The 59,868-nt window shown below is 48.1% G+C and overlaps 1 protein-coding gene across 5 annotated transcripts; it reads left to right on the top strand.

The window, feature by feature from the left end:
• Positions 1-7,244: 7,244 nt before the first annotated feature.
• Cars1 (cysteinyl-tRNA synthetase 1) lies at positions 7,245-58,377 on the top strand. 5 transcript variants are annotated; one of them, XM_038348272.1, is made up of 24 exons: positions 7,245-7,341; positions 8,597-8,722; positions 18,026-18,274; positions 22,427-22,518; positions 23,800-23,888; positions 24,450-24,546; positions 25,120-25,218; positions 26,511-26,660; positions 38,849-38,989; positions 39,843-39,931; positions 41,326-41,447; positions 44,533-44,645; positions 45,220-45,348; positions 45,748-45,877; positions 45,961-46,064; positions 46,254-46,351; positions 46,610-46,799; positions 47,297-47,365; positions 50,048-50,129; positions 53,201-53,281; positions 54,459-54,526; positions 56,572-56,631; positions 57,062-57,145; positions 58,076-58,377. In XM_038348272.1, the coding sequence occupies exons 2-24, from the start codon at positions 8,689-8,691 to the stop codon at positions 58,208-58,210; spliced, it is 2,505 nt and encodes an 834-aa protein (XP_038204200.1). In that variant the 5' UTR covers positions 7,245-7,341; positions 8,597-8,688; the 3' UTR covers positions 58,211-58,377. The 5 variants fall into 5 exon arrangements, with proteins under 5 accessions (XP_038204200.1, XP_038204215.1, XP_038204223.1 ...); XM_038348287.1 differs by lacking the exon at positions 18,026-18,274; XM_038348280.1 differs by lacking the exon at positions 8,597-8,722 and having other exon boundaries at positions 7,270-7,341.
• The last annotated feature ends 1,491 nt before the right edge of the window (positions 58,378-59,868 follow it).

The raw sequence follows: 59,868 nt of genomic DNA, 5'->3' as shown, positions 1-59,868 counted from the left end.
AGATGGTCAGAGAGGAAGCACATCTCGGTATGGCTTGTCCTACTCTGACAACCTGTGTCACTCACAGGATTTATTTATAAACAAAATCATTTCCTCATATACTTTAATCATTGATTACAAAGTCTTTTCATGGTATATACTTTTTCTAACATTTCTAAAGTCTTCCATGGTTACATAAGCATATCAAAGTAAAAGAAACAAAAGAGCAAACAGCCAACTTCATGAGAACTAAAATCTAGCATTATGATAAAATCAATTCTTTTAACTCAGTATCTTTTTCCATAAAATTGGTGTCATAAAGTCTTGCGTTACAAAAAAGTAGACAGGAGGTCTCTAAGTTCGACTAAGTTAATGGATCAGAAGTTAGTTCCTACTACTTGCTATATCAAGCTTTTCCTGAATTATTCTATTGATCTACTATAATAAATATCTGATCTATGGAAATTTAATTCCTCAGTTCCTTGTTTACATTCTTTCTTTTATATCTAACATAAGAGCACTGTTCTTTCCCTTGACCTCTGAAATACATGCTCTCCTCTTGATTCTTTCTACAGTCAGAGAAGTTCTGGTCTGATAAGTCTGCTCAGGGAGCCAGGCAGTTCGCTGAGCCAGAGTGTTTCTCTTTGTGTCTCTGTTATAAACCCTGTTCCAATATGGTCCCTATCTTTATCACAATCCTGCAAAGAGTGAAAGAATATCAAGATTCCTAAAGCTGTTTAATTTGCTTGTTATTAATTTTTTTTTGGTTTTTTTTCGAGACAGGGTTTCTCTGCAGCTTTAGAGCCTGTCCTGGAGCTAGCTCTTGTAGACCAGGCTGGTCTCAAACTCACAGAGATCCGCCTGCCTCTGCCTCCCGAGTGCTGGGATTAAAGGCCTGCGCCACCACCGCCCGGCTTTGTTATTAATTTTTTAATCAAGAATCTTTTCCTTGTTCATGCTAGTTCCATGTTTCTAAGGCAAAACATAATAATATAATGATTCCATTATAGTTTGTCAGCTTCTAAAATTTCCTAAGATTTTCTTCTTTAATGATTTTTTTCCAAATCCTATGTTTCATGCTTCCTAATACCACTTAAGAAATAAGTTCTATAGACGACTCAATTTCTTGCATAGCTAATTGTGGGGGCCCAAAGAAGGGAATCAGTTTCACCTTGACTAAAAGTCAGAAAGTTTAAGCCTGTTCTTGCTTCTTGAAGGTTATTGATGGCAAATTTGACTTAATGTATGGCTACTAACAAAGATATCTTGACCTAGGGAATGGTTATTGTCCTTGGTATTTTGTGTATCAAGATGCTAATCACTTTGTTACTTGTGTCATGATAAAAAGATTTTTGCTTTCTTCCCCTTTTCTGGATTTGGGTGTTTAAAGATCATAAGAAATAAACACGCGTGCATTCAGTGTTCACTGGGTTACCCTCCTGGTACTTTTCTATGTCTCTGTATTTCATTTGTATCTCAGTTTATTCTGTCTAGCATTTCTAATCCATATGCCCCTACCCTGGAATGTCAAACCCTTAGAGGCCGGACCCCAACAGATGGCTTCCCAATATGGGACACGACAGATGTCACTCCAATGTGTGGCTACAACAGCTTATTCTCCCAGGGAATCACCATACATTTTATTCTTAACATGGGCTTCTATAAGAATTGTTACATTGTCCCAGTTCTAGCCTTCAGTGAGGGGCCCTTCACATCGAGGATTTCAGACACTAAACATGTCAAACACATAAGCAAGAGTTGTGCAGAAGTCCACCATAGGCAGTGAAAGGTCAGTACAAGTCATCAGAGCCCTGTGATCGTTGTCAAGCAGCGCCTTCGCTTGGCATCACCACAGAAAGCACACAGGGACGTTTTTATCCTAACACAGGTTATGACTGTGTGTTTTTTCCCATTGTCTGGGGTTTTTTAAAGGTGCAAAGTTGGGGCGATAGAGTTGGCTCAGTGGTTGAGAGGTTAAGAGCACTTGTTGCTCTTGTAGAGGACCTGGATTCAATTCCCAGCACCTACATGGTGTTTCATAAACATCCCATCCAGGTGTATCTGATGCCCTTTTCTGACCTCTGTAGTACCAGGTGTTCAGCTGGAAACTACCTCAGGTCCACTCCTCCCTCTCCAGACCCCACCCTTTCAGAAAAACCACCAAAAGTCCAGGCTCCTCTCCTGAACTTCAAGACCACACAAGGCCAGGCAGTGGTGGCGCACGCCTTTAATCCCAGCACTCGGGAGGCAGAGGCAGGTGGATCTCTGTGAGTTCTTGACCAGCCTGGTCTACAAGAGCTAATTCCAGGATAGGCTCCAAAGCTACAGAGAAACCCTGTCTTGAAAAACCAAAAAACAAACAAACAACAACAAAAAAAACCCCACACCTATAGGGTATTTAAGCCTCTGCCTCTAGACTGGCCATGTGATTTCTCTTCCTATCTCCCCCCCCCTCCGCCCCTGCCCAGCATTGCCTCTGGGGGTGCTGCAAAGTCACCCAAGAGTGCTTGGCCTAATAAACCTGATAAATAAACCTAATAAAATTCAGCTTGATCTGTATTACTGTGTTGACAGAGAAACCTATTATCAGGGTACAAAAAAACCCCAAAAAACAACAACAAAAAACTATCACCATACATACACTCATAAACAAAATAAATCTAAAAAGTTATTATTAAAAAGGTGCTAAGAAGGGGCTGGAGAGATGGCTCAGAGATTAAGAGCACTGGCTGCTCTTCCAGAGGACCCCAGTTCAACTTCCATCAACAACATGGTGGTTCACAACCATCTATAATAAGATCTGGTGCCCTCTTCTGGCACACAGGTATATATGCAGGCAGAACACTGTATGCATAATAAATAAATGTCTTTAAAGATTAGAAAAAAAGGTGCTAAGGAAATGAAGAAAATTGGTAAGAAATCACTACTCAATTCACTTACATCCCAAGATATGCAACTGGAACTATGTGTGTGAGTGTGTAGAGGGCTGAGAACATTCAGATAAAAGTTTGTTAAAGGTGGAAGAGATAAAAAGATTGGATTCCTTGTCCTAAACAAAAGTTTTAGTTTTACACTTTTTCACAGAAAAGACTACTGTTATGGTTTTGGTCCCTGGTCCCTTTAAGAGACAAGCCATGCCTACTCCCTCCCCCATCCGCTGAGGCTGATCTTCAGCTTCTGGCCTGAACTTGCTCTCTTTCCCATCTTCCTCTCGGAGAGGCAGCTCGCTTCTGCCTTTCTCCTCACTTCTTTGCTCTCCCCCCCACCCGTCTCTCTCTCCTCTCTCTTCTCTCTCTCTCTGTCTCTGTCTGTCTCTGTCTCTCTCTCTGTCTCCTCCCTTCCCCCTTCATAACCCCTGAATAAATATTCAACCTCACTCTGCATGTTGTGTCTACCCATGTCTCTGTCTTCTGCCCACCCGCCATGTGTCTCCCTGCCTGGGACCAGCCACTGCTCAGGGACCGGCAGCCATCTCTGTCTGGGACTGGCTACTCCCAGGGCCCGCTGTCTACTGCCACATGGCCTGCTACCACCATTTGGGACCTACAGCATTTCTGCTGCCTACTGCCACCGGGGATCTTGCAGCATTTTTTAAAAAAAATTATAAAAACTACTATTTAATGTTTTTTGCAGTTATTCACATGGTATTCTTTCATCCAAAGTTGTATGGTTTAGTAATGTGTGCCTTGATAATTTTAGTAATTTTTTTCTGAGACAGGGTCTCATGTAGTCCCAAGTGGCATTGAATTCACTTGAAACTGAGAAATTCCTAAGCTCCCTGCTTCTATCTCTGGGATTACAGGTGTTCACCACCATTTTCCCTGACAAAAGTTGACCTCTTTTTGTTGTTGTTGTTGGTTGTTGGGTTTTTACAATTTTTTTAATAGTTTATTTTTATTTTATGAGTATAGATTGATGTTTTTGCCTGAATGTGTGTCTGTGTGAGGTGTCATATACCCTGGAACTGGAGGGTTTTTTTTTTTTTTTTTTTTTTTTTGGAAGCTGCCATGTGGGAGCTGGGAATTGAACCCAAGATCTCTGGAAGAGCAGCCAATGTTCTTAACTGCTGAACCATTTCTTCAGTCTTCCTCCCTTTTTTAATTCTTAAAACAGGGTCCCACTCTTAGCTTATGCTAGCCTCAAAACAGAGCTTCTTTTTCTAAAAATTTATTTTAGCCAGGTTGTGGTGGGGCACACTTTTAATCCCAGCACTAGGGAGGCAGAGGCAGGCAGATCTGTGAGTTTGAGGCCAGCCTGGTCTACAGAGCGAGTTCCAGGCAGCCAGACCATCCCACAGGGAAACCCTATCTCAAAAACAAAAACAAACAAACAAAAAAACCCCATCACCATGGAATAAAGTTAGAATTTAACAATAATTCTACCCCCCAGAAAGCCTACAAACTCATGGAAACTGTACAGTCAACTACTGAACCACCCTGGGTCAGGGAAGAATTAAAGAAAGAAATTAAAGTCTTCCTTGAATTCAACGAAAATAAAGACACAACATATCCAAACCTATGGGACACTATGAAAGCAGTGCTAAGAGGAAAGTTCATAGCTCTAAGTGCCCACATTAAAAAAAACAGAGAAAGCTCACATTAGAGACTTAACAGCACAGCTGAAAGCTCAGAAGAAGAAGAAGAAGAAGAAGAAGAAGAAGAAGAAGAAGAAGAAGAAGAAGAAGAAGAAGAAGAAGAAGAAGAAGAAGACTCACTCAGGAGAAGTAGAAGACTGGAAATAATCAAACTAAGGGCAGAAATCAACAAAATAGAAACACAGAAAACAATCCAAAGAATCAATGAAACAAAGAGATGTTTCTTTGAGAAAATCAACAAGAGAGAACATGCAAATTAACAAGATCAGAAATGAAAAAGGGAACATAACAACAGACACTGAGGAAATTCAGAGAATCATTAGATCTTACCACATAGGCCTATATGCCACAAAGTTGGAAAATGTAAAAGAAATGGACTTGTTTTTAGATAAATACAATATACCAAAATTAAATCAAGACCAGGTGAACAATTTAAATAGACCTATAAGTCGTGAGGAAATAGAAGCTGTCATAAAAAACCTCCCAACCAAAAAAAGCCCAGGACCAGATGGTTTTAATGCAGAATTTTACCAGAAATTCCAAGAAGAGCTGATACCTATACTCCTTAAGGTGTTTCACATAATAGAAACAGAAGAGTCATTGCCAAACTCTTTTTATGAAGCTACAGTTACCCTGATACCAAAACCACACAAAGACTCAACCAAGATAGAGAATTACAGACCAATTTCGCTCATGAACATCGATACAAAAATTCTCAATAAAATACTGGCAAACCGAATCCAAGAATACATCAAAAAAATAATCCATTATGATCAAGTAGGCTTCATCCCAGAGATGCAGGGCTGGTTCAACATACGAAAATCTATTAATGTAATCCATCATATAAATAAACTGAAAGAAAACCATATGATTATTTCGTTAGATGCTGAAAAAGCATTTGACAAAATTCAACACCCCTTTATGATAAAAGTCTTGGAGAGGGTAGGGATACAAGGATCATATCTAAATATAATAAAAGCAATATACAGCAAACCAACAGCTAATATCAAATTAAATGGAGAGAAACTCAAAGCCATTCCACTAGAATCAGGAACAAGACAAGGCTGTCCACTCTCACCATATCTCTTCAACATAGTGCTTGAAGTTCTAGCAATAGCAATAAGACAACATAAGGAGATCAAGGGAATTTGAATTGGAAAGGAAGAAGTCAAACTTTCACTATTTGCAGATGATTGTGTACATCAGTGACCCCAAAAACTCTACCAAAGAACTCCTACAGCTGATAAACACCTTCAGTGATGTGGCAGGATACAAGATCAATTCCAAAAAATCAGTAGCCCTTCTATACACAAAGGATAGAGAAGCAGAGAGGGAAATCAGAGAAACTTCACCTTTCACGATAGCCACAAATAGCTCTGAATGTGGCTGAAAGTGGGGGCTGACTGAGAAGCTATTGATAAAGGCACTGGGACTTGTTTCTACTGCATGTACTGGCTTTTTGGGACCCTAGTCTATTTGTTTATTTGGATGCAAAGCTTCCTAGGACTGGATGGGGGGGGGGCTTGGACTTCCCACAGGGCAGGGTTCCCTGCCCTCTCTTCAGGAGGGAGGGGGGGAGGAGGGTAAGTGGGGAAGGGGGGGGATGGGAGGAGGGAAGTGTAAATTTTTTAATGGAAAAATAAAAATAAATATAAATAAAAATTTTATTTTAGCCGGGTTGTGGTGGGGCATGCTTTTAATCCCAGCACTAGGGAGGCAGAGGCAGGCAGATCTGTGAGTTTGAGGCCAGCCTGGTCTACAGAGCGAGTTCCAGGCAGCCAGACCATCCCACAGGGAAACCCTATCTCAAAAACAAAAACAAACAAACAAACAAAAAAAAACACCACCAACAAAAAACCAGAAATTTTATTTTTTAAATTTTGATATGCGGTCTCACTATGTAGATGGCTACATTTTCTGGTTTTGTTGTTTGTATTTTAATTGACATATTCATTGTACAAAGTACTGGGGTTTTATATATACATAATTTATTTTTATTTTTTATGCATTGATGTTTTGCCTGCATATATGTCCGTGTCTTATATGCACATGTAAGGGTGTTGGATCCCCTCCAACGGGGGAGTTACAGTCAGATGTGAGCTGCCATGTGGGTGGGTGCTGGGATTTGAACCACGGTCCTCTGGAAGAACAGTCCTTACCGCTGAGCCATCTCTCCAGTCCATCTGGCTATGTTTCTTTTTTTTTTTTTCTGGCTATGTTTTTAAAATATGGGAGGCAACATCATATATACAGGAAAGGTTTGGGGAGAGTGTGTACCAGGGAAGGGCCTGTTTCCAGGCTTGTGGCCTTTTGGGGCGTCTCCTTCCGAGAGAATGACATCTTCCTCGCCCCGCCCCTCACTCGCTGGGTTCCTTGCCCCGCCCTTTCCCTTGCGCCTCCTTCCCCTCTACTCACTTCACCCCGCCCCTCTTCCCAGCTCCTCGCCCCTTCCAATCCCTCGCTTCGTACAGTGCCTCCTTCGGCCACTCTCAGTCCTCTTCCTGCAATGGCCAGGGTCTGTGCTTTATTGCCCGCTTAGCCATTCGGTGTCTCTGAGACCTGCAGGAATCGAGCAGCTTGAGCCAAAGTATTCTCCCATCTTGCCTCACGCCAGCGTAGCCGCGGTTGCCTAGCTACGGGACGTTCCCGGAAGACGACTGGTAGGGCAGGACTTCCGGCGCCGCTGTTGCATCAGATTCTGGAAATAGTCTGTGGCCGCAGACGCGGGTTGGAATTCCCAGAGATGGCAGGTTCCTCCGCGGAGCAGGGTGAGTGGCGCGGAATGACTGTGGGGTTAGCATGACCCGAGTAGGCAATGCCAATCTGGAGCTTTCGGGACAGCAATGGCCCAAGGTAGCAGTGTCCTGACTAAGGATCTGAGGATAGCGATGGCCCAAATGGGTTGTGGCAGGCCAGGGCTCTGGGAACAGTGATGGCCCAAGTGAGCGGTGGCTGGCTAGGGATCTGGATTTGGCATGAACTGGAGTGAGTAGTGGTAAGACGGGGATCTGGGGCTGACTGCCACTCAAGTGGGTAGTGGCCAACCCTGGACTCCGGGCTGACAAGTCCTTGGGTAAGACTCCGAGAGCAGTCATGACCCAAGTGGGCAGTGCCAGACCAACGTTCTGGGTATGGCCAAGCTCTCAATGGGTAGTGGCAGGCCACAGGACCTGGAGGGTGACTGCCATGACTCCATGAAGCTAGAGTACCTGTTTGGTGGGGACCTGACTCCTGTTCTAGAAGTCCATCCCTTAGCCTCAATTTCTTGATTGGGTTAAAGTTAAGGTGTCCTTGAATACTTAGATGATCTTGTATCAAATAGCCTGTCTCCAGCTGGTGCCTGGATGAGACCTCACCTCGCACTCTCCTGCCCTGGCTGGACTTTGGGGGTGAGGCAGAGGCCCAAAGATTGTTTTGGTCTTCTGCCCGAGCAGGTGGGCGGAAGGGCACCCGAGGTTAGTACTTAGGGAAGTAGGGCAGAGGAAGCAAGGGCTCCGTGTACACATACATGAAAGAGTTTGGGGCTTTATGAAGGCTTTAATCGCCAGTGTGGCCAGCAGTTACCACAGGGACCTACCTGTCTAGTCAGAGCATCACTGCTTTATTGCCAACTGGGAGGCTCCCTCAAGAGGCAGTCACTTCTGTCACCCGAGGGGAGACCTGAGCCTTGGCACATCTCTGAAGTGTCTTTTCTCATTGTCTTTTCAGAAAGTAGGTTCTAGAAAGAACAGAGGCAGTGGTCCAAATCCTGAAAGGTCAGAAGCAAGCCTTCCAAGGCAGAATATTTGGTGTAGGTTTTAGACTCTGTGATGCAGGCAGAAAATTAGATGTGAGCTCTGACCTCTCAGCTGCCTGCCTCCAGGGTGTACCAAGATCTTTTTGGTGCTCTGTGGTGCTCTTTTGTCCTTGCTGGGTTCTAGGTGGGTGCTTCTGACCGCCTGAGTACCCAGTGGTGTGGGCACCCAGATGACATGGCTGCTTAGCCTGTGCCTAGTGACAGTGGTACCTTCCTTCGTATTCCAGCCTTCCACTCAACTGGCGTGTCTGGATTCCAGCTGTTTCCACCACTCAGAGCAGATCTTAGAAGTCCACCTAGACTCCTGTAACACAGCAGCATGGCCAACAGCTCCACCCTGAGCTGCCCAACAGGTCTGGGATCACAACTCTGCCCATCTATACTCACAACAACACAGGAAATGGTTCCTGCCTTAGGGGGTGGTGTAGGCATTGAATGAGTTCATAGGAAGGATTTGAAATAGTACCTGGTGTGTAAGAATCAGGCCTGTCAAAATGAGGTTCTGCGGCATTTGTTTGTTTGTTTGAGACAGAGTTTTATATAGATAGCCAAGGTTGGCCTTGATAAATGATCCTATTGTTCCATCTCTTGTGCAGGGATGACAGATATTGTGATACCACATCCAGCTTCCTCTTTGGCTTTTAAATAAAAATGTCTATTTGGTGTGGTCTGAGTGAGAATAGCCCCCATAGGCTCGTGTATTTGAATGCTGGGTCAGTTTTAAGAGGTAGTGCTGTTGGAGGAAATGTGTCTCTGGGGGTGGGTTTTGAAGTTTCAAAGAGCCTCTGCCATTCCCAGTTAGGTATCACTGCCTCTTGCTTGTGTCTCAAGATGTGGATTTTCAGCTACTGCTCTAGGGCCATGCCTGCCTGCTGTCCTGCTCCCCATCAGGATGGTTATGGAATCTAGCCCTCTGGAACCATGAGCCCCAAATTAGAAATGAGAGTAGAAATAAGATCTCCACGTAGATCACAAGGGAGGCTGGGCGACGATGGTGCACGCCTTTGATCCCAGCACTCGGGAGGCAGAGGCAGGCAGATCTCTGGAGTTCAAGGCCAGCCTGGTCTACAAAGCAAGTTCCAGGACAGCTAGGGCTGTTACACAGAGAAACCTTGTCTTGAAAAACTAGAGAGAGGGAGATCACAAGAGAGATGCACTCATCCTTAGGGAAGATGATCCAAAAGTCAGAGCCTCCTTGAAAGTCTAGAAAGAGGAGGTGGTGGGTGTGATGGCATGTGACTGTCATTTATAATTCTAGTGCTCTGGAGGCAGAAGTAAAAGGACCTCTGCGAATAAGACGAGCATGGTTTACATAGTAAGTTGTAGGATAGTCAGGGATACATAGTGAAACCTTGTATCAAACAAATACACAAAACAGGAAAAAGAAACTCAGAGAAGATGATCTCTTGAGACAAATCCAACAAAGCAGTGTGTGGGTGTACACCCGTAATTCTCACACTCTGGGAGATGAGGCAGGGAAATCACCAGTTTGAGACCAGCCTGGATTACATGAGATCCTGTCTCCAAACAACATAATACCACTCAGGAACTGGAAACAGGCACTCCAGAGATGGTCTTCAGTTGCGGCTTGGGAGCATTTGAGCAACTGCTTTTTCCTTCATGTTTCCTCAGAGATGACCCAAGCTCTAGGGAAAACGGGGTACAGTGGGCAGGCTGATTTCAGGTCCTCTGGTAGTTGGAGCTCATCTCGGAAACCTGATTTTCCCCCTAGTTTAACCAGACGGTCTTCATAATCACACCATAACTCATAGCCTGTCTCACCATAAGTCTTGGCTCAGCCGTAATGGTGCCTGTGTTCCTTGGGATCCTTCCTGTGCAAAGGAGCATCCTGACGACCAGAGCAGTGAAGCCATTGAATCTGCTGTTACTACAACCAGAGATGGGGCCAGGTATCCCTTGGTGCAGGGACTTCAGCTACCAGTGTAGCAACTCTTCTGTAGGTTCTCTTAGAGGGGTCAGGCAGGCTCCCGTTGCCAAGGATGAGAAGGTAGGAGAGCAGAACAAAATGGACCTGCTTGAAGGCTACAGAGACTTGCTCAGCTGTGCCCTCATGTTCCCAGGCTGCCGTTTATGGCAGTAACCTCTCGTGACTGTTGAGCGTTTTCCAGTGTCTTGAGGTGCAGCTCCTGGCAGACAAGGTGGATGGGAACCCCAGAGGGAACAAGTGGGATTGGAGAAACAAGAGCAGCTAGAGGAAGCTGAGGGGTGCTTTTGCTGGAAGGGAGCAATTAGCAGCTATGGGTATTGTTGGAACATCTCTAAGGTGAGAGCTTTGAGGGGCCCTTAGCAATAGTGGCAGTAATAGGCAGAGAAGGTCAGGAGCAAGTGACAGGGTTGCCCTGTCCAGTTGAGGCTTACCTTCTGGGAGCTTAGGGAGCTGCTCCAAGCATGCTTTCTTCCACTGTACCTGGGAGAGCTCCCAGGGAGGAAAGGGGACAGAGACAGTGGGACTGCTGATGAGAGGAGCCAGCCAGATGCTGCCACTGTCCTTCCACATGTTAGAACTATGGGTCATTTGAAGTGAGGTGGCTTCTTCACTATGCTGCATACACAGACTTTTGCAGTCTAGTGGCTGTTTGGCAAAGACTCCATACGCTGTGTCAGTTATTATCCACCTTTGGGACAGTCCCGCCATCAGAGGGCTCTGCTCTTTGTATGTTCAGGGGATGAGCTGCAGATCTGCCTGGTGGTGGCCTGCCCTTCTGTAGAGGCAGAGTAATTTGGCATGGTGTGTGATGGGTGAAGTCCTGGTAAGGCCGAGTTTGCAGAGTAGGCCTGGGAGGAATTCTGTTGTCAAGCAATGAACAACTGGAGGATGGCTCAACCAGCTCCCCCGAGAAAGCTGACCTGTCTAAACACTTGCTTCAGGAGTATCTGCACAGCTCCCTTTCCCAGAAGGACCTCCTCACACTTCTCAGTTACCCTGCTCTCCGGGCTGATCCTGTGGTCTGGCACATTCCTCCAGGGGGCCTCTGGAGTTCTTCAGTGATTACAATCATCATAATGCAGGAGCAATTACAGTAATGACAGCAAGCAGGGCAGCTGGCTTTTTGCCAGAGGTTTGTAAAGCATTCTGTAAGTGTAATTGCACTTAGCCTCCGAGGCTTTACAAGGTGGGTGGTGTTAAGTGTGGTTCAGTCTGAAGAGGGCAGGTGCTCAGCCTGCGGGCGAGGCCCATCTCCCTGAGCATCCTGCGGCCTGTGCCTTCCACAGGCTGTTTCCCTACACTCTAAAGCATTGCAGTTGTCAGGGCGGTGCGGGTGCTCTACTCATTAGGGAACTTGGTGGGTGCCTAGAGTAGAAAGAGAAGCGATGACCACAAGGAGGGAATAAATGTTTGGGGGTATTCCCGGGCCTGTCTTGGTGGTGCTCAGGGACTGCCAAGTCAGGGGCTGCCTTCCTCCCTGTGTAGCCTCTTCATCTGGGATGTCCTATTAATTTCACCCAAGTGGCATGGTGGCAGAGTCACAAGTGTGCAGTTGGAGGGCCCTCCTTGGAGAGTAACAGGCACACAGCTCCTTCACCTGTGGCTGAGGGCCTAGGACAAGGAGCTGTTCTTCAAAGCCCACAGTGGTGACCTGAGAGCCACATGCTTGAAGAAGGAAGGGAAGCGGAAACTGGGCACGGGAGCTGGAAGAACTGGCCCCTGGGAGTCCCCAGCTCGCCCTGACACCTTTACAGGGACAGGGTCTGTCTGTTGCTTGGCATTACTTGGCGGTTGGCAGGTCTGAGTGAAAAGTGCCTTTCTTGTTCTTGGATCCCTGTGTCTTGAGTTAGTTCTTTGATTCACTTGAACTTGAGTTTTGTGTAGAGCGATAGATATGGATCTATTTCATTCTTCTACATGCTTACATCCAGTTATGCCAGCACCATTTGTTGAAGGTGCTCTCTTTTTCCCATTGTATAATTTTGGTTTCTTTGTCAAAAGTCAGGTGTTCGTAGGTGTGTGAATTAATGCCTGGGTCTTCAGTTCATTCGATTCCATTGGTTCACCTGTCTGTTTTTATGCTAATACCATGCTGATTTTATTACTGTAGTTCTGTAGTACAGCTTGAAGTCAGGGTTAGTGATACCTCTGGAAGTTCCTATACTGCACAGGGTTGTTTTAACTATCCTGGGTATTTGTTTTTCCATATGAAGTTGAGTATTGTTCTTTCAAGGTCTGTAAAGAGTTGTGCTGGGATTTTGATGGGGATCAAAATTGAATCTGTAGATTGCTTTTGGTAAGATGGCCATTTTTACTATGTTGATCCTATTGATTCATAAGCATGGGAGATCTTTCCATCTTCTGGTATCTTCTCCAATTTCTTTCTTTTTTTTTTTTTTGTTTGTTTTTCGAGACAGGGTTTCTCTGCAGCTTTAGAGCCTGTCCTGGAGCTAGCTCTTGTAGACCAGGCTGGTCTCGAACTCACAGAGATCCGCCTGCCTCTGCCTCCCGAGTGCTGGGATTAAAGGCGTGTGCCACCACCGCCCGGCCAATTTCTTTCTTAAAAGACTTAAAAGTTCACTTTCTCAGTTAGAGTTACCCCAAGATATTTTATATTATTTGTGACTATTATAAAGGGTGTTGTTTCCCTGATTTCTTTCTCAACCTGTTTATCATTTGTATATAGGAGGGCTACTGATTTTTTAAAGTTAATCTTGTATCCAGCCATATTACTGAAAGTATTTATCAGCTGTAGGATCTCCCTTGTAGAACTTTTGGGGTCACCTATGTATGCTATCATATCATCTCAAATAGCAATAGTTTCCTTTCCAATTCGTATCCCCTAGATCGCCTTTTGTTGTCTTATTGCTCTAGCTAGAACTTTGAGTACTATGTTGAATAGAAATGGAGAGAGTGGACAGCCTTGTCTTGGTCCTGATTTTAGTGGAATTGCTTTGTGTTTCTGTTTCTCTCCATTTAATTTGATGTTGGCTGTCGGCTTGTTGTATATTTCTTTTATTATGTTTAGGTATGTTCCTTATATCCCTGATTTCTTCAAGACCTTTATCATGAAAGGGTGTTGGATTTTGTCAAAGGCTTTTTCAGCATCTAACAAAATGATCATATGTCTTTTTTTCTTTCAGTTTGTTTATATGGTGGATTACATTGACAGATTTTTTTTTTCTTTTTTCTTTTTTTGGTTTTTCGAGACAGGGTTTCTCTGCAGCTTTAGAGCCTGTCCTGGAACTAGCGCTTGTAGACCAGGCTGGCCTCGAACTCACAGAGATCCGCCTGCCTCTGCCTCCCGAGTGCTGGGATTAAAGGCGTGCGCCACCACCGCCCGGCTTCATTGACAGATTTTTATATGTTGAACCATCCCTGCATCTCTGGGATGAAGCCTACTTGATCATGGTGGATAATATTTTTGATGTGTTCCTGAATTCTGTTTGCCAGTATTTTATTGAGTATTTTTGCATCAATGTTCATGGGGAAATGGGTCTGTAATTCTTTTTCTTTGTTGAGTCTTTTGTGTGGTTTGGGTTTCAGGTAACTGTAACCTTATAGAAAGAATTTGGTAATGTTTCTTCTGTTTCTATTGTGTGGAACAATTTAAGGAGTATTGATATTAGCTCTTCTTTGAAAGTCTGGTAGGATTCTGTACTGAAACCATCTAGCCCTGAGCTTTTTTTGGTTGTGAGACTTTTAGTGACTGCTTTTATTTCCTTAGGGGTTATAGGTCTATTTAAATTGTTTTTTGGTTTTTGTTTGTTTGTTTGTTTTTTGGTCTAGATTTATTTTTGGTTTGTGGTATTTATCAAGAAAATTGTCCGTTTCTTTTAGATATTCCAATTTTGTGGAGTATAGGTTTTTGAAGTATACTTTAATGATTCTCTGGATTTCTAGTGTCTGACATGTCCCCCCCCCCCTTTTGTTTCTGATTTCGTTAATTTGGACGTTCTCTCTGCCTTTTAGCTAAATTGGATAAGGGTTTGTCTTTTTTGTTGATTTTCTGAGAACCAACTCTTTGTTTCATTGATTCTTTGTATTGTTTCATTGATTCTTTTTACTCTTTTTGTTTCTATTTTATTCATTTTAGCCCTCAGTTCTTTTCTGCCATCTAGTCCTCCTGGTTGTGTTTACTTCTTTTGGTTCTAAAGCTTTCAGGTGTGCTGTTAAGTTGCTAGTATGAAATTTCTCCAAATTCTTTATGTGGGCACTTAGTGCTATGAACTTTCCTCTTAGCACTGCTTTAATTGTGCCTCATAAGTTTGGGTATGTTGTGCATTCATTTTCGTTGAATTCTAGAAAGTCTTTAATTTCTTTTTTTTTTTTTTCTTGACCCAGTGGTAATTCAGTTGAGAGTTGTTCAGTTTCCATGAGTTCGTGGGCTTTATGTAGTTTGTGTTGTTGCTGAAATCTAACCCGTGGTGACCTAATAAAGAGGGTTATTCCAATTTTTCTGTATCTGTTGAAATTTTTTTGTGACGGAGTATGTGGTCAATTTTAGATAAAGTTCCATGAGGTGCTGAGAAGATACATTCTTTTGTGTCTGGATGAAATGTTCTCTAGATCTCTGTTAGGTCCATTTGAGTCATAACATCTGCTAGTACCCTTATTTCTCGGATTAGTTTCTGTCTGGCAGACCTGTGTCCAGTGGTGAGATTGGGGTGTTGAGGTCTTTCACTATTAGTGTGTGGGGTTTGATGTGTGCTTTAAGCTTTAGCAATGTTTGTTTTATAAATGTGGGTGCCCTTGTATTTGGGGCATAGATGTTCAGAATTGAGACTTTGTCTTGATGGATCTTTCATTTAATGAATAATGTCCTTTTTCATCCTTTTGATTAATTTTAGTTTGAAGTCTATTTTGTTAATTATTAGGGTAGCTACACCAGCTTGCATCTTAGGTCCATTTGATTGGAAAATCTTTTCCCAGCCCTTAATCTAAGGTAATATCTGTCTTTGAGTGGTTGTGTGTGTGTGTGTGTGTGTGTGTGTGTGTGTGTGTGAGTGTGTGTGTGTGTATTTCCTTTCTTTGGGTTTTGCTGGTGTGGAATTTCCTATTGCCTGTGTTTGCATGGATACAGCTAACTTCCCTGGGTTGGAGTTTTCATTTTAGTACTTTCTGTAGGGCTGGCTTTGTGGATAGGTATTGTTTATGTCTGGTTTTGTCATGAAATATCTTGTTTTCTCCATTTGTGGTAGTTGAAAGTTTTGCTGGGTTTAGTAGTCTGTCTGGGCTGGCATCCATGGTCTCTTAGTGCCTGCAAAACATCTGTCTAGGCCCTTCTGACTTCTAGGGTCTCCATTGAGAAGTCGGGTATAATTCTGATAAGTCTGCCTTTTTCCTTTGCACCTCTTAATGTTCTTTCTTTATTCTGTATGTTTAGTGTTTTATTAAGTGGTAAGGGTAGTTTTCTTTTAGTCCAGCCTATTTGATGTTCTGTAAGCCTCTTCTACCTTTATAGACTTGTCCTTCTTTAGGTTGGGAAAGTTTTCTTCTATGATTTTGTTGAATATATTTTCTGTGCCTTTGAGCTGGGATTTTTCTCCTTCTCTTTCTATTATTAGGTTTGGTCTTTTCATGCTGTCCCAGATTTCCTGGATGTATGTGTTAGGAATCTTTTGAATTTAACATTTTCTTTGACTGATAAATCTATTTCCTCTACTGTGTCTTTAACAAAAGATTCTCTTTTCCATCTCTTGTATTCTGTTGGTGGTGCTTGCATCTGTAATTCCTGTTCGTTTACCCAGATTTTCCATTTCCAGAATTCCCTCAGTTTGTGTTTTTATTGTTTCTATTTCAATTTTCAAGTCTTGAGCCATTTCCTTCACCTGTTTGTTTTTCCTTGGGTTTCTTTAAGGAATTTTTTTATTTCTTCCACTTTTTGTTTGTTTCTTCCTCAATTTCTTTAAGGAAGTTTTTCATTTCCTTTTTAAAGGCCTCTATTATCTTCATAAAGTTATCTTGAAGACCATTTTCTTGTGCTTTGGCTGAGCTGGAATGCTCAGGTCTTGCTGTTGTAGATCATGGGGTTCTCTTGGTGCCGTATTCCTCTTTCTGTTACTGAAGGTATTCTTACACAGCCGTTCACTCATCCGATTATAGGTCTGGGTGTTGATTCTTTGTGTTTGTCTTTGTTGGATGGGTGTTTTGTCCCTTTATTATCTATCTCCTTCATTGTCTTCTGCCTAAATGGGTAAGGGTTCTGGTGATTGGCAGGTCTTCAGGTCCAGTAGGATGTTTCAGCTGAGTTTTTTGGGTTCTAGATCCAGCCTATCCTCCTGTTCTTCCGACTGATGTGGGCTGTATCTGTGCCTATAGTTATAGTCTGTTCTTTGAAAGGTTTGGGCTGTACCTGTGTCTATGGAGTCTGCTGGAGTTGCAGGGAAGGGCTGGCCACAGGAAGGGTGCGGAGGTGGGTGGGGTTGGATGGCAGAGTAGATCTTGAGGGAACAGAATCCAGTGGGTGGTGACAGTGGTGGTGCAGCCTGCAGGCAGGTCCCTTACCAGCTGCCTGCTCATCTTGCTTTCTTACACACCCCAGGACTCCCTGCCCAAGGGTGGCACCACCACAATGGGCTGGCTCTCAATCACCAAATCAGAAAATGTACTACAAGCTTGTTCATAGGCTGGTCCAGTGGCAGATGTTCCCAACTGAGGTTCCCTTTCCCCAAATGACTAGCTTACACCAAGTTGACATAAAACTAGTCAGGGTATGGGGTAAATGTTCAGTCAGGCATCTGGTTCTTACTTCAGGGCCATATTAGTGTTTTATGGTCCATACATTTCCCCTTAAATAAGACATCTCGATGGTACTGGTCTAATCAGCCCATACCTAACATAACTGTGGTCTTGGGCAGTTGGTATTTTTTAATTTTCAGGATACTGTGACTCAGCATAGCTTAGATTTCTGTCCTGGTAACCCATGCAGAACCTTACCCTGGAGTCCTCCACACTCTGAGCTGTGGGTGGTGGGAGGCATGACTGTTGTGCCCTGTAGTGGGTGCGTCAGTGAAGGGGTCAAGTGTCCTCAGAGCAGTTCCTTCTAGCAGCCCTGAGCACTCTTGAGAGGGCTTGGACAACATGGGGATGTGACATCTTGCTTCTAGAAGCCATGTTTGTTCCAGCATCTGCAGGCTTATGCATGGTGATGTCATGTGCTGAGGGCTCTGCAGCTCCTACCCTCTCCATAGCAGAAAAGTAACCATTTCATTAATTTATTTGTTTATTTTGTGGTGCTGACAATCAAACCAAGAGCTTTATACTTACTAAGAGATTCACCTGCCTCTGCCTCTGCTGGGATTAAAAGTGTGCATCACCATGTCCTACCCAAAGTTAATCATTTTAAAGTACGCAATCCCTGGCAGTCAGAGCGCTCAGGGCACTGCAGACCACCTCAGCATGCATCCGAAACCTTTCCATGCGTTTCAGGAGGACATCTGACCTGCTCCACTGTCATCCTGTCTTCCTCCTGCCAGCCACTGGTCTGCATGGCCACTCTGTGGTCCTTCCTCTTCTGGATGTCTGATATGCAGGAAAGGGCTTTGACACACACTCTCTCTAGCTCCTCTTCTTGGGCGGCCTTCTGTGCACATGCCTGGTGTTCCATGACCTTTTCCTTTTTCTGTCCCATACTCCCTGCCTGTTTGCCTGATGTTGCGTCTCTCCTACCCTCTGGCCTGACATCCTATGCCCTCTGTCTTTGCAGCTGCCGACTACAGGTCCATTCTGAGCATTAGTGACGAGGCAGCCAGGGTGCAGGCCCTGGACCAGCACCTCAGCACGCGTAGCTATGTCCAGGGGTACTCCCTGTCCCAGGCAGATGTGGACGTGTTCAGGCAGCTCTCAGCCCCTACTGATGACTCGAGGTTCTTCCACGTGGCTCGGTGGTTCAGACACATAGAAGCGCTCCTGGGTGGCCCCCAAGGCAGAGGCGAGCCCTGCAGGCTCCAAGCAAGTGAGTAACAGCAGTGAACCTCTGCTCCAAGGTCAATGGCATGCGGTGCTACAGGACAATGGGTATCCTGCTGGAGACTCACCTCCATATTTCAGTCAAAAGTGTTCCTATGGGGCAAAAGCCGTGCTTGCTGGGTCTGGTAGGGTTATATTGCGTACCCAGAAATGGCAGGGCTCAGAGCCATCATCACATCACCAGGGACTGCTTCAGGGCCATATTGCATGCTGCTGTAGGCCTGTCTGGGGTTCAGTTAATGCTTTGCTGGTAGTGGCTCTTGGTTCCTGTCTTTAGTCCCATAGGTTACATTTGTTTCTCTTCACGTGTGACATCACTAAATATTAGAGCTGTATTCATTGACGATGAACCTTTCAAAAAGCAGACATAAGTCTCCTGTCTGTGGTTTAAGATGAAGTCAGCCATGCCTGTGAGTGCTGCTGGTATCCCGGGGCACAGTTGTTAGGATGGGGAGGCTCTACTGGAGAGGCTCTGACTTGGGACCCAAATAGTTTGTCACCTTGATCTGGCCATTTGGAAATCCTCCCGTCTGTGGGTGCTCACTTCTGAATTGCCTAAGGCTGTTGGGCCCCAGTTTCTCATGGTTATAATACATTTCTCCTCCTTTATGTGGAGAGGGCTGAGTGCTGACTTAATGGTAGTCCCTGCTGGTGGCCTCCTTGAGGCTTTGCACACTTGGGATGGGGACCTTGGAACATGTGGAAGGGTTTCCTGGGGTCTTGACTTTTATGGATTATCCCAAGCAAACACCCTACTCCAGCCTAGGTGGGAGATGTGGCAGCATAGGTGGCCTTTCCTGGCCATCTGCTGTCCTTCTGTCCAACACTGTGTCCCAGGTGTCTTCTCCAAAAGGCATAGGGAGTCAGATTGTCTGAACACTATGCCCCAACTCCAATGAGATCAAGGACCTGGTCCTGTTTTCAGCAGCCACCCATCTAGGCTTCCTGTGTGGTCCTGGGAAGAACTGAACAGACACACCACTGTCCGTGCCAGTGAACACAGCAGAACGTTACTTCTCAGGGGCCTCATGACCATGAAGAGAGGGTCTCCCACTCCAGTCAGCCGCTATCTACTGAGGCTTCTCTGAGGGCTGCTTTTGTATGGAGGATGGGCTAAGGACAGCACTAACAGGATTACCCTGCTTCCTCCAGTACACAGCTGCCTATGAGGCCATCAGAACATGTAAGCCTGTGAGAAACATGTTGGGTCAGATGTCCCTTAAGCAAAATGTTCAAAGCTTAGCTGGAGGGGAAGGCAGGTTAGACCTGGGTGGGCTACCTGACTTTGGCAGGCCCAGGCTTCAGAGTCACCATGCCTCTGGATCAAAAGTAGCTCTGCTTCAGTGTGGCTCTGAGGACTAAAGCTCTCCCTGTCCTGATGTCTCTATAAAGTATGGTCTCCAAGTGAAAACACCTCCCCATTTCAAGCAGTGCTCCCCAACACAACCCACCATTCCTACTGCTTGCTGTTCTGTACATAAAACATACTACATCTTGCCTTCACCACCCTCCCTTTCTCAAGGCTGAGGCCTTAGCAGCAAAGGGGCCTCTCAGACATGAAAAATTCCTGTGTTCTTCTTAGCCTTCATGGTCCCCTTGCAGAGGAGCCAGCCCTCTTCCCACCAGCCTCACTTCTTCCTTTCTCCCGTCACCTTTTTACCCTCTGTGGTTCAGCATGGTGATCCACTCCATCCCAGGGCTTTGAGCTTGCTTGGGACCTCTTACCTGGAACTGGGGCTCAGCCCATTTGGCCCCTTGCTTCTCCCAGCTCCTCTGGAGGCAGCAGACATACTGTCACTGTGGAAAGGGCCTGCCGGAAGCCAGGGCAGAGTATTTAGGGAGGTTCAGGTTCTGAGTTCTCCTTCCCAGGCAGGTGGCCACAGCTGGGGCTCAAGCCACCTGCGTTACCTCATGCTCCTGGGCCAGTCTGTTGCTCCCCAGCAGCTTCTCTGTCTCTGGACCTCTGGCTTCTTGCATCCCATTTTCAAAGTGTAGCTGTCTGTGCTGCAAAGCTACCTGTTGGTTCAGGGACACTCTGAACATGATGAACATGCCACCACAGTGCCCGACCTGGAGTGGGAGTGTGCCCGTGTGTATGTGACACAAACACAAACAGGCTGACAGCACCTGGGAGGCTTTAGGGACACTGACTGACACTGCTATGGTCTTTGGGTTGTGAGGTTTCAGGAAGAGCCTCAGAACTTCACTTGTGTGCCTCTTGACCCAGGGAGCCTATGCAAGGCAGACTGTTGTGTATCTTGTTCTGTTGTGCCCCTTTTCAAATTGGAGTGTGTCCCTGCCAGGTGGCCTTGAAGCCTGTCGCTGGCTGTGAGACTGGTAGTCGTCAGGAGAGCTGAATGCTTGAATGTGGCCCAGCTTTACAGGGACTCACCTTCAGCCCTCAGTGTGGTAGCCCTTGGCAATGTCTTTTTCCCGTGAGACTGCAGCAGCACCTCATTTTTGGTGTCACCTGTGGTGGGTGTTTTTTTTTTTTTTTTTTTTTTTTTTTTTTTTTTTTTTTTTTTTTTTTTTTTTTTGGTTTTTCGAGACAGGGTTTCCCTGTAGTTTCTAGAGCCTGTCCTGGAACTAGCTCTTGTAGACCAGGCTGGCCTCGAACTCAGATCCACCTGCCTCTGCCTCCCGAGTGCTGGGATTAAAGGCGTGTGCCACCACCGCCCGGCCACCTGTGGGTTTTATAAGGAAGGACAGTGACACAGACTCTTTGTCACATCACAGAGTGAGACTTTCCCATAAGGATGGGAAACTCTGAGGTGTGCTCAGAATGAGCTGAGACTGCATTTGGTGTCTGACGAAAGATTCGGGGTTTTTCTCCATCCCAGTCTATGGCCACCTGTGACTGGCTCCTGAACTCACCGGGAGGAAGGAGCTCCTGTTTGCAGCTGGCTGCTGTCTCCTCCGTCTGCCCCACACAATGGACAGTGTCTCCACCCCCTCCCCCTGTTATCCTTAGCCTGTTAGTTACCAGTGTGTCCTCTATTCTATCTAGTGTGACCTGGGCAAGGATTGGAGCCTAGAAATGGCGTGTGCCCAGAACAAATTTCCCTATGACTCTTGAAGTAGAATCAACAGGTTAGCAGGCACAGGTATCGGCAATTGCTCATAGGAGTCAGAGGTGACTGAAGGCAAGAGAAGTATCCATTGTGAGGGAAGACTAGGACCAACCAGGCCAGCTCAAGACCTCCCTGTGCTCTGCAGAGGTGGGGTGAGGGCTGATGGACTGGGCATTAAAAAAGTGCATTAGGGTCTACCACAGATGGCCCCGTGTGATCCATACACACACAGGGGAGCAACCCAGGGCCTGGCTCTTGGCAGGGCTAAGGAGGAGGAGGTGTGTGCCCCCACAGAGCATAGGAGCAGGCTGTGATGATCACATGGTTTCCCAGTGGGCTTCAGTCAGCTTTACTGGACTGAGATTGTGAGGCTTGAAGCATTGCCCTTGTGACACCTTCGAGTCCCAGGCATGCAGATCAGGTCAGCCTTTCTCCGGACTAGAGGCAGCTGTCTTTGGGAAAGGGCCTACAGGTCTCAGACACATGCCGAGGAGAGACTGTGCCATATGGTGTCTAGAGAGCAGGTGCTGCCTGAGAGAAAGGGGCTGGGCTGTGGAGCCTGTCAAGCCAGTGTGGATCAGCCTGGGTGGGGGTGGAGGTGCAACAGGCTTGTATCCAGAGGTTAGGGTCAGTCTGGCTATCAGCCAAGCCAGATTTGGTGATGCCAAGGACAGAGATAAAGAAGGGCTGGAGACCATTCTCACCCTGACCTTCGTTGCACCTGGTGACTTGGAGGAGGTGGCCTGTGTGTGACAAATTGTCCAGACTCTTACCTTGCCCAGGCAAAGTATCCCGAGAGCTGGCGGCAGCCACGTCTTGTTTGTTGGGATGCAGCTCTATGCAGAAGGTGAACTGAAAATCACAAACCACGCCTTCAGTCCCAGCACTAGGGAGGCTAAGGCCAGAGGATCCTAAGTTTAAGGGCAGCCTGAACTACACAGAAAGTTCCAGAAAGGCCTGGGCTACAAAGTGAGAACTTGTCTCAAAAGTACAGTTCCGTTGTTCATCCCAGGTGTTGAGAGCTAGTTGTGACCTGCTGTGTGACCTGTCTGCTCTTCTGCCTCCAGGTAAAGGCCGGCGAGTGCAGCCTCAGTGGTCCCCTCCAGCAGGGACTGAGCCCTGCAAGCTTCGCCTGTACAATAGCCTCACCCGGAACAAGGTAAGAAAGATGAGATGCCCTTGCAAAGCAAACTATAGCCTGTTAACCACATGCCATGTTCCCTCATCTTGGTTCAGGGTCCTTCTGTTACTCTTGTGCTGTGGTATGGACTCTGCACCTTCTGTTACTGCTGTGCCATGACCTTTGCAGTCCAGACAGAGCTGCGCTCTGAAACTAGGGCACAAATACTTTGTACACAGTGCTTTGGGAAAGCCTGCCTGCTGGCCTCCTGGCATTGCCCAGTCGTGAGTGCTCAAGGTCACCATCACAGCCAAGCCAAGTGCTGGCAGCTTTCAGGAGGACTCCAGGCTATCAACATTGTCCTAAGCCAAGCAGAGTAGGCAAAGTGGCCAACCTGCCAGATGGTGTTGGAGCTTGGCGCCCAACATGTGCCAGGATGCCAGTACTGGCTCTTGACCTGATAGGCTCATCATGGTTTGCTCTGCTTAGCTCATGGCCGTGGTAGCACAGATTTCAGAGAGCTCTCCAGGTGTGGGCTTGGTTTTTGTTGTTGTTTGTTTTAATGGTTTATTTTTAATTTCATGTATATGGGGGTGGGCATATGAATACAGTGTCGAAGAGGCTTTAGATCCCTTGGAGCTGAAATTAACAGCTGGTTGTGAGCCCCCCCAGCATGGGTTCTGGGAACTGAATTCGGGTCCTTTGAAGCAGTATGTGCTCATCTCTTCAGCCCCCTGGCTGGGTTTTTGGTCAGTACACATGCTTAGCAAGCAGGAGATAGGTCTGGGACAGGTCCCATCTCCTTATGTGACTCACTGATGATGACACCCCCAGAGAAGTCTGAGTGTCGAGGTGTTCTGGCCTCTAAGCCAGGCTTCTGTGGGAGAGGAAGTTCACGGCCTTGTACTCTATCTGGAGAAGACAGCATCAGTGCCAAGCTCCTGAGGTGACTGTCTGGAGCAGGTTGTCGTCAGGCTGGTACTTGTTAGCTGCAGCTCCTGTAACTTGCATCTCATGTCAGCAACATTGCCCCTTTCCCACTCTGAGGAGGAGGGGGTGAGGATGCCCTCGCCAGGCTCCCACCACACAGCTTACTGACTGTGCCATGACTTTATCAGTAAAACAGGAGACAGGAGGGTCTTGCTGGTTTAGCTCAGGCCTATCATCTAAGTATGTGGGAGGTGGAGGCAGGAGGATAGTGAATTCAAAGCCAGAGCCCGGCTCCCTAGGCAATTGGTTAGCAGGCTGTTTGTGGCTCCTTTCACTGTGCTGTGGAGTTTCTTGAGTTTCTGGTGATGGCATTCCTTGTTTTTTAACAAGGATGTATTTATACCTCAAGATGGGAAGAAGGTGACGTGGTACTGCTGCGGGCCGACTGTGTATGATGCATCTCACATGGGACATGCCAGGTAGGTCTGGTGCCTGGGGATCTACACTGCTGGAGGATTAAAGACAGCAGAAGGGACGTACACAGAGCTTGTGGTTGCCCTCCTGGAGTCCACCCACATTATCCCTACCCTAGTGGACATGTGATGTGTCCACAACATGCAGACTTTTAGGTGTAGTGAGTTGTGACCCCTTCCCTGCCACACACACACACACACACACACACACACACACACACGTTTGTGGGTGTGATTTTTCAGAGTTGATGGCTGATAGGGTAAAGGTCATGGATCCTGCCCCTAACAAGCTGAGTTTCCTTAGCCCAGGAGCCTGGGCTGGAAGTGCTGAAGATTGCAGGGTTTTCTGATTTTGTACAGTTTGCATATGAACAAGAGGCCTTGGGGAATGGAGCCCACACTGAAACATGGCATCTTAACAGTTTTGTTCATGAAACACTATTTTATAGCGTGGAAGTTTCTTTTTGTGGCATCATGAGGGTGCTCAGCCTGTGCATGTTCTTCCTGGAGTGTCCAGTTCATGGGCAGTGTGTGCCAACTGAGGAATTGCGCTTTCCTCTGCTGTAGGTCTTATATCTCTTTCGACATCCTGAGGAGAGTGCTGAGGGATTACTTCCAGTATGATGTCTTTTATTGCATGAACATCACGGACATTGATGATAAGGTAAGGGGGTGCCTAAGTTAGCACTCAGGTCTGAATAGGTGACTTGAGAGGAAGCAGGACTTTCAGATAAGAAAATACAGCTGCAGAACATCACTTAGGAGGCAGATTGTGAGTGTGGGGCCAATCTGTGTGGCTTTGGGAGTTGCAGGACTGCCCGGGCTACATGGATGGACAGATGGGCTGGAGGACAGGCAGGCTCGGGTCCCTGCTATGAGCTGATACCACGGGTGATGCAGATGGAGGATCTTGCACACAGGCATGTAGATGCTGCTAGACGTTGCACATTCTGATCACTGGCTAAGAGTTCATCATCCCTGGCTTTTTACGGAGCAGGCCCACTACCCGAGGCCTCAGTGAGCTGTCCTTAGATACCCAGAAGTTGACAGACCTCAGCCCCACTTTGCAGGTACAGGTGGAGGGTGGCACTAGTGTCCCACAGTGCCGCACTGTTTGGGACCTGTGTCTGCCCCCGTGGCCCTTCACCATCACTCAGAGTTGCAGTGTGAGCCATGTTCTGCACGGGGGGGGGGGGGGGGGGTGGACTCTGTCGGAACCAGTCTCTCACCTTGGCAGATCATCAAGCGGGCGCGACAGAACTACCTGTTTGAACAGTATCGGGAACAGAAACCCCCAGCTGCCCAGCTCCTGAAGGATGTCCATGCTGCCCTGAAGGTAGGCCCTGGATCCCACCCTACCTCCTTCTTGTGCCTCTCAGACCCTGGGCAGGCCCCTGTCTGGGATGGTGTTTGACCTGGCAGTCATTTCCAAGACAGTACTCAGACCAGCTGCATTAGGGTATCAAAGCCACAGCTGGTGTCGCCCCTGCCAGGCCCATGAGACAGTCTCCAGGGCAGAGTCCTGCAGGATATGATGTGGAGTAGGTGATGCTCCTGACGCTTAGGGGAAATATCTGCTCTATCTCCATCCCTCTTGGTAGTACCTGACAGAACTGCTCTCTGTCCTCAGTGTGTGGGGTCACAAGCGATCTGATGTCCACTTTTGACCACAAGACAGACACTTGATCTGTAAGTTCTTGTAGCATGCACGGTGCTGTAACCTCCACTGAGGAAGTGTGTTCTCTCCAGTTTCACACCTTTATTCTGAGTGAGCCTCCTTTTAATGTGTAAACTCTCATGTTACAGTGTCTTAGGTATTTCCCTATTGCTGTGCTAAAAACACCATGATGAACAACTTGAGAAGTTGATTTTGGCTTATGATTCCAGAGGCATGAGCCCATCATGACAGGGAGGGTTGGCAGCAGTTAGCAGGCCTGTTAGCAGTAGCAGGAAACTGAGAGTTCACATCCTCAAACCCAAGAACAAAACAGAGAGCAAACTGGAATGGTGGAGTGTGGCTCCAAGCTCTCAGAGCCTTACACACACACACACACACACACCCATGACATACTTTCTCCTGCAAGCATGCACCACCACCTTGGGACTCAAATCCCAGAGCCTATGGGAAACAGTTTTCTTTTAAACAATCATACTTACGGTAAGAATGGATCATTCTGATTCCTGTCACAGACCAACCTTAGCAACTACAATAACAGCTGCTGGGATGCTCAGGGCATTGTCCCTGGGAAGGATTAGGCCTGAAGTTAGAGCATAGCTCTCTTTGAACTGTCAGGACAGTTTTCAAGTTGCTCATCATAGTGTTTTAGCACAGCAATAGGGAAATACCTGAGACACTGAGGGAGCTGGGGCGCCTTTGACATGGGAGGTAGCCACCAGCTGTTGAGGCTTGCTGGATGTACATTTTGTACCCGTTTTGCATGGGGGACAACTTGCTCAATAAAGTTAAGCATCCTGTGTAGCCACACGTGAAGAAGGGTAGCAGATCTGCCTGGGTTGGGAGCTAAAGTCTGGGCAGTGGGGAACACAGTGCTCTGATGCATTGAGTCAGCTTTAGGAAGCAGTGTTTTGCGCCATGCCTGACATATTTGGTGTATTCTATGGTTGTAGCCATTTTCAGTCAAGTTAAGTGAGACAACAGACCCTGACAAGAGGCAGATGCTGGAGCGGATCCAGAACTCTGTGAAGCTTGCCACAGAACCACTGGAGCAGGCAGTGCACTCCAGCCCCTCTGGAGAGGAAGTAGACAGCCATGTGCAGGTGAGCTCTTCTGGGTTTGTATAAAACATCATATTCTGCATATGATTGATCCACATTCAGAGTCAATGTGACCGGAACCATGGCTCCATTCTTATGTGCTCAGTCAGTGTCCCTTCCTACCTGGGAACCCCAGCCTCTGTAGTCCCATTCCCAGGCATGGAGCTCAGCACCAGGTAGACAAACCTGGCTCCCTTGTGAACCCAGGTTATGACTCTCTTTTCCCCATGCTCCCTCCTACCACTTCTACTTAGAATGCAGGGGAGCAGCGCCTGTTTTCCCTTTCCATAATTATCCACTGGATCTTCCTTTGCATTTCTTGGTAGCAGAAAGCAGAGCCAGCAATTGAAGGTGAAGTGAGCGGCAACTTGTAGTTGGCAGTGCAGCTGGGGCTTTCACACTTGCCAACTGTCCAACCATAGCAGCTCTCTGGACACACAGGGCCCTTCCCCTTTCTGCTAGCACCCCCTGCTGGCCACTCTTTAACTCAAGGAAACCAGACTGGAGGAACGTGGCTGCAGGTCTTCAAGCAGCACAAAGGTGTGCATGGCAGAGACCTGGGCTTCTGTGTTAATGACTTGGGGCCCCCGCCTGAGCTGACCATTCTACCTCTTGTTCACTCTTTCTGTTCGGGTTTCTCTCTTCTGTGTTCCTACATGACAGAGTCTGGTGTTGATGATGCATCCATGTTGATAATCTTGGGGGCCATGTGCTTTGCCTCAGGTTGTATTTTTGAGGTGGGCCCACATTGCCGTTCCTCTGGGGCAAGTTTGGAGTGTCATTTCATTTTTTTTTAAATAAATAAAGCTTGCCTGAAGTTCAGAGATTAAAACAGCCATACTGGCCAGCCTTATAGATCAGGCCCCAGTAACACACACATTTAATCCCAGTAGCCACACTAGTTTGCCGTAGAAACCGGGTGGTACATGCCTTTAATCCCAGCCCTAGAAAGGATTATAACATGGGAAGAAGTGTCTCTCAGACACAGTCTCATTCTGAGATTCCTGGAGGCAGGATCGCCATTTTCAGACTGAGGCCGAGGTAAGAGCCAGTGGCTGGCTGTTTGTTTTTCAGAACTTCAGGTTGAACCTCAGTATCAGTCTCTGAGCTTTTATTAATTGTGCTTCACAAGTTTCTTTGTGATGCTTTTGAGGCCTGCAGCCAGGTGACCAACAGTCCCACTAAAGTCATTCCCCAATTCTTCCACCTGTTCCATCTTTAAAAAGCCATGTATTTCCAGTCCTCAGGAGGCTAAGGCAGGGGGATTGTAGCCACTTCCAGGTCAGCCTGTGCTATGTATGGAAACATGTGTATGTACAAAGTTCTGATGATATATGTAACATAAAAACTGCCATCTTAGCTGGGCTGTGGTAGTGGGCGCCTTTATTCCCAGCACTCAGGAGGCAGAGGCAAGTAGATCTCTTTGAGTTTTAGGCCAGTCTGGTCTACAAAGCAAGTTCCAGGACAGTCAGAACTGTTATACAGAGAAATCCTCTCTTTAAAAACAAACAGACAAGACAAAAAAAAAAAAAAAAAAAAAAAAAAACCTGCCATCTTAACCCTGCAAGCACGCGTATCAGTACCAGAATCAGCCATACTTGCGTGCCACTGTACCCACCATCCACCACTAGAGCCACCTTCTCAAACTAAAGCTACCTATGAAGGACTGGTTGCCCAGCCCCTTTCCTAGAGCCTGGCACTTCATCCTGCCTTCTTTGTCTGATTGTTTAGGGATCTTGAGTAAGTGGAGTCCTAATTCTTGTTGCTGGCTACTCTCAGCACAGTGTCTTCTGGCTTTGTCCATGTTACAGTGTAGGAGCTTCCATTGTGCCATGGACCCTGGTTATGCACGCCCATGTCTGTGCACATTTATGTTGTCCTACTGTTTGCTGTTGTATTACTGAAAACATAGTGTGCAAGTGCTCATTCAAGACCCTGCTTTTAAAAGCATTTTGCCTATGCCAGAAGTGGAATTTCAGGATCCTACTTTGATTCTTTGTTCAGCATTCTGAGGAATGCCATCCTGTTTACCCAGCACATTTGTGCGTTCTCAGCAGTGCTTGCTGCCCTGTGCCTTTGGAAAAGCCATCCCGGTGGATGGGAGGCAGTCCCTTTTGTGGCCTATGATTGCCTTTCCCAGCCGCCAGTGGTGTTGCATGTCTATGTGGGAGCTGTAATATGTTATCTCTGCAAGGGCCTCAGAGTTTCTTTAGGACATAGTCTAGCATAGGGAAAGATATTGCTGAATATTAGACCATATATTTGGGTGACTCTTGGGAGTCCCCAGCACTGACCATACACATCTCCAGGGTCTCTGAAGGGCCTGGAGACTCAGTGTTTAGTTGTATTGTTTCTGCGATTGGTCACAGTGATGTAGTTAGGACACCATCATGCTGAGAATAGGCAGATGCTGCAGGATTCCACACGCAGCTCTGAATCAGCCTGCACCTAGGCAGAGCATGTGCTGCCCTGGAAAGATCAGCCGTGTAGGAACCGCACCTCCCAGGGAAGCCAACAGGAGCCTCAGCAGTCAGGGCTGCGGCTTCTCCACTCACCACAGTCAACAGCTGAGACTTCAGGATAAGGCACTGGCTCCATTCCCATGGTCTCCAGTGTTAGAGCAGAGCCCATGGGGCTGCTGCAGCAGGGCTGGGTACCAGATGCTCAGCAGAGGGAACCTGGCCTTCCTCAGGGTGGCAGCCTTGTTCTTCTGCAGACGCTTGTGAGTTTACCAGTGACCACACCCAGCATGCGCACCTTCACCTGTCTCACTGGTGTCCCCTTCTTTCCTTTGTCAAGTGAGTGTTTAGAGGTAACACCTGTGACTTGAACATCTCTCCCAGAGTCTCCTGAGACCGTTCTGCTGCCTTCTTAGATGATGTGATTTGAGCTTCTGTGCTTCCCCTCCCCTGCAGTTGGTAGCTTTTTTCTGAATGGTTCGTAAGCATTCTACTTCCTCCTCTGCCCACTAAAGCTTTTCACCTAACTGCCTTGCTGACACTTCTGTCTAACAGTCTTCCTGCCACTGCCTTTCAGTGAGCAGAGAAACCTTAGTTTTCATCCAGTTTTATCCCTGTTTGTTGTTTGAGTCTGGGGTCTCACTGTATATCCCAAGTTAGGCTAGAACTCTGTGGCCTGGACCTCACAGTCTCTGTGCCTCGGTTCCCGAGTGCTAGGATTGCAGGCCTGCTACACTGTTGGCAGCCCTTTCCTATAGTTACATTTGATTTGTATTTTAATAATTAAAGCTTGTCTGAGGGCTGGAGAGATGGCTCAGTGGTTAAGAGCATTGCCTGCTCTTCCAAAGGTTCTGAGTTCAATTCCCAGCAACCACATGGTGGCTCACAGCCATCTGAAATGAGATCTGATGCCCTCTTCTGGCCTGCAGGCAGACACACAGAATATTGTATACATAATAAGTAAATATTAAGAAAAAAAAGCTTGCCTGAATATCAGAGTGCAAAACTAAGCCACTAGAGGCCAGGGAGTGGTGGTACACACCCTTAATCCTAGGACTCAGGAGACAGGCAGACAGATCTTTGAAGTTCAAGACTACCCTGGGCTATACAAAACCAATCCAGAAACAGATCCAGGTGTTGGTGACTCACACGTTTAGTCCCAGTGTTTGGGAGTTACACATCCTTAATCCCATGAATGATATGGCTGGGCGGAGAGAGGAATATAAAGGGGAAGAGACAGGAACTCACTGGAGTGTGGAGTCTGAGGTTTGGTGGAGGCACAGTGTAGTCTAGGCAGTCTGAGGATCACCCCTTTGGTCTGAGCATTGTTAGAGGTAAAAGGTCTCTCTAGTGGCTTACTGCTCTCTCCTGCTTCTCTGATCTTCAACTGTAACGTTACCCTGTATCTGTCTCTAGACATTATTTTTCATGCTACACTTTCCATTTTGGGGAGTGACATTATTTTGTATGAAGAAACCTGCCCCACCATTCCTGTGTTTCTTTCAAAGGTTATAAAGTTTGTGCACATTGCTTTATGAGTGGCCGAGGGAGGATTCTGCCTTCCCCTAGGCAGGGGATGTTCTCCTGTCCTGGAGGCTATAGCACCAGGACAATTCTGCATGTCCTATGTGAACTCCATCACTTGTGCTGTCCAGCCCAGCAGGAGGCACCTACTGCCAGTCTGAGAGGATGCAAATTTTGATGGTGTCCTGTGGCATGTGAAACGGTCCAGACCAGTTTATCTGCTGGTTCACTGGATCCGTCTGCATCATCAGCCCTTGCCTATTCTTTGTTACCTCTTTCCTTCATTCTTTTTAAGACTTTTTGTATTTGTATGTTTATGTGCATGTGCCTGGGTGAATTTATAAGCACCATGTGCCCACAGGAGTCTGTGAAGTCTGACGAGGGCCTTGGATCTCCTATTTCTGGAATTGCAGGCTGTTGAATCTGCCATGTGGGTCCTGGGAACTGAACCCAGGTCCTCCAGCAAAGCATCTTTCCATCCCAGCCCTTCATTCTCTACTCTGTTTTGTCTACTCTGTTTTTAATTGGTGGGGTTCATTTTCTGTTTTAAGTGGGGTTTTTGTTGTTTTGTTTTTTGTTTGTTTTGTTTTGGAGACAGGGTCTCACTCTGTATCTCAGGCTGTCATGAAACACACTGTGTAGACCAGGCTGGCCTCAAACTCAGAGAGATCCGCCTGTCTCTGCCTCCGAGTGTTGCGATTAAAGGCACGCGCCACCACCACCCAGCCTGGATTGCATTTTTTACATTAGTTTAGTTGCTATATGGGTGAGACTCATCACCCAGCCAAGTGTGTCTGTACTATGAACCTGAGCTGGAGCCTGGTTTCCTGTGTCAGGTAGGGGACACTGTCTTATGCCAAAGAGGATTCTGTAGTCTTTGTGCTGCACCTCCTGTTCCTCAGCTGTATTGTTGGGAGTCTGTGTGTCTTTGCTACTTCTCTTGACAGCCCATCCTAGTGACACAATGGTTTAGAGTCTCCTGGGAAGAAGGTCCTCCCATGCTGGATAGTTTGCCTCTCCTTTTCTAACCAGACCCCCTGCCTTCCCTCTCTTCCTTCCATGCTGGAGCTGAAACCACAGGTGCCTGCTGGGCACTTGGCTACTGAGCACCAACCTTTTCTCCTTCCTCTTTTGAAGTGAGGGGATGAGTCTCCTTGTGTTACCCAGATTACCCTTGAATGCTGTTTTGATGCCTGAGCCTTCAGTTTGGCTAGGATTGTAGGTCTGTGCTACCAGACCTGTCTATTTGGTTCTTAAAGGTCTTCTTTTTACCTTGCCTTTAGACCCAGCAGGCAGAGATCTGAGAGTTCAAGGCATGCCTGGTCTACAACGTGAGACTTTGTCTCAAACAAATCAACAAACAAAAAGTATTTCTTAGAATAGACTCTGAGTCACATAAAAAGTGAGAGGTATTAGGTATTTCCTGCTCCCTGCACAGCTGCCACATCAGCTGCACGCCACCAGAGTCCTGCCTTTGCTACCATCTGGCAGCCTGCTGTAATAAGTGGTTGTTTGGCTTTGTGGTCAGCTTCCTGAACGTTGGGATTACAGATGTGACCACATGTGCTGTCTGTCCTGTGGGTTTGGACCCATGGGTGAGGACTTGGATCCGTCATCACAGACCTAAAGCCATGCGTACTCCACCTGCTCCTCTCTCCCCTGAGCTTCTGGTCGCTGCTACACTTCATGTGCCTTCCCCAGGTGTGACTGAGTTGCAGTTGCATAGAATGTGCCTTTCCAGCCTGGCTTCACACTGAGAGTTCTCCTCCTCTCCTCATACACACCACCTCAAATGCATACCGCCTCCTGTTCACACCACCTCCAATACACGCCACCCCCAATGCACACCACCTCCAATGCACACCACCTTCAATACACGCCACCCCCAATGCACACCACCCCCAATGCACACCACCTCCAATGCACATCACCCCCAATACACACCACTTCCAATGCACACCACTTCCAGAGACACCTGCTGGATACCCTGCAGTTCCCTCGGTTCTGACACTCAGCGAAGAAGGCTGCAGCCTGTGAGGCTAAGGCCTCACAACTTCAGCTGCCAACTCCAAGTCATAAGCTGTCACCGACCTTGTGACCAGTCAGCTGTGAATCTAGTGTCCCCACAGTCCTCCTCAGCTTCAGTCAGTTTGCCAGGACCAGTTCCAGATCTCCCAGAATCAACTGAGATACATTTACTGGCTTATTAGTACAGCATGCAGGGACGAGGCCCAGCCAAGGCCTTCACTCCTGTGTGCACCAGCTTCAGCTACCCACAACGTCCCATCTGTGTCCTTTGACCTTTTGTGGGTTTTGTTGTTGTTTGTTGTTTTTGTTTATTGAGATCGATTCTTTTCACAGTCTAGTCTGGCTTCAGCCTCAGCTTTCTAAATTCTGGGATTACACTTGTGACCACCACAGCCCACTTTCTTCGGTTTCTTGTGAGCCTTCATGAGGCAGGTGTGCTTTAGTCTGTGGAAGGCCACTGAAGATCACGCAGCCTCCATCTGGTCCCTTTGCAACCTTGGCAGCTGGAACTCTCTCACAGAGTTCCGTTTCTCGCAGACCCCACCCACTTTCAGGCTATCCCCTCAATGGAACCAAAGATGCTCCTTCACACAGGGCATTCCAAACTATTTAGAGGTTTTGTGTAAGAAACCAGGGACGGGACTGGATGATGGCCCAGAGGTTGAAAGCATAGACTCTTCTTCCAGAGTTCCTGAATTTAATTCCCAGCAACCACATGGTGGCTCACAACCATCTTAACCACTGAGCCAGCTTCCAGCCCTGTGCTGTGTTTTATTTTGTTCACTCTAGCTGTCCTGGAACTCACTGTGTAGAGCAGGCTGGCCTAGAACTCACAGAGATACACCTGGCTCAGCTGTGTTTTAAAAAGTTGTAGTTAATTGATGGCATGTTTTATCAAGCACCTTTTCATGACTGTTCTGGATGGAGCTCCTTTAAAGAATACATTTCGAAATGTTCATCTCTCAGGACTGGAGAGTGTTAAAAGCCCTGGCTGCTCTTCTGGGTTCAGTTCCCCACACCACATGGCAGCTCACAACTATCTGTAAGTCCAGTTCCAGGGCGTCCAACACCCTTACACGTACATACATGCAGGCAAAACACCAGTGCACATTCAAAGAAAGATGTTGATCTCCAGTTATCCATTGCTACTTGTAGCAGTTACGTTTCTGTTCCCGTGATAAAACACCATGAACAAAGGCAACTTCCGGAAGTAGTTGGAGATAGTGGTGCGGGGTGATGACCTATGGTTCCAGAAGGAAAGTCCATAATGATGGGGAGGCATGGCATCAGGCAGCCAGAGCAGGAAGCTGAGAGAGCAAACTGGAAGTGGAGTGAGGATAATCTCATGAGCTCTCAGAGGGGGTTTTCTTCTTCTTTTTTTTTTTTTTTTAAAAAAACATAAGGTTGGTTGTTTTATGTTAGTTTTGTGTTACTGTCACAAATTCCCGAGGGAACTGACTTATGAGGAGAGAAGTCCTATTGGCTCAGTTTCAGGGGTTTGGGTCTTTGGTTGGCCCTGATGCTTTGGGTCTGGGGTAGGACCACAGAACATGGCAGGAGGTATAGGATGCTGCTAATTTTGTGGCTGTTGAATTTTTGTTGTTGTTTTTGTTTGTTTGTTTGTTTGTTTTGAGACATGGTTTCTCTCTGTTGCCCTGGCTGTTCTGGAACTCACTCTTGTAGACCAGGCTGGCCTCAAACTCAGAGATCTCCCTGCCTCTGCCTCCCAAGTGCTAGAATAAAAGTGAGCACCACCACCTAGCGTTTTGTGGCTATTGGAAAGCAGAGATGGGAAGGGACCACCCTAGTGACCTGACTTCCTTCTAAGCTCCATCTCCTCTACTTCATAGCCTATCAGTGCTGAGAGGCAACCCTACCTTCTTTGAATATACACTGACATTGATTAAATAGCTCTCCTGAAGTAAGTGTCATAGGTCATTCATTGTGTGTGACTGTACAAGAACACTTGAGTCTTGGTAAGCTGTAAAGTATAGAAATCTATTCCATATAATTCCTGAGCCTGAAAAGTTCAGGGTCAAGGTATCATCCACTGTTGGGGGCAGAATAGAAAGAGAGGGCATGTGTCGGGAAGATCAACTCTGGCACTTCCACAGTGCACGTTAATGTGTTTGTCAAAGGCCGATGACCTAAACACCTGTTAGCCTCACCTTCTCACACTATCAGCGCTGGCTGTGTCTGCAGCATGGCTTCTGGGGGACATGAAGCCCAGAGTAGTCAGCGAGGCAGGCTTCTCTCTACTTCACAAAGGTCCCTCCCCCTTCCGTCATCCCACAGGCAACACAAGCTCATCTCTCTTCGTATCAACTCTGAGAACTTGGAGAGGCTCCCGGAAGTAAGCATGGTGACTGGCCCTCTGGAGCTGTCCCTGCTGAGCCACCCAATCTCTTTAGTTACTTGTCGCATTGCTGGCTTTGCTGTTCGCACTGGCTCCATGGGCTGTCAACTCATGTGTCTTCTTGGCTGAACTCTGCTCTCCTGGCCGCTGTCACAACCTCCTATGCCCTCTAGAGTCTAGAGCTAAGAGGAGCCTGTGCTTTTCTCTCTGCCTCATACCTGCTGTGTGGTGGCATAGCACTCTCTGTACTTCACTCGGGTCCTCACCGCTGGTGCTGGAACTGAAATCCCTTTATCATTTCCGTAGTTATACATTCGGAGGTCATCTGATTACAGTTGTTTTTTGCTATGCGGTATTTCATCTGCTGTCATGGTGAATGAAGGTGACTTAGTACCCAGGCCAACAGGCATCTGTGCTGGGTGGCCAGCATGGGCTTGAGAGCCTACCTCCGCTTTCTCTCAGCTTCATGCCCCTTTCCCAGGAGGCCAAATTCCTGAGCCTACCTCTGGCCCCCACTTAGTGGCCTGTTTCTGGGACAGCTGTTAAAATCTAGCCACCTGCTTTCTGTCTGCAGAATGATCTCAGCCAGTCCACCTTAAAAATCAGTGTAGCTCAGGCTAACCTCTGTTCTCCTTCCCGAGTCTCCCAAGTGCTAGGATTACAGGGTGGGAGGCCAAGTGTCTCAGTTTCTTTTGGCCTCAGTGTGGTTGCTGCAGTGTGGGCTTCCAAGTAGTACAGGTCAGAACACAGAGCTCCCTCACAGCTCCCGGCCATACACTGTGGTCTCTTGTTAAAGCTTGTTAGGTGTCTCAGCTGTCCACCCTCTTGTACCTCAGTCTCTTGTCACTGAGGTCAGATTTGCTTTCATGACTTCCATCCTCTGCCCAGCATTTCCTGAACATCCATTGGTTCCATCACCCGTAGCTGTTAAATGCAAGTTTCTGGGCTAGAGAGGGCTTAGTGGTTAAGAGTAAGTTTGGTTCCCAGCACCCACGTGGTGACTCATAACAACCTTTTTGACTACAGTTCCTGGGGATACGATGCCCTCTTCTGGTACCTGTTTATCCCTACACTCACATGGCAGACGCGTATATGTATACATGTTACTAAAAATAAATCTTTTTGTAAAAGCACAGGTTTCCTGCATCCCCTAGGACCCCTACTGGTAGGTGCTGACTGGTCTCTGTGGCCTGCCTTCCCACAGTTCCCAGGAATACTCTTAGTGTAGGCTTCAGACCACATACTAGCTTTGGTACCACGACCTTTGAACAGACTAGATTTTGATGATATCCACTTTCCTGGGGATGGGACGCACATGGAGCCAGCTTTCCCCTGGACAAGACAGTTCCTATTAGTCACACCTAGGCGGGGCATGACTAGCCTCTGAGTCATCTCTGCTTTGGCAGCTTTGAGAAGCACGGTTTGGAAGGTCTAGTGGGAGGCCCAGCTGTTGACTGTTTAGAATGGTGTCCTTTTCAGTGTGGTCTCAGAGGTGGTTTGTAGCATATGCTACTTGGGTACACTTTTCCCTGAGCCCCTGGGGCTGCCCTGCTGGCTGCTGACTCCCAAACGGATGGGATGCTTTCCTGTAAATCATTTTCTTGTTTCTTCTGTCTAGCTTCTTCTTAAGACACTCTTGTGGCTTTCTGCTGTCTCATAAGATGACCAGGTGTGATGCACTGCCAGCCTGTAGCTGTCACCTGAGTTCTGAGAAGTCCTTGGGTGTTTCACCGGGTTCCTACTGCTTCCATTCCTCACTCTGGGATTCCTGTCAAAGGCCCAGCTCTGTTCCATCCTTCTGTTTCACCCCATTTTGGGTGACTTCAAGTTGTAATTGAACTTTCTTTTGGGCCCCCAGCTCAGAAATAACAACATGGAAACTTAGTATTAATTATAAAAGCTTGGGCTTAGCCTAGACTTTCCCCCAACTAGCTCTTATAATTTAAATTAACCTGTTTTTATTAATCTGCATTCCGCCACGTAGCTTGGTTACCTCTCCTCTGTACCATATGCCCGACTTACTCAGTGTCTCACTGGTGTCTCCACCTCTCTTCTCAGAGTCCTCCCTCACCCCAGAAGTCTCACCTAACCTCTTTGTGCCTAACTATTGGCCATTCTGCTCTTTATTAAACCAATCAGAGGGCACCTTGGCAAAGACACACCTTCACAGTGTAAATAAATATTCTGCAACATCAAGTTCCCCTCACCTCTGGTCTCCAGCCCTGTCCAGATCTCTGGAATGTTCAGTGGTCAGTAGACTTCATCTCAGAGTTCCTCTGTTCACACCTGCCTGGAGTGTTTCCATGTTATCTTGTAGCTTGCTGTTGCTTGTCATCTGAAGGTTATAGTTTTCTAGATATGACACATAGATGCTCACTATTTATCTGGAAACTCTCCTCCCTCCCTTCCTCTTTCCCTACCTTCCTTCCTCCTTCCTCCCCCCCCCCCCCCGTGTGTGTGTTTTTTTTGTTTTTTGGGTTTTGTTTTGTTTTTTTTTTTTTTTTTTTTTTTTTTTTTTTTTTTTTTTTTTTCTGAGACAGGGTCCCTCTATACAGTCCTGACTATCCTAAAACTCACTATATAGGCCAGGCTGGCCTCAACCTTACAGAGATCCTCCTGCCTCTGCCTCTGCCTCCCGAGTGCTAGGGTTAAAGGTGTGCCACCACATCTGGCTTCCTCATTTGTTTGTCTTTGAGGCAAGATCTTGCTGTCTAGTTCAGGCTGGCCTTAAATTCATAATAGTGCTCCTGCCTCAGCCTCCCTAGTGCTTTGAGTAAAGGCATGAGCCACTGAGCCCAGCTTCTTTTTGCCTTTTCTGTACCCCCTGCCCCTTCATGTGGGGAAGAGTGTGAGCACCCTGAAGAGATCTGCCTTGCTACTTCCAGGAGTGTTGACAGCAGGGCCAACCTGTGTGGCTCCCTGAATCCTTTCCTGCCAGTGTCCCGGGTGCTCTGTCCTCCCTGGTGCCCTTGCTCTGCCTGGTCATCTGCTCTTTGTTCACCTGCCCTTTGCCCTTTGCTCTTTGCCTCGTGCTTCTGTGATAGAGTGCACAATGCCAGTGGCCTCACAACCCTACACTGCTGAATGTTCAAGACCTTCATCCTAGGACAGTCATTTTCTCAGCCAGCACGAGTACCATTGGTGTAGTAGAAGGAGCGGCGGGTTGCATTTTGCCACCCGGCTAGCTTTACCCGAAATAATTACATGGAAACTGTATTTATTTAAACACTGTCTGGCCCATTAGTTTTAGCTTTTATGGCTAATTTTTTTTTTTTTTTTTTTTGGTTTTTCGAGACAGGGTTTCTCTGTGGCTTTGGAGCCTGTCCTGAAACTAGCTCTGTAGACCAGGCTGGTCTCGAACTCACAGAGATCCGCCTGCCTCTGCCTCCCGAGTGCTGGGATTATTTTTATATCTTGTTTTAACCCATATTTAGTAATCTGTGTAGCACCACGAGGTGGTGTCTTACCGGGAAGGATCTTAGCCTGCGTCCATCTTGGAGAGGAGAGGCATGGCGACTGTCTGAGGCGTCTGCCTGACTCTGCTTTCTTTCTCCCACAATTCTGTTCTGTCTACTCTGCCTACCTAATTTTTTGTCCTATTATAGGGCCAAGGCAGTTTCTTTATTAACCAATGGAAATAACACATAGACAGATGACCCACCTCCATCATATTGGAACATCTTTCACACCAACAGTGGGAGATGGCAACTCATGCATCCTTCTCTGCAGGGCTGGCTTTGACCTCAGGGCACTGAACTGTCCTGCCATATTGCCATGTGTGCTTGCATGAAACCTAGCCCATGTGTGGATACCCTTTCTCTTAGGTATTGCTGGAGGAAGCAAAGGACTTGCTTTCTGACTGGCTGGATTCTACAAGTGGCAGTGAGGTGACTGACAATTCTATTTTCTCCAAACTGCCCAAGTTCTGGGAAGAAGAGTTCCACAAAGACATGGAAGCCCTGAATGTGAGTGTCTTGGATTGCCTGGTCCTTGCTTTCTCAGGCCAAGCCCTGCTTTCCAAGTTCTGATTTTGGTAAAGCCACAAAGCCTGTGATCCACAGTGTCTTCATTTTGCAAGCTCGGTGAGTGGCTAAGTAAACGTTGAACTTGAATGAGGGGTGAGGAGATGCGTCTCCTTGTTGAGTGGTCTCGTGTGTATTCCCATGCCTGGCACTTAGGGCTTCCTAGAAAAGAAGTCAGAAACCTGGAGTAGAAGCTAGCTGTGGCAACACACTTCTGTGTTCCCAGCACTCAGTAGGCAGAGGCAGGAGGATCTCAAGTTCATGGCCAGTCTGAACTGTGTTGTGTGAGCCTGCCTCAAAAATAAAAAGCCTTTAATCCCAGTACTTGGAAGGCAGAGGCAGATAGATTTCTGTGAAAGACCTGGTCTCCAAAATGAAAAAAAGAAAAAAAGATAAGCAAGAAAATGGGGGATCAAGTGGGATGAAGGACTCTGAGAAGGCAGGACAAGTCTGTGTCACAGTCTTCATGACTGCTCAGAGGCCAATGCTCAGGTATCCTAAGTCTCCTCCGCCTGCTGGTCCAGACAGGGAAGGACAGGTCTTTCAGTCTTCCCTGTGTTTCCTTTCCTGCTGAAACATTTTTCTAGCCCTTACCTTTTATTTTGAAACAGGGTTTCAATGAGCTTTCCATGTGGGTCTTGAACTTGTGATCCTCCTGCCATGGTCCCCCAAGTAGTCGAGATGATGTGTCTGTGCTGTTGATTCTGGCAGTCATGTGGTTTCCAGGGAGTAAACTCAGTGGAAGCTGAGGTCTTCAGACTGGTCGGGAGAAAACGCTGAAACTCTGTCCCCACAGGTTCTCCCTCCTGATGTCCTGACCCGGGTCAGCGAGTATGTGCCAGAAATTGTGAACTTCGTCCAAAAGATTGTGGACAATGGTTATGGGTGAGCATGAGAAACCTCCCCTCCCCTTCCATCTCCTGCCAGGCTGCTCAGCTCCACGGGGAGAGAGAGTCTGGGTGCGGGGCCACACGTCCCTCCTCTTCACAGCACCTGACCTAACTCTGCATTTCACTCCAGCTCTGCTGCAAGAACTTGGATTTCTATAAGGATGGTTCATGACATATCTGGTACATGCCATTGTCACAAGCATTTAGCTGAGAAAATTGAGTCAGGAAGCTAGCTCCCAACAGCCATTCTTTTGAATGTCGGGAGGCCTGTGCTCAGGTGTCCTAAGGCTCCTCCCCCTGCAGGCCCCAGGCTGGAAAGAAAGGTTTTTCTGTCTACCATGTGTCTCTTTTCTTGCTAAGTCAGTCAGGGTGGGGAACATCATGCTACTGAGCAATGAGAATTCTTCTTAGTGGCCCAGTGGCCTCTCCTGGGTGTTACCAGGAAGACCTGGCCCCATTTCTGCTTAAAAGCTTTAGAGTTAGGGTTAAGTCATTGGGGCCAGAGCGGCATGATAGTAAGCTTGAACACTGCATGGCCCCTGGAAACGTCGGTACTATTCAAACTCTTTGTGTGTGTCCTATTACCTGGCTGTGACTTTAGTGTAGACATTACCCAGCTCAGGGTTACTGCTACAGCATGTCCGACATGCTAGAAATGCTGACTGACATGTTTGGGAACTTGCCCACATTGCCAACATTAGGAGTTAAGGATGGGACCCTGGTGCTGCAGGCAGCACTAGGCGCCCACTGGACCTGGCCTCAGGTCACTTCTCTACTTGTTGGCTGCACAGGCTAGAGAAGAGAGGACTGTTGACGGTGCCTGCTACAGAGCTACCTCCGAAGTGACAGTGCCACCTCACCCCATGTGACACATGGCTGCAGGGCAGCAGGAGACACTGGTCCAGCCAAGTGGCAAGCCTGGGTCAGAGAGGACACTCCTGTGCTAGAATATGCTAGAGACACATGGAGAGCCATGACAGGATCACAAAGTAGAATGGGGAAAGGAGAGGAGAGGAGAGGAGAGGAGAGGAGAGGAGAGGAGAGGAGAGGAGAGGAGAAGGGAGGGAGGGAGGGAGGGAGGGAGGGAGGGAGGGAGAGAGAGAGAAAGAGAGACAGAGACAGAGAAACAGAGAGAGAGAGAAGAGAAGGTGTGTCATATCGGGTTGCGCGCTACACCAAGCAGAGGGTCTATGTGGGACACCCTGCCTGACACTGAGGCTGGCCATCTCTGCCTCAGGCGGCATCCCTGTTGTTCCTACTCAGCTCTTGCAACTCTGGCTTCTGATCTGCTGCAGAGGGCAGAGACTCAGTGGCCCTGGCCCCTGGCACTTCCAGGCTTTCCCATCAGTGCTGTGATGTGTCTGAGAGCACCTTTCCTCTTATTTCCAGCTATGCTTCGAATGGCTCCGTCTACTTCGACACAGCCAAGTTTGCTGCTAGTGAAAAGCACTCCTATGGGAAGCTGGTGCCTGAGGCCGTTGGGGACCAGAAAGCTCTTCAGGAAGGGGAAGGTAAGAGCTCCCAGAGCATGTGTGGAAGCAAAGCTAGGCTGCTTTTCCTCACTCACAGCCTACACCAGGTCTCTACCTCTGGGTCCTGGTGGGTGCCCATGTACACTTCACAGACACGTGGAGAGCAGGCTGCTTCCCCTAAAGGAGTTTCAGGGGTTTTCTGCTCAAGATGGCTTCGCTTAAGAAATAGAAGTTAGCACTGCACTGAGAGTCCTGGGCCTTCAGCTGCTGTGGCAGGCACTTGGCAGAGAGGCCTTGGCCCTGGCCCTAAGCTATTCTGTTGGGGCACCTGACACGGAGGCCTTGGGGCCTGCCCTACTGTGACAGAGTATATGACTTAGATGTGTGTGCAGTGATGTGTGTTAGGCAATCTTTTTTATTTAAGATTTATTTATTTTTACTTATTATGTATACATACAGCGTTCTGCCTGCATGTATGCTTGTGTACCAGAAGAGGGCACCAGGTCTCATTACAGATGATTGTGAACCACCATGTGGTTGCTGGAAATTGAACTCAGGACCTCTGGAAGAGCAGTCAGTGCTCCCAACCTCTGGGCCATCTGTTCAGCACCGTGTTTGGTGATCATGTTTCAAGTGTTTAAAACATGGGTGTCAGCATTTTCCTGGATCAGGCAGGACCACGTGACAACATTGTTTAGAAGTCTTTACCCACAGTGAAGCTAAGGACTGTCAAAGCACACCATTAAAATGAGGAGAACATTTATGCCAGATATATCTTCCACTGACCCCTTATTTCTTGAAGTTGAATTAGCCATGAAAATGTAGGCTTTGTATAGAAATATCAGCTGTGGGGATCTATTCTAAAGAAATATCAGAATTTGAAAAAAACAGAAAATAAAAAAATTCAAAAAAATCTGGGTGGTGGTGATACATTCCTTAAATCTTAGCACACAGGAGGCAGATCTCTGTGAGTTTGCGGGCAGCCTGGCCTACAGAGAGAGTTCCAGGATAGCCAAAGCTGTTAAACAGAGAAGCCCTGTCTCAAACCCTAGCTCCCCCCCCCCAAAAAAAAAATCAGAATTGAAAAGTTCAACAAACAAAAAACGGAAACCTTAACAAGAGAGAAGCTAAGCCAGTTCAACATTGATACTGGGCCCGGTGGTTAATAGGTGTCGTGCTCGGTATTAAAGAGGTGTCTTTACAGTGATAAAGCTGAGAGGTCTCCAGGGCCAGATGCCTAGAGCGAGCCTTATATACTTTGCAGAAACACAGAGGCTGGGAGGCAATGGTTAACAGCGTAGCAAAATTTCAAATGTACTAACAGGCATGGTTGAAGGAATCAAATTGCATCTTTCCCTGTTTAAATTTTGTTTTTAATGTATATAGTATTTGCTTACATGTATGTCTGAGCACCATGTGCACCTGGTGCCTGAGAAGGTCAGAACATAGTGGTGTCAGACCCCCTGAAATTGGAATTACAGGTGGTTTTGGACTGCCATGTAGATGCTGGAAACCGAACCCAAGTCCTCTCAGAGAGCAGCCAGTGCTCATAAACACTGAGTCGTCTCTCCAGCCTCTGGGATCTTTCCTTTTAAGCCCCCAGACCACAGGCCAGGTACAATCCTTTTATTGTCCGACCAAGGTGCAAGTGTGCAGGCCTTCGTGCACAGCGATGGGAGACTGGCAAGCTACCTGAGGTTTCTACTCCTGAGTCCCTCAGAGGCACAGGAGGCAGGTGCAATGCTGGCCACCAAGCATGTGTGGCTGTGAATAAGCCAAGAGAAAGGAAATGAGCCAGGCAGTCAGGCAGAAAACTAGCAGAGAAGGACAGTGCATGGAGAGCCAGCAGAGGAGCAAAGGTGAAGGCGGGTTAGTGGACGACTTTGTAAGCTAGAAGCTGGCTCTCCGCAGACAGAAACATGGGAAACCTGGCTGCCACCTAAAGTGTGCGAAAGAGGCCAGCTGAAAGAGCTGATGTGGAGCCTCAAGAACTGTGGTTCTGGGTGCTTCTTGCTGACAGAGGAACAGCCGGAAGAACTGGAGCCAGGCTGAGGTCTGTCCTGGGTGCCTCATGTATCTGCATTTCTCTTGAAAAGATTATTTTCATTCTGCACATGAGTGCACCAGATTGTCTCTGGGCCAGGAGGTAATGGCAGAGTCCTGCCCAAGTGTTCTGTGTTCAGTACATGTCTCACATCTGGAGCTGGTGTTTCAGGATGCCCTAGCAGTGCCTCCCTCCGCCACAGCTCAGGGGCATCAAGCGTGGGCACTCAGTTCCGGAAAGATGGAGCTGCATTCAGAGCCCAAGTTAGCCTCCTAGAATACCAAGTGTCCTTCCTATTCCGGGGCTTCCAAAGGACTCCCTGGATACAAGGATCAGGAGGATACTTGCAGTTCAGGGCCTAAGTCTGGGGTGGAAAAAGGCGTTGACTCTATCCATTCACCTAACGTAGGCTTGTTCATCAGTGTTGGGGACCAAGTTCCCATCTCCACAGCAGCTCTATCTACAGGTCCTTCATGTACTTGGTGACAGTACTATCCTCTTGGATCTCCAGCCATCTTTTACTTGTGTGTTGCTGTCCAAGTGCCTCTGGCTAGTGGTTCCCTCCACTACCCCATGGGGGTCTCAGGATCTGGCTGGAAATGCACCCAGCAGACACCTTGTTCACATGACTGAGGTGTTCACCTGGTGCTTTGGGAATGCAAGAGGGAGTGTCACCACTGACCTCCGCTTCCACAAAGTGGTGTACAGCAACTCAGCCATGCCTTTGCACTTCTGGAAACCAGCATACTGGCAGCTATGTGTGTTGTTGACCCTGGGTGCACCAGTGAGCCGCACAACTTAGCTTCAGCCCAGAGTGCAATAACCTCTCCTACAGATATGGAGTTCAAAGCTGAAGAGGCAGGTGTGTCTCTAGGACTGCCAAAGTAGCTAAGACCCTGGCTCAGAATCAGATTTAAGAGCTGACAGGTAGTGATTGCTGTTCATGTCTGTCACAAGTTAATTGGTTAACGAGAAAGATTGGCCATAGACACACAGAGTGGCTATGAGGTAAGGTGTTGACACTCCTATAGGTACCTGTAAATGACCCTGCCCGCTTCTCTTAACCATTCACATTCACAGGTGACCTAAGCATCTCCGCTGACCGCCTCAGTGAGAAACGTTCTCCTAACGACTTTGCCCTGTGGAAGGCCTCCAAGCCAGGAGAGCCATCCTGGCCTTGCCCTTGGGGAAAGGTGAGTGAGCCACTATTGGGATCAGGGACAGTGAGAAGTGGTGGTGTCACAGGCTGCTAACATAGCTTTCTTAGTCCTCTAATAGGTAGCTCTGGCGATAGGGTGGGTACTGGGGCCAGACCAAGTGTCAAAGCAGCGAAGAAGAGCTGCAGGCTCACAGATGCTGGGCCTCTAAGTTAGTGGCTTATCTTCTCAGGACTGGTTTCCTGATCTCTAAGTGGGTACAATCCATTTAGCTGCCTCAGGCTTCTGCTCTGGGTGTCTGTGCATGTTAAGTTGATGTTGTTGTCATTGGAAATCCAGATGACTATGTGACAGCCTTGTGACAAGTATTGTGTATGTGACTATTTGCCACTTGTTGAGTGCTTGGGGATCAAGAAATAATTCCCAGGATTTAGCTAAGCCACAGCCACAGAGACTGACTTTGAACTGTATAAATAGATTCTCCTTTAGTTTGTCCTGTGAAGATTTGAAACCACTGTAGTGAGATTCAGAGGCTTAAAGGTCATTTCCTTGAGGAGTTAAGTCCTGGGCAGGTTTGGAGTGGTCAGCAAGGCCCTTTGTGTCTCTCTAGGGTCGTCCGGGATGGCACATAGAGTGCTCCGCTATGGCAGGCACACTCCTAGGAGCCTCAATGGACATTCATGGCGGAGGGTTTGACCTCCGCTTCCCCCACCATGACAATGAGCTGGCGCAGTCAGAGGTAGGTAAAAACAGGTCGCTGTGCTAAAAAGGGAGCATGATGTCCTTCCTGCTCTGCTGGAGAGACAGCAGCGGCACCCGAAGGAAGAGCCTCCTGATGAACTTGGCTTCCATCTTGGGAGCTGAGGGAGAGTTGTATCCTAATCATTTTGTCTGAATCCCAGTGGTAACAGCTTGGCCTTCGGTAACAGACAGGCTTAGGGTCAAACCAGTTGTGTCCTGCTGGCATTGTCACTAGGGCGTTCCCTTCAAGCCCCTGGTGCCCCCCATTTAGGAGAGGTGGCATCTACCTCATTCATGGTGCACACAGCAAGACACCATGCATTCACTGTCCAGAACCTTCTGACAGGCGAGGCCTCACTACAGCAGCCAAGCCTTCCTCCTGTCTCTTTGTACTCAGGCTTACTTTGAAAATGACTGCTGGGTCAGGTACTTTCTGCACACGGGCCACCTGACGATAGCAGGCTGCAAGATGTCCAAGTCACTGAAAAACTTCATCACCATTAAAGACGCCTTAAAGAAACACTCAGGTAAGCAGAGCTCCTGCAGAAACCCATGATGCGGGCACCGGCAGCTGCTCAGGAGTAATGGCGTCCATGTGTCTGCTCCCCAGCTCGGCAGCTGCGACTGGCGTTCCTCATGCACTCTTGGAAAGACACACTGGACTATTCCAGCAACACTATGGAGTCTGCACTTCAGTATGAGAAGTTCATGAACGTGAGTGCCCAGTTCTTACTGGAGGTGGAGGGCATTGTGAGTGGTGTGGGTCTTCTAATATAAGCCTGGGCACAGTGATGCCATTTGGTGCCCCTTCCTGGAACTGATAGCTGCATAGTGAAGGCCATGTCAAGTCTCTCTAGGTAGAAGGTTCTTCAAATGCCATTAACCTGACTTCTATAACTTTAGGAGTTTTTCTTAAATGTGAAAGACATCCTCCGAGCTCCTATAGACATCACTGGCCAGTTTGAAAAATGGGAAGCTGAAGAAGTGGAGCTCAATAAGAAGTAAGTTGGACCCTTTTCGGGGGGGGGGGGGGGGAGGTAGTGTGTGTGTGTGTGTGTGTGTGTGTGTGTGTGTGTTCTGGGCCACCATCTGAGGGTCTCTCTGCCATGGCTTGTCCTGTAGCTGGTGGTGAGGCCAGCCCTGTCATGTGTCAGAAGTGCAGTACCTGCTGATGGCAGTGATTCTGATTGTTGGACTCGAGAACTTCTGCAGTGGAGCATCAGGTTTGACCACTGCTTTCATTTTTCTTCCTTACTCAGCTTCTATGATAAGAAGACAGCAGTTCATGAAGCCCTGTGTGATAACATTGACACGCGCACTGCCATGGAAGAAATGCGGGCTTTGGTCAGTCAGAGCAACCTCTACATAGCAGCCAGGAAGGCTGAAAGGAGGAGGCCCAACCGGGCTCTACTGGAGAACATTGCCATGTACCTCACCCACATGCTGAAGGTGAGCCTGGCGACAGGCCTATGGTTGGGGAGAACTTAGCTGCTGAGTGATGCTGGAAGCTGCCCAAGCTGCCTGACACCATCCTGGTCTGGGGCCTCTCTAAACTGTGGTTAAAGCCTCAGAGCAAGTCTTGTGCAGAGCAATTCTGGCTCCAGGCCACCATACCCTGAGACAGCACTCCCTCCCAGGCCAGAGGGACGTTCCCTGCCTCTCCCTTCTGTCCTTGTCATTAGTCACTGGTGACTTTTAGCTGGAAGAGGGTCGGATCTATAGCTCTGACCAGGGCACATTGTGAATGGATTCAGGTACTTTGGGATGCGGTTATAGGGCTTGATGCTGTTCTTTCCTGCTTCTCCGCAACCAGTCGTGGGGACCCACCTGGCTGCCTGTCCCCAGAGGCATCGGGACAGTTCTTGAGTACTGGCCATAGATGACACCTCATCTCTACATATATCTTGTTCACCCACAGTGTAAGTCCCATCTGTTTCTTCCTTCAGATCTTTGGAGCCATAGAGGAGGAGAGCTCCCTGGGTTTCCCAGTTGGTGGACCTGGAACCAACCTGAATGTAAGTAGAATGCCCAAAAGGGTCCCCAAGTGGCCCACTGCTGCCCCCCTCTGATTCCTCCCTGTCTACAATACCTGAGGCCACCTATCCTTTTTCACAGTAGTTCTCTGTATGCATGTCTGCCTGTGTGTCTTCATGTGTGTGAGAGAGCCTCAGAAGCCACCTGCCTTGTTTTTGGAGACCAGGTCTGTCATTGACCTGGAACTATTAGGCTAGCCTGTTTTGCCATCAAGCTCCAGGTATTCACCTGCCTGCATCCCCGGCACTGGGATCATAAGCGTGTCCCATCACCCTGGCTTTTTCGTGTAGGTGGTGGGAATCCAGCTCAGGTCCTTATGCTTTCCCAGGAGCACTTTACCAACAGCTGTCTCCTCAGTCCTGCTTTAGAAATTCTAAGTCACCTTGAGGTTGTTTATAATCCTGTGTTATAGATACTGTGCAGATGGTTACATTGTGTAGTTTGGGGAATGATGGTACATGTTCAGTACAAGCACACAACTGTTTTTCCTCTGAGTATTCAACCTGAGAATGTGAAGTGTAGATCTGTAATCAGTGGGCATTTTCTGAAAGATCATGTGATCACATACCACAGTGGTATCTTGGGGGAATTCCTACTCTCCCTCTGCCACTCAGAACTGGGCAGAACCCTGTGCCAGGCTAGATCCAGTTCTAACACCAGCCCAGAGCCCACCACATAGCCCAAGCCTCTGTTCCAGCAGCCAGTGCCAAGAAAATGGAAAGCCATGGTCCCATAGAGCATCCCTGTACCATTCTTAAGCATACAAGGAAGCCCCTGTTAGAGCAGACCCATGTCCACAGCTGGCTTCAGCATTTGCAGGTCTAGTGGGCTGACAGACACATGTGTCAGGAATGATCTCTGCAAGCTGAGGACAGCTCATTTAAGATTCCCCTCCGCCTTCCTTCTGCGGAGAGTGCTATTTAATTACAGAATTAAGACAGCGGATATAAATATTTAGATGGAGCATCTGCTGTGCTAATGCCAACAGTAGCTCAGTACACATGGGAAGACGAAGCTGTCTCAGCGCTGCTTCCTACCGAAGAGCAGCCAAGTGGTCCCTCCTCCTCACAGGGCTGTCAACCCCGAGTCCTGGTCCCATGAAGGAAGAGGTCTTTAGTCTCAGAGTGAGCTGATTTTGGGGTGGTGACTTCTGGACTTTGCCGATAGGAATCACTGCTGGAGGCTGGAGCTTTTTAGAAATTCATGCAAAGCTCCTCTGTCCTCTTAACAAATATGCTGCCAGCTTTCTTTTTTAATTGTGTGTATCTGGGGGTGGGGTGTATGCATATGATTACAGGTGTCCTCAGAAAAGGTCATCAGAGTCCCTGGAGCTGGAGTTACAGGTGGTAGTGATACAGGTGCCAGGAACTGGATCCTCTGTAAGGCATGTTGAGCCATCTCTCCAGCCCCGCTCTTTTCTCTGAAAACAGAAAAGAAGATATAGCTTCCATGGAAATCATTCTGCCTCTGAACTTAGAAGTAGCTTTTAGTCTCCAGCAGTGCTATGGTCCCTGGGAGGCATCTTAGGGTATGTCACATTATACATCCCAGATGGTCTCATTAGCCCCTGAAGTTGACTTATAGGAAACAGCAGCCACTAATGAATGTGGTAAGCCTGTGAGGCCACCCATCCTGTCCCACAGCTCCTATTGTGAAGATCAGGGGTGACTTCCAGGTTAAAAGTGCTGTGTGAGCCAGAGGCTGGCTTGGGCCTAAACCTCTCCTACCCAGGTAGAAGCCAGGCAGCAGAATATCAGCCCCAGAACTGCTGGAGACAGACCCTGCCCTCTGCCAAGAGGCCTCTTTGGGTACTGGGAGCCAAGTTGCTGGTGTAGTGATTGGTCTATTTAAGCTGTTCAGGCAGTTGGAGATAGGTCTAATTCCACTCTAAAGTCCAGAGCCGCTGCTGTAATGAGACAGTTTCCCTCAGTCTGTTTGGTGGAAGGTCAGGCCTACTTAGTTCAGACTTCAGTTCTCTCCTTCCAGCGACTGTTTCTACCACTTCCTTATCTTGGTTCTTGAGCTTTTATGTAATTGAGACACAGGAAGACCCTGTTTAGAAGTCCCAGACCATTTTGGTCCTGGAGATAAATACACTGAAAGATGGTTCTAGATTCAGATTCCTAATTGGGAATGGCTCTAGGTCCCCTGGTTTTATCCTCAGTGTCATTGGAGGTAGTGGCCCTTTGTACAGCTATTAGTGTGTGTGTGTAAGTTAATAAGATGACTAGCCCTCAGCAGGCCCACAAGTGACCACAAATGGTCAGTGCATCCCAACAACCCATTGGAGACCGGTAGGACAGGTGTCTGGCAACTGTGTCTGTCCTGAGGAAAACACATGTGTCAGCAATGGACGGAGTAGTGTCTGCTGAATGTATCCAGCTTGAAGCCCAGCGGTGCTTTTTTTTTCTCCCTGGCCCACATCACCTTTATTAAGTATTATGGTGGTTTCTTCAAGCTGTCCAAGAGGGCTGTAGATAGGTCTAACTCCGCTCTAGCACATGTAACTCTCTTACCCCGACATGACAAGGACTTGTGGGCTTCAGGACACAGGATACAGTAGCATGTAACCTGTGGCATATCCACTGAACTGCTAGGTATTCTTTTACAAATTCAGCAACGGCTCTTGTGACTCAAAGTCATTCAAGTCATTCTTTCCACAGCTCGAGTCCACCGTCATGCCCTACCTGCAGGTACTGTCGGAATTCAGAGAAGGCGTGCGGAAGATTGCCCGAGAGAAAAAAGGTGAGGCCCCATGCTGGGTACCTCGCCCTTGCTGCTCACCCTCTGCTGGGTTCCCTGAGATAACTGCCATGTTCTTTAAGTGTGTATCGCTCCATGCCTAGCTGAACCTATTTTATTCCACTGGCCCTTCAGGGCAGCATTGTATTAGGTCAGAGTTTCCTTTGACTTAGAACATCTCAGGCAGAACTGTTCCTTGATGCTGAGGTCCAGGCGTCTGCATAGCTCTTGTTCTAAACAGAGGTAGGACAGAGGACTGTTCACAGCTAGCATGCACTTGCCCTTTGGCTTGCACTGGGTCTCCTTTCTGTTCCTGGTGACCCACGAGTGGCTTATCCTGCTGCAGTCTCAGGTTGCTTGGAAAAGCTCCTGCTGGGGCCAGAGCTAGAGTCATGTCTCTACCCAGCCTGATGCATGGTGGTGCCAGGATGTCTGTGCACACCCACCCCTTCATCTCCAAAGTGAGGAGGTGTATGGTCTGAGAGACACAGGATTACTCAGGGTGCCAAGAGCCACACTATCATTTGTGCCAGGGGAATCTCTTGCTGCTGGCACCGGTATCCCCAGGAGGTACCCTGACTTGGAACTTTGTCCAACAGAGGTTTCTTTGCCTCACTAGGCACCACATTGATTACGAAGTGGCTTGCTCCTCAGCAGGAATGCTACTGGCTATGGCAAGGGTGGCCTCCAACTCAAAAGAGCTTCTCCTACGCAGTCCTCTAGTCGACTTCCATCCTGGCCCCAGACTCAGCAGCCAGATTCAGACCTAAACTTCCATGGCACTGGGGACCCCAGCAGCCTGGGATTTGTCCTCTATGTCATGTAGGTGGCAGTACCAGGCTTCTCCCAGTAAGGGGCTAGACTCAGGCAGGCATATCAAGATGGATAGTATGTCACAAAAGCTATCTTCAGATCAGCTCTCTGCATTCAGTGCAGCTTTCTTGTGCAGCTCCACCGCCCATCAATCCATTGTGTGCCCCTCACTGTCACACAGTGCTGCTGTGGCTGTGCAGACTGCCCCATTGCAGCCTGTCATGGAGCATGGTGTCTTTGAAGTCTGTCCATGCCACAGCTGGCATCTGTTCTGTTCGCTCTCAAGGCTCAGTAGATTGCTGGTTCCTGTCCATAGATCTCACTTTCTCATTGTTCCTTGCCTGATAGTTGTTGTGAATGGTGCTGCCGAGGTCAGCACGCCAGGCACTCAATGGAAGTGGATTTCGGTTTTCTAGGCCTGCCCATGGGAATGGGAGTATAGGGCACCTGGGTCCCTAATGGCAAGGATGAAGGAGATGCCAGCTTCTTTGTGGGGCCTGGGCTAAGCCATGCTCCTGACCAGGTTCTGGCTTCCTACCTCCTACTTTCTGGATCAGTCTCTATCTCTACCTTTCTCTCTCCTCCTCTTCCACTTAAAAAACATGTGTGTGCCTTTTCACACATGTGTGGAGGCCAGAGGTCAAGGTTAGGAGCCATCTACCTTATGAGACAGATTCTCTCACTGGGACCTGGAGTTACTGATTCAGCATGGCTGACTGGCCGGCATGCACCAGAGACCTCCCTATTTCCATCTCTCCTGTGCTGGGGCTGTAAGCTCACAACACCATGCCTGGCTTTTTCCATGGGTGCCGGGATTTGAATATGAATCTCCGTGCTTATATAGCAAGTACCTTCTACTCACTGAGCTGTTACTCCCCAGCCAACTTGGAAGGGAGCCCGCAGACTGCAGATGTCCACATTTCTAAACAGTTTGCCTCTTAAGGAGATCCTGCTCCAGGACTGGCAGCCTGGTTGACCCATGCAGTCTTATTTCACATGCCCTGCACAGCTGTGAGGTTGTGGCCATAGAGGGACTAACCTGACCCTTGGGTGCATTTCCTTCAGGGAAAAGCAGATCTATTGAGGCCAGAAGACCGTCTAGGATTAAAGCCTTTAGGATTCTTCATTCCCAAGTGCAAGGGGAATTGGAGTTTTAGCCTGAGCAGATTGGGAATCTGTGTAGTGTCTACTGTGGACCATGGGGCTGACCTTACAAAGTCCAGTCCCTTCCTTGAGCTCTTGGCCTTCCAGTATCTACCCTTTAAACTACCACAGAGAAGGTAATGCATCTGGTCACTGAAAGTCCTAGCCCGGCAGAGAAACTGACTCAGAGGCCAGGAATGTTTAAGCCTTCAGTGGCCGTACCCACAGTCTTCTGATTCCCACCTGCTCCCCTGCTCAGCTTCTCTGTCTACTGCTCTTGGCTTTCAGTCTTTCCTGTTTGTTGTGGTTCAGCCTTGGGGCAGCCATGTCTTGTGACTGAGCCAGGTCTGACCAGGCTCACCGAGCTCCTTGCTGAGCCAGATCCAGTGTCATCCCTGAGGTTGTATGTGGGTTCCTTTTCCTGTCCATACCTGTTCCTGGTGGTCAGACTAGGCTGACTTCTCTAAGTGAGGCAGGCAGCAGCTAGAGGGTCACCCCAGCCTGGACCATGGACACCAGTCACTCCACTACAGTCTGATTTGGCAGGGCATCTTCTCAAGTACCCAAGGAGCTCTCAATCCTCAGACACATGCACAAAACTGCTGGGGTAGGCCCGGTGAGATGACAATATTAGGGGAAGGAAGAGTCCTTCAGGACATCAGGATGACTCAGGACAGAGACCGTGAATATGTGTAGCATTGGCCTGGAGTCCTGCATGAGGGGACATGGCCTCAGTACTGAGCCAGGGTAGTGATGACCAGGGCTTTGAATGTTATGGAGCTTTGTCATTGTGGGGCATTGGCTCAAGGCAATCTGACTTCTCCTTGCTCAGCATCTCTGGGAACAGTCCACAGAGTGTTTCAGACAGGTCCTGGCTCCCAGCACTGGGCTGCAGCGTTAGAACAGCTCACTGTCCTTGTTGGACCTTGTGGGCTCAGCATGAGAGTGGCTGTGGGACCTTGGACTTCTGTGGTGGTGGCGGCATGGGTAGCCTCCTGTCTTCCCTATCCTCTCTCCAAATCTGGCAGTCAGTACTCACTTGCCAGAACTGGAGGAAGCATGGGTTTGGGGGCCTAGGCTTTCTGTAGTCTAAAGGAGTTGCTCTTTCTTGCCTACAGTCCTTGAGGTTCTTCAGCTCAGTGATGCCCTCCGGGATGACATCCTGCCTGAGCTCGGGGTGCGGTTTGAAGACCATGAAGGTGGGTGATTCCTTGAGCTGCTCCCTGTGGACAGGGCAAGCAGCTAGGTATAGGTAGGTGGTGAGAAGGATGCTGGGAGGCATGTGGCACAGCAGTAGAGGTACCAGGGCATTGGTACTTTCATGTGTGGCTGAAGAATCCCAGGCGGAGCAGGTGTCTTCTCAGCTGTGCCCCTACCCCCTTACCTCCATCTCTTCCAGGAGGCCTATCTCACTGTTCATTATGGTGACGTGTTCATTTCCACCAAGGACCAGGGCAGCCATTTTCTACTTGCAGCCTTCTCTCACACTTTTAGGGGAGACAAGTTGTATGTACCCCAGTCTCACTATGTACTTTCTGACTTTGTGGGCCTTTTGCTACACAGGAATGTTTTTTTTTTTTTCCCTTCTAACTTTTAGTTTTTTTGAGACAGGGTTTCTCTGTAGCTTTCAAGGCTGTCCTGGAACTAGCTCTTGTAGACCAGACTGGCTCAAACTCACAGAGATCCACCTGCCTGTGCTTCCCGAGTGCTGGGATTAAAGGCGTGCACCACAACTGCCCGGCTTCCTTCTAACTTTTTAATATTCGACAAGTCGTACGGAGTAGGAACAAAGAGCTTTTCCAGGCCCCCTGTGCTTGTCTGAAGGTGCCTAACAGCAATGGCTGACTTGAACTCTCAGCACATTTCCTTCCAAGGGTTTGCTCAGCACACCTAAGTATCTCTTTTCCTGATAAGAAGGGAAAAGATGGCAGAAGTGCACTGTTCTTACTACCGTTTTCAGACAGCATCTTACTGTGTAGCCCAGGTTAGGCTTGAATTCATGGCAGTCCCTTACCTCAGCCTGGAATTGCAGGGGTGAGCCGCCACACCTGCTAAACTGTTGGGCTGAGTTTAATGACTCCAGACAGGCAATGCCTTCCCATTTTACCCTGTGTTTTTGCAACACTGGTATGGAATTGCTGGGCCGCAGACAATGCTAGACAGGCATTCTACCCCTGCTCTACTGCCCGGCCCTGTTTTGTTTTCTTTTTACCAATTTTCTTCACCTGGCATTGATTTTGCCTATGTTAACCAGAAGGAAGGGTCCCAGCTCCCCATGCAGGAGTGGTATTGGGGTCTTGGCTAACAGGGTCAGGGTAGAGCCTGGCAGGCGGGCAGGTCACAGTCCCTGGGTCTCAACTGACTGTCTGCTTTCAGGACTGCCAACAGTGGTGAAGCTGGTAGACAGAGACACCTTACTGAAGGAGAAGGAAGAGAAGAAAAGGGTTAGTAAAGCAAAGTGATGGCGCTCGACTTTGCAGAAAACGAAAACACTGACGCTGTCCGGTTTTTATGTTGCTTTAAGAATGGATGCTTGTGCTTTGGTTAAAATTCCTGGGGCATGGCGGCACACTCCTTTAATCCCAGCACTGGGGAGTCAGAGGCAGCAAATCTTCAAGGCCAGCCTAGTCTACAGAATGAGTTCCAGGATAGCCAGGGCCACACAGAGAAACCTTGTCTCGAAAAACAAAACAAACAAAAATATTCTGATCCTTATACATATCATGAAGAAAAGTTAACTGGGTTCACTACTTCAGAAAGGGTGTCCTTTGGCTGGGTGTGCTGGTCCATTCCTTTAATGCCAGCACTACTCAGGAGGCAGAGGCAGAGACAGGCATATCTCTGTGAATTTGAGACCAGTCAAGTTTACATAGTCTGTTCCAGGCTACATAGCGTGACTTTGTCTCGACAAAATATAAAGGGCGGCAGTGGTCGAGTTAGCCTTTTATTTTATTGAGTTTTATTGAAATGTGGTTTCAGGTTGCACAAGCTCAGGATTTAGCCAAGGCTGGCCTTGAACTTCTGATCCTCCTGCCATCCCAAGTGCTAGGATTACAGAGCTGCACCATAATTCCCATTACAAGTTACCTCTTGTTTTCGCTTGTTTGATTGTGTTTAAATTTTTGTTTATTTCTAGTGCGGTGTGAATATTTATGGGGGGAGGCAGTAGGCAGGGTGGCTCAGCCCTTGGTGCAGCTTTTCTCATGGCTGCTAGTATTGCTCAGCTCCTTCTGGTTTCTCTGGATTATACATCCCAACCCTTGAGAAGCAAAAGCATATTTCTTCCTATCTGTGTATGCATATGTGTGAGTATCTGCCACAGGTGTGCAGGTACCTGTAGAGGCCAGAAATAGGCACTGGGTTCTAAGATGGGTGCTAGGAATCATACTTGGGTCCTCTGCAAGAGCAGCGAATGCTGTTCACTGCTGAGTCATCTTCCATCCCCATTCTTTTTTAAAGTTCGATGTTATTCTCATTTATGTCCAAGTCTGTGTAAGTGTATGCCACATATTTATGGGTGCCCATGGAAGCCAGAGCAAAGTGTCAGATCCCCATGAAGCTGGAGTTACAGCTAGTCGTGGCTACCTAAAAAAGGTGCTAGGAGCAAAGCTCTGATCATTTGCAAGTGAGTTGACACTACTGGCCCCATCCTCTTCTTGATGAACTTGATGCCCACGTGGCCTTGGAGGCTTTGATCACCTTTAGGGCATGAAGTCACACACCTGGATTATGGTCTGCATGAACTTGGTGTGTTCAATGAGATGCCAGCTATGCCTCGACTTGCTGAAGTTCTTTGTCACATTGATGAGTTCCACACTGGGACAGCTCAGAGTCGTGGCTGCTGCCCTGCAGTGGCTGCCATGACAGGAAGGACAGTACTGCATGGAATAAGTGACCAGTTCTTAAAAGGAATTGCTCAGCTAAAATGAAGCTCATCGCTTAGGGAGTGTGTGTGTGCTACCTGTCTCTCACTTGGTGCCACGTGTCCTCGGTGCTGCCATTTGCCCTACTCATTCTGTCTGTTTGTCCTCCAAGTGTCCCTCTTTCTGTCCCCACTCTCAGTGATGGCTAGGGCCCCTGCATATAAGGACTTGGGTGCCAAATGGGAGAAAGAACAGAAACATGTTGTCATGGTAAGTGTAGTGATGCACATACTGTGAGCTGCAGGCTAACCTGAGCTATACAGCATGATACTGTTTCAAAAAAAAAAAAAAAAAAAAGGCTCACTATCATTCATAATTCTGGATGCAGTGAATGGGTACCTTGGGGTCATTGTGCTCCATGGGCCAGGCACAGGCAGGCACCATTGGATGGTCACCAGCTTGGAGAGCAGGCTCAGGGCAGCTCTCCCTGCAACCTTTGAAAATGGATTGTAGCTGATAGTTGGGTGGCTGAGGGCTGACATACAGGGTTAAGGACAAGTACCATGGGTAGGGCCTGGCAGGACAACAGGGTTGGCTCATATCTCAGTCGTGTGCTGCTTTCCTAGGCTGAAGAAGAGAAGAGGAGGAAGAAAGAGGAGGCAGCCAGGAAGAAACAGGAGCAAGAAGTAACTATTTCACTTGTTTGTTTGGGGTGCAGGATCTCCTGGGCAAAAATCACATCTTTATCCCTGCGGCTCAATGCTCTGTGCCTTCGATAGGCACCCCGGGGAGCCCCCCGGAGGGAGCTGGCCTCTGCCTTCACCCCTCAGTTGGTACCCTGGCATCAGCAAAGGAAAGGTTACCCTTGGTGGGTCCCCAGGGCCAGGAATGCCACAGTCCTGCCATCTGAGGATTGCTGCAGCCCCACAGGCCTCTTGATGCTTAGGTGGTCTATTTGATCCCTGCTGTTGGTTGCCCCTTCCAGTCTTTCTGCTGGGCATATGTTGAGTTTAAGAGCTTGGAAGCCATGTGGTGGAAGTGGTACAGTAGGCAGCATGGTGGTGGGCAAGCTTGTGTGACATGTATGTTTACATGTGTGTGTGTTGTATGTTCTAGGCAGCTAAGCTGGCCAAGATGAAGATTCCACCCAGTGAAATGTTCCTGTCAGAAATCAACAAGTATTCCAAATTCGATGAAAATGTAAGACAACACCTCACTCTTCAAACTTTGGTCTCCCACATCCTCCAAGATGGAGACTTTCAGCCTTGGGCCAGTGGCCCTCCCGTTTGAGGGGAAGGCTGTGAGGGCAGCTAAGACCATGCAGCTCCTGTCAGGGCAAAGGCTAAGTGAGGCTCTCTCGGCTAGTGTTATGGTGAGCTCTGGCACTGGAATTTGACCCCAGGTCCAGTTTAAGGTGACAGAAAAGAATCTGTAGGTTCTGTGGGGACCTCCCAACTGCCCCAAGTGCAAGCTCATAACCCTGCCTCCTCCCTGGAGGGTCTTGGTGTCCCTTTGGTGTCTCCCTGAAGACTCTTGGATTCATCATTACATAACTCTCCCTGGCCACTTCTCAGCTGAGAAGTTGTAGGCTTAGTGGGACTTTGCTCCTTACCCTAAGAAGAGTTCCAGACTTCCGCCACTCTTCTGTGGTCTCATCTACTAGAGTCCCCACCACCAGACCAGGACTGAGGGTGATGACCGGACAGCCACACAGAGGTGTAGTGACACACACCGGTGCTCACAGAACTTCAGAGATGGAGGGAGGAGGACCTCAAGTTTGAAGGCAGCCCCTATCTTTTTGCTTTGTTTTGTTTTGTTTGAGACAGGGTTTCTCTGTAGCCCTGGCTGGCTGTCCTGGCACTCACTCTGTAATCTAGGCTGGCCTTGAATTCAGAGATCTGTCTGCCTCTGCCTCCTGAGTGCTGCTGGGGTTAAAGGGATAAGCCACTGCTACACAGCCAGTCCCAATCTTGAGATGTGTTCCACCTCAGAAACACATTAGATAAACAAGGGCCTGGATGCTGACCCTGAGTCTAAATACAGCCAAGTCAGGGAGAGAGGTGTTTTCTCTCAGCAGGGATGAGGCATGAACAGAAAAGGGAACTGATGGCATCTGTGTGGTCCTTGCAGGGTCTGCCTACCCACGACATTGAAGGCAAAGAGCTGAGCAAGGGGCAGGTCAAGAAGCTGAAGAAGGTCTTTGAAGCTCAGGAGAAACTGTACAAGGAGTATCTGCAGATGTTGCAGAATGGCAGCCTACAGTGATGCCACAGCAGCCCAGAATGGGTATACCTGTCAGCCTGGCCACCATGGACCGAGAGACACCTACTCAGGCCCTGTGCCCTGGTCATGTTTACAGCTGTTCTCATACCTGAATCAGACAGAGTGGCAGCAGCTCTGGGACACTGATAATAAATTCTTCTGAACACTGACGCCTGCTCTGCCCTCTCAGCACTTGGAGATCTGGCCTATGGGTGCCTGGTCAGCAGCTTACAACATAGGCCTCCTAGTCAATTGAGCCCCTTCAGCCAGCCTGCCTGAGGAATTTCCCTCACACTGGCAAGCTGGGCTAATCTCCACTGCGTTGGCACATTTGGTGGTATTGGAGTAGGAAAAAGACTGAATCAGCCCAACAGATCCCCTGAGCCTCAGACAAAGGCTGCTCAGTTGGCTCTCTGGCTCCAATGAACACACACTGCATGTTTCCCAGAGCAACTGACGATGGCAGCAGGACAGTTACCCTGTGGGATAAGGCTCTGGCAAGCTGCCTGGGACTGCTGTTATGACAGTAAGCCCAGATCAGCACCATTGGCTTGTGCGATAAGGGGTCTTAGGTCCAGCCTCAAGTGTGTTTCCTCCCCCACCTTTTCCCATCTGGTTGCTCACCCCTGCTAAGAATCAGCACCCATGCTGAATGTGTCTGGCCTTCTCTGATAAGAGAGAGAGAGAGAGAGAGAGAGAGAGAGAGAGAGAGAGAGAGAGAGAGAGAGAGAGAGAGAGAATGGACAGCAGCCAGAACCTGAGTGGTACCTCTGGAGTTGTCCAAAGACTACAGGGGCAGATGTGGATTCCGGGTGCCACAGAGCCCATGTGGCAAGTATGCTGATGACTTTTATAAACCTGCTGCTTCTTTGTCCTTGTGACAATTTGTTGAGAACTATCCTGGAGACACCTGTACCAGCCTGGGGTACCATAGGCACGTGTTGTAGAGTATAGCGGGGTGAGTCTGCAGGAGGCCATACAGTCTGTCAGATAGTCATAATCAGATGGGGTATTCTGAGGTGTGCACCTGGGCACCTTGTATCTCTGGTCTCTCATGAGGCTCCAGTGTATCTCAACAGGTGGATGTCCAGAGAGAGAAGGCACTGGGTGGCTTTTAGGATGGAGCTTCACAGGTCAGCACAGTCCCTCCCTGGGCTCTATTTAGAAGCATCTCAGGTTTACCCTTGTCACCATGAGGAGACAAGTTCCCAGAAAGGGTGGGGGCTGGAGAGGCCACAATGCCATAAGTCAGGCAGTTTCTAAGAAGAGGTTCACTGTGTTTCAGCTGCAGTAGTACAGAGGGGTGAATGAGCTGCAGCTTGGCTGTTGGCATCCATAAGTATTGCACACACAGGCAAGATCACTGAGCTACACCCCAGCTATGATCTAAGGCAAAGAAAGGAACAGCAGTGGATTGTGATTGGACAGAGCAGGATGGAGACACCAACACTGGGTCCCTCCAGATGTTACAGATGGGGAAACGTGGCAGCAGGGCAGCCTAGACCTTAAATGTTCTCCTCTAGCAGTGGGCACAGTCATGAGAAGTGGTCTGCCCGCAAAGGAACGAGGGACAACCTAGTGACACATAGCTGGGTCTCAAGTACATTATGCTAAGGGAGAAAGTAGCAAATCTTCAAAAATCCCACATGGCTGATTCCCAA

Source organism: Arvicola amphibius, chromosome 1 (genome assembly GCF_903992535.2).
Source record: "Arvicola amphibius chromosome 1, mArvAmp1.2, whole genome shotgun sequence".
NCBI classification, from domain to species: domain Eukaryota; kingdom Metazoa; phylum Chordata; class Mammalia; order Rodentia; family Cricetidae; genus Arvicola; species Arvicola amphibius.
This window is presented reverse-complemented; position numbering and strand designations above follow the sequence as displayed.

Bases quoted from the DNA above. Each gene is read 5' to 3' on its own strand.
- Cars1 (XM_038348272.1), top strand. From the start codon at position 8,689: ATGGCCAACAGCTCCACCCTGAGCTGCCCAACAG. The intron at 41,448-44,532 runs GTAAGAGCTCCC...TCACATTCACAG, and splicing joins AGCTCTTCAGGAAGGGGAAG to GTGACCTAAGCATCTCCGCT. The intron at 45,349-45,747 runs GTAGGTAAAAAC...CTTTGTACTCAG, and splicing joins ATGAGCTGGCGCAGTCAGAG to GCTTACTTTGAAAATGACTG.